Source organism: Cynocephalus volans, chromosome 1 (genome assembly GCF_027409185.1).
Source record: "Cynocephalus volans isolate mCynVol1 chromosome 1, mCynVol1.pri, whole genome shotgun sequence".
NCBI classification, from domain to species: Eukaryota; Metazoa; Chordata; class Mammalia; order Dermoptera; family Cynocephalidae; genus Cynocephalus; species Cynocephalus volans.
This window is the reverse complement of record NC_084460.1, coordinates 24,789,896-24,859,874: the sequence shown is the minus strand read 5'-3', so window position 1 is coordinate 24,859,874 and position 69,979 is coordinate 24,789,896. Positions and strand designations below refer to the sequence as shown.

Sequence of the window (69,979 nt, the reverse complement as noted above, 5' to 3'; positions counted from 1 at the left end):
CCCTCTAGTTTGTTCAACAGCTCAACATTGAGCCACCTGTGGCTTGGGCAGAATTGAGCATGGTGGTTGGATTTCCTTCAGCTCTGCGGGAAGTGGAATAAAAGGGAGTGACTGGATATGCAGCACAAGAGAACTGAGCTAGGTTCCCAGCAGAAGAGGATGCTTGGGTAGCACCCCCCACCCCAAACTCAGGCAAGCTCGGAGCAATGGCTAGTTTCTGTGTTTAGGGCCAGGGTGGCTATGGCTAGGAGAAGCTGGGGCTGGGTGAGAAAGGTCTTGAATGCCGGATAGGACAGAGCTTCGGGTACTCCAGTCAGTCTGGATGAGACGACCCCATGCGTACAGAGGAGGCCTCATCACCCGGTTCCCCGATCCAGCCCCAAGCCCAGTTATTGGGAAAGCACCTCTCACTTTCCTGCCTCTCCTTTGTGGATAGTGACAGTGTCCAGGAGCCCCTTCATCCCCTCCTAGCCTGCCTGGCAGCCTGCTACCCTCTGACGCACCCTGTTGGCCCCCCTGCCCATCCATGCCAAGCCTCCCTCCTCCTCCCAGGCACCTCCCCTAAAGGCTGCCTTCTCCCATGACTTCCCTCTTTCCTAGCCCCTGCCCTCCTGGGGCACTGCCCACTCCTGGCAGCCCTGAGATGGGCCGCAGTCATACCTGTCTCAGTTCTATGTCGGACATGGCCCTCTTGCCACCCCTCGGGCAGTTCTGGAAGTAGCAAGCAGAGGTGAAGGCCAGCAGGCCAAGGAAGCAGGCAGGCAGCATGGCGTCGGGCATCCTGGCACACTCAGGTGGGCACTATGTGCAGCGCTGCTCGGCCAGCTCTGTGCTGCTGCCTTCTCTGGCTGACTATTTATGTCCGCAGGTGTTCCCTCAGAGGCGACGTGGCTGCCACTCCCCCTCCCCAGTGGCTCCCCAGGAGCCCACGACCGCCAGGTCCCAAGGCGTCAGCAGTGATTCAGGCGTCTGGGGACACACGTGGGCCTGTCTGTGCAGAAGATGGTGAGGGAGGGGCACAGGCCTCCAGGTTGTCATTAGCCGCAATGTGACAGGAGCTACGGTGACTGTGACTGCGGTGCTCTGGACTCAGGGAGAGGGACAGACTGGGGGTTCCCTGGAGACTGTCTCAGAGCTTTCCGGCTGCCCAGAAGAGGGTGGGGGTAACGGGCCCCTAAGAGAGGGTCGAGAGGGACCCAAGAGGCTGTGTGTTTGGAGCAAGGTCGGGTCTGGCCCAGGAGTGGTGGGGCAGGGGACAGCCAGGTGTGTGGGAACCCAATCAGGAGGGTTAGCCCTGTAACTGGATAAGTGACCAAGAATAGCTCACACCCTGGGTCGTGAGGACAGAGGCTTTGAACTGGCTACACCAGGAAAGAGAATTCCTGCATGCAATCATGGAGTCAAGGGACAGCTCCTATGGAAGAACGAGAAATCCAGGACCAGTAAGGCTCAAAAGTGTGGGGAAGAGCCCACGAGACCTGCCAGCTGCTCACCCCAATTCTTACCCCCAGCAGGTACCATCTCAGGCCTGGTGTGGGAGTAGGGGCACAGGCACTCTGGACCTAGGTGAGGGAGGGGGAGGATCCACGGCCAGATGGACCCAGCCAGAGAAAGCAGCTTGTAGTCCCTGACCCCAGGCTGGCAGGTCTAAAGCGGTTACAGCCTCCCTCCCCGGGGCCATCTAAGTGCCGCTCTGGTGTTGGACCCAGGCTGGCCACTCCATGCCTCTAAGGCTGTGCACCCCCAGGCTCTTGGCCTCCTCTCCAGGGTGTACCAGGGTGCTGCAAGGAAGCTCCAGAGGACACGGTGGCCCTGTCCCCACCAAGTGCAGTGAGGGGTCCAGCAGCCCAGAGAGGGGGCCTCCCACACTAAGGACCTGATGCCAGCCGTTTCAGAAATGACCCTTTAGGGACTGTGAGGACTCTGAAAGGCAGTGCTGGGCAGCTGTTATCACAGGGACACCAGAGCTCAGTGCCCTAGGTGAGGATCAACCTCTGTTGCTTGAAACTTCATAACTTGAGCAGGTTGCTGGACCTCTCTGTGCCTCGGTTTCCTCCAGTGTAAAGTAGAGAAGATTGTAGTACCCACCTCATAGGGCCGTTTTGAAGACTGAAATGATGTAATATACGAAAGCTTTAGAAAAGTGCCTACACCACTATAAAGTTATTGTAGTCTTACTGCCACTATTCTTATTAAGAGCTGAAGAGCTGAAGACTTTCTACAAACTAATAATTCCCAAATTCATTTTCTAAAGAGAACAGCGTTCTGGGCTAGCCCAGGAAGAATATTTTCATTCCACTCATGGCCTGGAAACAAGTGTGGTCCGAAGTTATCATCCTGATGAAACTCTGTAGACTGTGAGGCAGGCCAAGGAGGGAGCCCAGAGGCCTGGCTCGGCCCGCTGCATGGCCTTGGCTTAGCACCTTACCTTCTCTGCACTTCAAGTCCAAGTTACCATCTGAAAACTGACTGAAGGGCCCAAGCCATGGGACAGGCCAGAGCACCCATATCTCAACCAGCCGCATCTACCAGGATTGTCATTCCAGGACCTGCCTCCCATACAAGGCCCCTTTGAAGACCCCAAACCCCACTTCTGCACAGATGCCAGAGGGCTTGCTTCTCCCAGTACCCATGTTCTCAGAACCTCCACTGGCTGGGAAAAGTTTCCTTCCTGTGCTGACTGGCTGCATTTCAAATATGGCACCTCACATGCCACATGGACCCCCCAGACACCCCACACCCCTTCTACATTTCCCTTACAGGTTCTCTTTCCAAAACTACTTTCTCACTTTTCCTATTCTTAGGTCTCCTGCACCTCAGCCCATGATCTTGATTTATGTATCATTAAAGGGAGGAGTTAGCTCTTTCACCAGTTCCTCCCTCCCCTGCTCTCCCGACGTATGTCCTCCACCCACGTATGTCCTCCACCCACCATTTTCCTAGCATGACGTCATGATGGTTAGATCAGTGTTACAAGTCAGACTGCAATTACGCCCTTCTGAAGGAAGCCACATAGTATATTACGATGACCTTTCCGTCTCTGAACAACTTTTTGTTTTCCCTGAAGTTAGTGATCATCTTGGTTTTTCATCTGTAGTCTATCTGCCATTTTTATGCAGAAGTCAACATTTACTCTTCAACTCCCTCTACTCAGGCTTCTGCCCAGTCAGTCCACTGAAACTCCTCTTATCAAGGCCATAAATACCTCTGTATTGCCAAATTTGGTGGTCACATCTATGTCTTCATTTTACATAATCCCCTAGCAGCACTGGACGTGGTTGAGCACGTGTCCTTTTTGAAAGCACTTTGTTTGGCTCCATTGATGTTGTACTCTCCTGGCTTTTCTTCCACTACACTGAATGTTCTTTCTCAGTCTCTCTTTCTGACTCTTCTCCTTTGATCTTGATTTCTAAATGTTGATGGATCCCAGGATTCAGTGCTGTGACCTTTCCCTTCTCCTCTCCCTACGTGATCTCTTCTAACCCTATGATTTTACATACTTTCTACAAACTAGTAACTCCCAAATTCATATCTCTATCCTGGGCCCTCCTCCAAGTGCCAGGCTTGTAGTTACAACTTCAGGGTGACACCTCCCCTTGGATGTCCAACAGGCCTTTCTGACTTAACATGGTCAGAACTCAAGTCCTGATTCTCAGCTGCTCCCCTGCTCTCTCCCAGGGCTCCCCACCTCTGTGATTGTACCACCATCCAACCAGCTATTCCTCCCAGAACCTGAACCTCATCCTGGTCCTTCTCTTTGCCTCAGTCTTTGTTAGTCCTGCCTCTAAAATATAACTCAAGTCTCTCTGCTTCTTTCCACTTGTGCTTTGGGATCTGAGAACCTGCTGTTTCCTTGTCCTAGAAGGCTTAGCTGCCCTTCCCCTCCCCAGGATTCACTTGACTGGCTTAAAGGGCATTCCCTGAGCACCCGACCTACACCTTCTATTATTTTCTAACTTGGGTCTATGTTGATGGGTTTCATAGCACCTACAACAACTGGCAGTTCATTTTTTGTCTGCATATTTTTGTGTGTGTGTGTATGGCTGTACCCCTCTAAATGAAAGCCCAGGACAGAAAGGACTCCATGGTTCGTGTTCAGTACTGTAGTCCCTCTCCTGCTAGAGTGTTTACCACGGAAAGAAGGAAGAGGAAGGGTGAAAAGCCTTGGGCACCAGCCTCAGCTCTCCAGAGAGTTGCTGTGTGACCTTGGGCAAGTCATACCTGTTCTCAAGGTGACTTACTTGATGTACTAACCCCACTTCCAACCTCACTGAGGTCTTAAGGGAATCAGATGAGGGCGCTATAAAAGGTTAAGATTTTCTGGAATCCTTACAGTAACAGAACGTTGCAAGCCTTGGATTAAACCCCAAATCTCAGAATGTTCTTTAAAGTACTTCTTTACCCTCAGGCCATCTTTTCTGAGAACAGGCAAAACTGTTAACTAATCTCAGCAGAGCATCATCTGCCCCTGCCCACCCCTCCTGTTTCTTGTCCCCTTTTATATACAGCATGTCACATCTCTGCTGCTGCCAGAGGGGGTTGGCCTCCTTTTCAACTGGTCTCTGCTGCTGGCAGCAAGCACAGCTTTCCCTCTTCTCACCTGATTTCCAGGGATCTTATTTGAGGACCCTCAACCCTGTGGACAGACAAAAGCTCTGTAAACTATGAAGAGGTGAACAAAAGTAAGCAAAAGCTGTAGGAGCTTTTTAAAATTTTTTTACTTACTAAATTGAATGAAAGAAGGTGCTGTGAGCAGGGATAGCAAACCTAAGAGAAGGCTGGGCCTCGGCCTGACGGGTGTGGACCTGAAATGGATCCACGCCGGGAGTAAGTGCGCTTCTCAGAGCCACGCCAGCTCCTAAGCACGTCCCAAATGGACCGAAGAGCTAAACAGAATAAAATTGGATGGGGGTGGGGAGAGGCTGGGTTTGAATACTTTTCAGATCCTACAGCGGTTACATTAAGCTAAAATATTTCAGAAATAAAAAGACCATAAAAATTCTTACTTGTAAAAATATCTTAAATAAAAAGCAAAATAACGGAGGAAAATTTGACAACCCCTTTTCCACATTAAAAGCCTGAACACAGCAAGATGGGTGGATTCACACCTGGGGGCTGTCACCCCCAGGCCCAGGTCCTGGTTGACCCGGCCTGCTCCCACCCTGGGGGCCGACAGATGTTCCCTTTGCTGGGCTGGGGGAGAGTCAGGCCTGACTACAAATCCCCTCCCCAGAAGCAGCCCGATAAGAAATACCCGGGGGGCGGGGGGCGCCGGAGTGAGAGTCACAGCGGAGACAGGAAACTTCGTGGGCCTCGGGGACCCGAGTGGGCGGCCGGGGTCGAGCACAAATTGGGTGTCGCTGCCTGGGGCGCACGCCCCGCCGAGCTGGCGGGTCCCTGACGAGGCGCGCTGTGCCCAGACTGCTAAGAGCCGCATGAGCGCGGCGCCCGGAATCACTCAGCGCCGTCAGTCGGGCGGGAGGCGGCGGGCGACGGCGGAGGCTGCGGCTGAGGCTGCGGCCGCGGCGGCCCCCGCTTCCCCGCTCGCCGCCTGCCCAGCCGGGCCTCGGGCTGGGCTTCGGGGGGATGCGCGCGGAGCCCCTGGGGAGCCCCCGCCGGACCCCGAGGAGGGCTGAGTGGGACGGGGAGGCCACCGCTCAGGGATGGCCTCCCCGGGAGCATTCGGTGTTCGTGGTTTGGGGACCGAAGTTCCCGGGAAGAGGGGGCAGAGAGGGCACATCTGGCAAGATAACCGCTTGTGCAAAGATGTGAAAGAGCAGGATCCAAGCGTGTGTGTGTGTGCGCGCGCGCGCGCGCGCGTGTGTGTGTGTGTGTGTGTGTGTGCGGTAGGAACATCACACAGGACACGCAGGCTATAAAACACGTCGAGCCACAGGCAATGGAAAAGCCCGCCCAGCACCGAGAATGTGCCAGCCTCCTTCTAAGCCTTTTACGTATATTTTCCTCCTTGAATCACATGAAACCCTACGAAGGAGGAAGTATTTTTATCTCCATTTGCAGACAGGAAAGTGAGGAACAGAGAGGCTGAGTAACTTCCCTAAGGACGCACAGGCAAAAAGCAGCAGACCCGAGATTCAGACGCAGGCCCCCGAGTCTGTGTCTCTACCACCGCACTGCCCCACGGCCTTGACACTGACTAACCAGAGGACAGTAATTTACTAGGATTCGAGGTTGCAGGCTGGTGGTCCCGGGCCTGACTCCGGGCTTCCTTACTCCCTTCTGGCACCCTCTGCATGTCCGGGTGTCTCTCCTCGTGGCAAGGGGGCAGCCAGGAGATGGGTTCCTCCGCAGAGCTTCTCCCTTCTCAGGGAGGAGAAACCTGCCCAGCGAACCCACCCCTGTACCCCTCCTGGGCAAGAACCTGGCCGGGTGAGCCCACCCCCAATCCTTTGCCCTGTTTGAGTTAGGTCAGTCAAGGTCCATCCCCAAGGCTGGGTGTGCTTGCAGACCCCTGACGAAAGGCGTCCTGTTAGTGAGGAAGAGGAGAGAGTGGCTGTGGGATCAGTAACTGGGGTGTACGGGGGTGTTTGCCACAGGCCCCAGGTTGGGAGGGATTTGTAGAATCATATAGGTCACCTCACAGAATTGTACAGGTTACTTCCCATGTAAGGACCCAATGACAGAGAAGCTGTGTCTGCCCAAAGTCACACAGCCAGGCAGGAGCAGAGCTGCTGGGTGAGGAAACCTTCAGTCCTCAATTTCTGAACCTCTCCAGCCTGCACCTGGTCTCCTAGTCCTCTGGCCTACCCAATGCAGTCCCAGCTCTGGCCAAGTCATGTTCAGAGCCCATCCCATTCTGCCTCCCAGACTGACCACACCACTTCCCTGTTCAAAACCCATCCATGGCTCCCCACCGTCCTCCAGATGATGCCCAGACATGTCCAAGAGGCCTGCAGGTCTGGCCCTGCTGTCCCTCACATTTGTCTACTCCCCTGAAAGCCACAGTGGTGCTGCCAACCCCCAAGGATATGATTCTCCCAGCCAGTGCTTCGGGGGCCCCCTCCCTTGGTGCTTTTTATTGGATTTTTTACAGAATTGACCTCTGGTTGTGTTGAATCTCTAGTTTGTTTCATTAATCTATACCTTTGTCTTTGTTGTTTCATTTTATCTGCTTTCTTTGACTCTGTACTTCTTTTCTGACATCTTGAGTTACATGCCTGGCTCATTAATTTTCAATCTTTCTCATTTTTAATATGTGTTGTAAAGCTATAAAACTTCCTTTGTTCCATAAATTTTGATTTGTAGTTCTCTCATTGTCTTTTGGTTCCAAATATTTCACAACGTCCATAGTGATTTATCCTTTTCTCTTCTAATTTTTTAGAAGAGTACTGGATTTTTTTGTTTTTGCTGTTGTTTTTATTTTCCATGAGTATAGAAGTTATTTTATTATTGATTTGTAATATTATTGTAGTTAGATAATGTGGCCTGCGTTCTGTCGATTCTTTGGAATTTGTTGAGACTTGCACTGTGGCGTAGTGAATGGTCATGTTTGGTAATGATACGTGAGTCCTGGAAAAATAATTGTATTACTCAAGAATCAGATAATCAAGATGGCGCTATGAATGGTTTACATGTTCTCTGCTTTCCCAAATGTATGTTTACTTAACTGTCAGTCTTACAGGAGGTCTGCTAACACCTCTCACTGTGATTGTGAATTTGTCTACTTCTCCTGCTTCGAAGATATGTTGTTAAGTGCATATGAGTTTCTGATTGTCTTATATTCTTGATGGGCTATTCCTTTTATCATTAAATAAAATCTCTCTTTATCCCTAATAGTAGTTTTGCCTTAGATTCTACTTGCCTAATATTAATATTACCATACTAGCTTTCTTTTTCTTTATCCTTCTATTATCTACCTTTCTGTGTCACTGGGCTTTAGGTATGTCTATTAAAAACAGCATGTGGCAGGATTTTATCTCTTATCCAACCTGAGAGTTCCTGTTTGAAGGTGAGCTTAATCTATTAGCATTTATGGTGATTGCTGATCTACTTGGACTCATTTGCAAACGTTTAGCTTCTGTTTTCCACTTCCTATGACACCTTGTACTTCTTTTTCCTTCTTTCCTGTATTCTAATGGATTTATTGTTATCTTTCAATTTTATTTCTATTCTTTTAGTAGTTTTAAACAATATCTGAGGCTAATCCATACCTCTGTCCTCCTCCAAAGCAAGCTGAATTCCTTAGAATGTTTTAACAAGGATCATTTCCTCTGATCATCCGTTATATTGCTATTCATATTTTAGTTTCACCTTCTTTTTAAGACCTCTCGGTACTCATTTTTGTTATTAATAATGTTGATTAAAACCCCACTTACCTTTCCTTTGATAACTAGTTTGAATCTCCTGATGGAAAGAAGAAAAAAATCTTTCCCCCCCAGATTAATAACTGCATACAAAGCAGGGGGGCTGTGCTGATTTACTCCAGTGGGAAGGCTGCATTTGGTAATGGTCTCCAGCGGAAGTCCCCAGGCTAAATTTAGAAAAATCCTCTCATTTTTCAAGACCTACCCATCTCCTGCACGAAACAGGAAAAATGTATGAACAGGGATAATGTAGAATAGCTAACATCTACTGCATGCTGACAATGTGTTCTCAGCACATGCATTATAAGCTGTATAACAATTTTAAAATGTTTAGCACCATTTTATTGATGTGGAAATTGAGGCACAAAAGGGTTAAGCAAATTTCCTAAAGTGCCACAGAGCAGAATCAGGATCCAAACTTAGCATTCTGATTCCAGAGCAGCCCTGAGGGAGCTCACTGCTCCTGCGCCTTTGGGTCTTTGATGGGTTCTCCCAGGTTGTGATTTGCCATTCTGCTAATGGGGGAACTCCAGGACCTTCCACCATCATGCCCTAAATTTGTTAATCTAGCGCCACACTAACTTGCTTCAAAATAATATGAGAGGGGCGAAATGGGTGAGGGTAGTGTAAAAGACTAGGCATGAGTTGAGAACTGTTGAAACCAGGTGAGGGCACAGGAGTATTCATTATACTAATCTGTGTTTTGTACATGTATGAAATTTTCCATAATAAAAACATTTTAAGTATCAGCCCCACTATTGGGGGGATATAGGGTAAAATATGACCACATATTTAAAAGGTGTAAGTCAAGCTAGCAAAATGTTAAATAAAACATGTTCTATCCTTCTACTTTGACAAATATGTGTTTATAATGACCTGGAAGACCAGGTTCAAATTTGGAATTCTCATACTATTTGGAGTTCTGTAGCAGAACTTGGCAACTTGGAGAGCTGACCTCTCCCTACAGCCTTATTCTGTCCCCCATCCCAAGGGACCTCACATGCACACAAGTGGGCATCCCACTCCTAACCTTAGCAAAACTGACCTCCTATTCTTCAGGTCAATGTGATACCCCAGAAATTCTTCGTTCACGTTTTCCCCTGTCTTTCTGCCCTACTGGACAGTTTTCCTTTCATTGGTATGTCCCCAGGACGCAGCAATGGGCCTTCAGTAAATGACCAACTGAGGTCACGTGTTAACGAGATTCTATATGTGCTGACCACCCGTGGCCAGATAGTTGTGAAGGGACACTCCTCGTCCTGCCAAGGTGGATGCTGGCTTTGCCCTCCTGCTTTCTCCCCCTCCTTCCCCTAGTGTGCTCTGTAGCAGTTGTCTAGGAGTTTGTGCTTGTTCCAGTTACTGTTGCTGTGTAACAAACCACTCCCAAGTGCAGTGGCACAAAACCTCCACCATTTCATCATGTTCATAGATTCTGAAGATCAGGAGATCAAACAGGGCACAGCAAGGACACCTTTTTTTACCTGCTGCACAATGTCTGGGGCCTCCGCTGACAGGAGTGAATGACCGGGCTGGGGTGACCGAAAGGCTGGGCTCAGCTGGGACCATTTTCTGGAGTGCCTGCCTTCCTGGGGCCTCTCTGTGTAGCTCGGGCTTCTCACAGCTTGGTGGCCTTGGGATAATTGGATTCACTCTTAAAGCCTTTGCATGGTGGTTCAGGGCTTCAAGAGTGAGAGTTCCAGAAAACAAGGCAGAAGTGATGTGGCATTTCGTGACAGGTTCAGAATCACATAGGGCCCATTCTGCCATACTCTGTTGGTCAAACCAGCCACAAGCCTGTCCAGGGTCAAGAGAAGGAAGCGTTCACCTCTGACTGGGGAGGTGTGCCAAACAATTGGCACCTGTCATTTAAGATAATCACAGTGGCATGAAGTCAGGAGGAAAGACGACTAAGTGCTGGAACGGATTTTTCCAAGGAGTGTTGAGAAGAAAGGTGGGAGAGCTTCTGTAGAAGAGCCACGGAGGAGGTAGCTAAAAGGAGACTTTTAAGAACTGCTGAGTAACGGCACAAGGCCTAAAGTGGCTTTCTGGTTGCTAAGACTGTTTCACTCTCAGACCGAACCGCGGGGTCGTGGCTTTGCAGGTGTTGTCCAGACCAAGCTCGACAGAGCCAGCCAGGCAGTGCCTGAACCTGGCCCCTGGTTTTCTGGGTAAGGAAGCTTTGAGGGTTTGGGCCGCTTACCATCATCTCCCTCATCTCATTATAGAAGGTCAACACCCCAAGGCTGTCGCATGCATGGATGCGTGTCCCAGCATCTCATCTCCTCTTTGTTCATGCTCCCCCTCAGTCCCAGAGGCCAGTCTCCCCCAGCCTGATCTCATCCATTGGGTGGGAGGAAGGAAGGCAGGTGAGAGGGGTTCTCTCTGGAGGCTCCTGGTTTCTGAGACAGGCTAATTACAGGCTTCCTAATTAATGAGCCATGGGTTTGCATTTCAGCAGCTGAGTCAGAGCTGATGTCTGGGCCCTGGGCCCAAGGGGAGGGTAGCAAGAATCACGGGAGGGGGCCTGGGAGGTGGAGGCCAGCCCGTGCCTCTGTCCCCATCTACCCACTGCCAACACACACCTATTCTCTGCCCTCTCCCTCTTCAAACCCAGTTCTCCCTACCAGGTTAAAGGGCATCAGTGGCCCCAGCCCACCCTCTCTCCCTACTCCCACCTCTTCTTCCTGACATCTTCTGGGGACTGTCCCCATCTGTCCCTCATGCCTTACCACCTTGCCAGGACCACACAGGGCTCACTTGGTTACTGTGTTTCCTGATCACCCAGTTTCCCTTTCACACTGGATCTCCTTTGGCCACACACATCACACACCTGGTTCTCTGAAGTGTGGCAGCCACCCCTCAGCAGGATCCTAGCACCCACCGCCCTTGGCCACATCCTGCCAGAGACCATTCCTGAGCCACTGTGTACTGCTATTTCCTACGGGTACTTTTCCATTCACATTTCAACCAGATTTATTCATTTACATGAGGCTAACTCTGCTGAGCCTTTATTTGGGGAGTGTCATTTATTTTTGTGCCTAGAGGTGTGACATTGAATTTTCAAAGGCTGTGCCATAGCCTGGTCATGAGGTTGCATTCCACAATTAGACTCTGCTGTGCCTCTGGTTCTGGATTGCATGGTGGATTTGGACCCAAAAGGCTCCTGTAAGCCATATACTTGGGTGGTCTCCCACCAGATCAGTGCTGGCGGTGCCCATGTGACCTGGTGGGAGACCACCCAATGACAGAACCGGACTCAGATGAGCTCTTCATGTAACTGAGCCTCAATTTCTTAACTCCCAAGAGTTGTGTGGATTAAATGTCATAATACATCTAATGCACTTAGCATAATACCCAGAACATTGTGCTTAGTACATAGAAACTTTTTAAAAACCTTTTTGAATGCAAAAGTTTTTAACATGCATGGACGACCTTCAAGGTCTCCATAATCTCCTTGATAATATATGCAAAACCATATATTTGTTAATCACTTGTTCCTGGGCCCGTAGGCTGGATGCAGCTGGCTCCTCCATGGGGGTGATATGACTCAGCCCTCCCAAGGATGAGCCCTGGTTGCCCAGGCTCCTTATGGTGGGACTGGAATCCTCTTCACATATTTCCAGGGGATTCTTGGACAAGAATCCTAGAAGTAAGATGACTGGGTCAAAGGGTATATGCATATGTGACTTGGCTAGATATTGTCACATTCTCCTCCAGAGGCTGTTCCCTGTGTATTACCACCAGCAGTGGGTAACAGCACCTGTTAACCCACAGCCTTGCCAACGGATTGTGGTTAAATGTTGAGATTTTTGCCAGACTGCTAAGCAAGAAATGGTATTTCATGGTCCTTTTTATTTCATCATATTCTGAGCAAGGCTGTGCATTTTTTACGTTTATAAGGCATTGCATTTCTTTGTGAATCTCTTATTTTTAGAAGTATATATTATGCATATTATCCATTGTAATACAAGTTGCAAATATATTTTCCCAGCTTATGTTTTTACTTTGCTAATGGTTTTTTCTTTTTTTCTTTTTACCATGTAAGAGGGTTTTTTTGTTTGATGTAACACCAACGTCAAGGGTTCAAGTGACCAGCACTAAAAAAAAAAAAAAAAAAAAAATATATAGCCACATGTGGCTAGTGACTACTATCTCGGACTGTGCAGCTTTGGCCTATTCCCACCTCAGCCACTCCCCTTCCAACCTAGAACTGGAAGGAAAGATCCTGTGTGTGCAAGTGGCTGAGAGGCCAGGCGAGGCAACGGCAGGCCTGAGCAGGGAGTTGCGAGAGGGCAGAGGGGGCCGGCTTCGAGGCCAGATCCTGCTCACAGAAAGCCCCTTCGGAGGGGCCTGGCCTGAAGCAGCCCCCGCCTCCTCGCCCCAGCAGCCATCACAATGGCAGCCAGTCCAGCGTCACAATTCCACAGGCGGGAGCCAAGCAGCAGTTTTCCTCCAGTGGCAGGTCTCTTTGTCTGCAGACCTACTTTCAGCAACCAAGGCATCAGAGGACCCCATTTCCTGGGGAATGGAAAGGCGCCTGGCTGCTGAGTGGCTTCAAGCTAGAGACCTTCAGGGGAAGCAGGACAGGTGCGGGGTTGGGGGCACCTATGCAGGCCTAGCACCTGGGTGCTGCAGGACCCGGCAGCCCAGCTGCGGGGAGGCACAATATTCCAGGAGCAATGAGCAGCTGCTCTCCCTCTTCCTGACAATTTGGTTCTTCTACTTCTATATTCAGGACTAATTCTCACCCAACCTCCCTGCCGCCTGCTCAAGAGCTGGGTGACTGGAGGTTGACAGCAGCTGACATGGCCCAATCCTGTGAGTGAAGACCGAGAATGGCCAAGGGCTGGAGCCTTCGGCCCACAGGATGCCCGACCAGGTCTCATCTATGCACCTGAGGGTGAAGATTTGGAGACTGGAGCCACCTGCCCCCATCCCACCTCACAAAGCCACAGCCCTGGCCTCCTGCCCTCAGAGGCCCCAGTGTGTCATGGCTCAGACTTTGTGCCTCCGTTGAGTAAATGACACAAGAAGAAGAGACAAGTGCCCTGCAGACCCTGTGGTGAGGTGAGGGGGCAGAGGGCCTGTGGAGGGCAATGTTGGACACAGCAAGGCTTCAGGTCCTGAGTCTCTGTCAGTGGAGTTGAACTCTGCATGTTTAATGGGAAGCTGTTTTGTGCCTGGCCCTAGGCTCTGGTGATATTTCTGCCCTTGGAGCCAGGTGACAGCAAGAGTAATTCTATTCCCATTACCTAAGGGAAAGAAACAGACCAGCAGTGCTTAGCACGTTTCTGGCTAGGGTAGTGAAGTCTTCCTTTTGGGGGAGTCTTTAAAGTAAAAATGGAGGCATCTCCAAGGATGTGGGTATGGTTCCGCCTGAGCCCAGGATAGATCCTGACTGCCCCCGTGGCTCCCACACCTGGTTTTCCACCAGAGCTGCCTGGGGAGCAGGACCTGTTAAAATGAAGATCCCCAGGCTCCTGCAGAAGGCCTGGGCAGCGCCTCCAGCACAGCTGCCTGAGGGGAGGCAGCTTGACCCTCAACTGGGCACTCTGCACAGACGCTGACCCCACGCTGGTGGCTCCTGGGGGTGGACAGACATGACAATCCCAGAGAGAACAGCTCCCAGCGGACAGAGAACACTAAAGATGCCAAGCTGCTGGTACAGAAGCAGGCTGTCACCCTGAGACCATGACAGATTGAGGGTAGGAATCCGCATCCTCCTCTACCCCTCAAGAAGTGCTTTGGTTCATGTGAGGGCTTTTCTAAGAACACAAGTACATAGGAGAGTAAGGCAAGATTCTGGAGTGGCACAGACATTTAAAGCCAAAGGGCACACAGGAGCCTCACCAGCCTGGGCAGGGCAGGACAGGCCATCCACCCAGACCCTTAAGTCTCACATGACGGCTGTGTCAAGGTCAGTGCTATTGGAAAGTAGAGGGAAGGATTGGATCATGTCTCCACAGCCACTTTTGTGGACAAATCCCCTGGGAACTCTCAATAATGCAGGTTCCCTAACCCTCACCTCAGATCTCAATATTCTTGGGTCTGGACTGGAGCCCTGGGCGGCCAAGGACTGAAAGGACCAGGACTGTGTGGTCCACAGCCTGTGGACCAGGAGCCTGTGATTAATCTCAAGTATAAACCAGGAAGTACCTGTGGGCCTCTCCTTAGGTTGCTCTTTCCCAAACATGCTCAGAAGGGAAGAGCATGGTGTATTTTCTTACATTCTTCTGCGGACTAGAACCCATTTGATACAGTAAACAGAGTTGTATAAATACATATTTTTCCCTTTGGGACTCCATAAAGACAAATTTTGAAAGGGAAAAAAAAATGCAGCCTGTGAACACGTATTTTTCCAGAAATGGGCTGTGTGCAGAAAAGGTGCCTCCTCCCTCAGAGCTGCTCCAGGAGCCAGCTGAGTGCACACTGATGCCTGGCCAGAGGGAGGCCACTCAACCCTCCTCAGCATGCACACCCTGCTGTGTGATTCTGGGTCCTCACACACTGGACAGATAGAAACACCCCAGTTTTGTCCTTTCAGGCTGCTGACACCAATTACAGCCTGACAGGTTGCAGTGACTGCTCGTGGCTGCCCTGTGACAGCTCTACTTACGTGTGTGCAGGTAGGGGACAGGAGTATGACGACAGAGACAGTCACTTTGCTACGAGGAAGCCCATGGCAGACGTCAACCATCACTTTATTAAGGCTCAGCGTGGTCTGCCAGTGGGCGGGGGCTGAGTCATGCACTCCACAGACCCTGCTGCCATGGTCCACTTAGGGGTGCCCCTGAGGCAGAGGCTCTTTGAGATCCCAAGCCACAGCCTGCTGTGCTCCATGCACACTGACCTGCTGGATGGGGGTGTGTACAACTTGGGGGTCCCTAGCAGGGGTGCTCCTGCCCAGGGAGGGGTTGGCTCCAGCAGGCGCTGGGCTCTGGCAGAGGGAGTAGCAAGGAGGCACAGGAGGGCAGGGACATCTCCCCCACACCTCCCAGCCCTATGGCTTTGTTATCCTATTGCCACTTGAGCAGGAGTGGAGTGCCCCTCCCCAACCCCTCACTCGCTGCAGCCAAGTGCTACACTGTGAGGTGATAAAAGGAAAGCCCCCTGGGAACTGAAGGGCAGCTCTGTGCCTGAGATCTGGCCCCTCAGCTCCTCCCAGCGATGGGATGGTTCTCCAGCTGAGGCCGGTCACTCAGAAGTGGACTCGCAGCACGTCCTGGCTGGTGAATGGCTGCTGGCAGGCCGGGCAGGTCATGGGCAGGGAGTGCTGCTTCTCACCCAGGCAGGGTCGGCACAGGAGGTGGCCACAGGGAAGCTGGTACACCAGGTCCTTTTTGAAGTAGGGAGAAAACACTCTTTTGCAGGAGGCGCACTCGTGGCCCAGGATGCTCCCAGGCTGCTCTGGTAAATCAGGGAGGAAAACGGGCCAGGGTTAGGGAGAGCTGCTCCCTTGGTCCCACATGCACCATTGCAACAGCCTGGCTTCATTCCTCCTTAAGCCCACCTCCAGCCTATCTAAGAGAAGAGGGTGGCAGGGACCCAGGGAACCTGGGAACCTCCTCTCTGTCAATCTTTGACCAAATCTTGGAGCTACCATGAATGCTCAAGAAGAGCTGGCTTCTGAGGCCAGCAGGCAGGACAGGGCCCTTCCTCCTGGTCTCCTAGTAAGGTATACTTTCCCCCAAGAAGGGCTGCCAAGGCCAGAGCAAGGCACAAGCTCACTCTGCGACAAGAAAAGGCAAAAGTAGCAAATGGTTCGATGCACCAGGGTTGGGGCAGGTCAGCAGGGAGGGAGGTCACCAGAGGGCAGAACTGAGTCTGTCTGCTGGGCCTGCCTGCTGAGCCCTGCAGCCCCCTCCTGAGCCCTTAATCCCCTTCCTGTGCCACCCTGGCCCCTTGGGTAGGCTCTCCCTCCTTCCACGACTCCTGCAGAACCACCCTAAAAGAGGGGCACAGCAGGTAGCTCCTGCCACCCCGCCCTCCAAAAGCTGCACCCACAGTTCTTCCTTCCCTCATGGTCCTTGCCTAAAGAAGCTTCTCTTTCTCCCCCAGTCCACACCCCTCTGGAGAGGAGCAGGGGATGGGCTCACTTGTCCTCCTTGTGGTCCACTTTTCCATTCCTAGCCACTACTCTCTAGGGGAGCCCAAAGGCATCTCAAACCAAATTGCTTCAGAAATGCTTCTTAAACCCACCCCCTCCTTTCCACCCATTATCATTATCATAATCCATTTTCATTACCATAATCCAGGCCACTCTTGCTAACTCGTTCACTTTTCTCCAGTCTTGTCTTCTCAATCCATCCACAAAGCTGCCTCCAGTGACCCATGTATACCACCTGACCACCCATGCTTCTGCTTGACAACGCTTAGGGGCTCCCTACCACTTTCTGGGACAGTCAAGACTCCCTTGAACGGCCTGTCCACCCTCACCTCTCTTACCACACAGTCTCGTCCAGCAACTTCAAATTTTCTGCACATATTCTGCTGTTGCAGGCCTCCTGACTTTGTGCTTGCTGTTCCCACTGCTTGAATGCCCTTATCCTGACACTTGGCACAGACCATGCCCTTTCCAGGAAGCCATCCTCGGCTGCCCCTCTCCTGAGCTTGCAGAGCCTGTCAGCCCTTCGCATACCACCAAGTCACATGCCTGCTACCTCCCCCAGGCTTTTGGAAACCCCTAAGGGTAAGGACCACATCTGTGCCTCTCATCTGTTTATCTTCAGGGCAGCACAGTACCTCACATGTGCTCAATCAACATGTGATGAGAGGGGCTGACATCCACACAAAGTGACTGGGGACTAAGAAATGCAGCGCAGCTCCCAAGCCAGCTGGTGGGTAGGACTCACTCACTGAGCAGCCCAAGTCCTCACGGGGGGAGCACACACTGCAATGTGGTTTAAAGGGTCTGCCCTGCCTCAACATTCCTGAGTGCTGTAGCCAAGAAAGAGAGTGGCCTGGCCTTGGATGTTTTCTTTGCACCAAACATTAAGCAAGCTGAAAGTACCACTGATAACAGGAAGTGCTGAAGATGACACACTCAACCCCAAACCTCCCTTCACATTTACATAAAGTACCTCAGATGTCACATGGGAGACAGACTAGATTAGAAAAATTAAAAAGGAGAAACAAAAATCCACAGGAGAGAATAACTAACATTAGATTTTACACAGCAGAGAGTAGCCAAGCCCTAAATCCTCAGAAGTACTAAGGGTTAAGACTAAAGAAAGCCTTTCTTGTGAAGAGCTCAATTCCACAGGGAGCCCCTCAATTCCCCCTGGAAATGTAGGTCCACAGAGCTCCCAGAGATATGGCCCAGTGTCCTGCACAGTGCAAAGGTTCTAAGGAGTTGGATGGGGCCCATGTTACCCAAGCCAGTGCCTGGTCTCCAGGAAGTGCTGCTCCCTCTTGTGCCAAGCTGCTGGAGCTGTCCCCTGGTCAGCCGAGCCGTGAAGGAGGGCATGGAGCCAAGGGTGGATGCCAAGGCGATTTCCAAGCTTTGTGACAGCTTCTGCTCATGGGACACTGGACCTGTCAAGAGGTACACAGGCCACAACATCCAGAGACAGGTTCGGCAAAAGAGAAGAATAAGAGACAAGTCCTTTGAGGACTACAAAAATGGCAATTCCAACTTCGTATACACATAAATGTAAAGAAACTGCTTCCTAATGTCTATTAGTGGACTGTGATGACAGAACATCAGGAGTTACCGCCCTGGGAACCCTGACAGTTCCTACCCATCCCACATCCTTTCAGGGTTCATCAGCTCTGCCCAGCTTTTTTCCTCTTGGACAGATTGCCGAGCAGGTGTGAGCCTCCTTGTGGCTCAACTGCAGAACTGCACCCTGTTTTCTAAAAGCCTCCCTGCTGGCCAAGGACATGATCATACAGGACACGAAATGCCAGCTTTGAACTCCTGCTCCCTGCTCCCCTATTCCCTCCCCAGTGGCCTCATTCTTCTCTTTTCCCAACTCCTCCCTTCTGGAGCCCCCGCCACCCTGCAGGGCTGGTTGTCTCAGTAGTTGTTTGTGTCCTCTCTCTCCTGTTAGTACTAAGCAGAGTAACTAAGACTTCACTCTGACCACTCCACAATTTAGGGGACCTTCTGTGTGTGGTCAGCAGAAAGCCAAGCTATAGGAAGAGTGTGAATGGAAAAAGGGTAAGAGGACAGCTGCCCAAGAAAGGTCCCAGGGACCTGCCTGGTGGCAGAATTTTTAAGATTGCCCCAAAGAGGGTAGTGGAACATTTTGTCTACAGTTTGTAGGACATAGGACATCAGCTTAGGGCCTTGGAGGAGTACTAGTCAGGGTGATACTGTGTCACCAAGTCTGTCAAGGCCAACACCACTGAGACTTTCATGAACAGACATTGGGTTCTAAGGACCTTTCTCCTCGTCTCACCCCACTGCACCTCAGATGTTTCCAGGAGTGCTGGAGGTCATGTTAGCTAAAATTTACTCTCAAAAGCAGAGACACAGGCGTAACCATTAAGTGCACTATTTGCATAGCCTTTTAGAGAAAGACAGAAAATTAAAAGAATGATAAAATCTAAACAGACTAATTTTCATAAGGAGAAAGAAAAAGTTGTCAAAGAGCTATCCTCCAAAAGCACCAGGCACTGACAATCACTGGGAAATTCTACCAAATATATGAAGAGTAGATTATTCTAACACTATTAAGTGGTTCCACAGTACAGAAAAGGAAAAGTTCCAAATTCTTTTTATGGAGCAAAAAAATTCATTGATACCAAAATCTGACCAAAGATTGCATGTGTGTACACACTCCCATAGTCTAATCTCACTAATGAATGAAAAAACCCAAAATAAAACCCTAGCGAACAGAACCAAGCAGCACATTAAAAGAATCATGATCAAATAGAGTTTATTCCAGGAATGTAAGAATGGTTCAATATTATGAAACCTATTATGTACTTTATTACATTAAAAGATCTAAGGATGAAAAACCACAGTAGCATCTCCATTGATACTGAAAAGGCATTAGACAAAATTCAATCACCAATCTTGGATAAGAACACTCAATAAAATAGGAATCAATGTTGTGGAAGAGTTTCTGAAATGATTCTTGATGAACCTACCTCCTGATATTCATGCCCTTGGGTATCCCCTCTCTTTGAGTATGGGCTGGACTTAGGGAGTTGCTTCTAACAAATAGAATATATTGAAAGTGATGGGACATTACTTTGAAGATTAGGTTATAAAAGGCCATGATTTCCATCTTGTTTGCACACTCTCTAGAATGCACAGCTACCACACAGAGCAATGTCCAAAGGAGAGGCCCATATGGCAAGGAACTGAGGGGAGCTCCTAGCCAACGGCCAACAAGGAAGAGAGGCTTTTGTCCAACAATTCATCGAGGAACTGAACGCTGCAACAATCATGTGAGCAAGCCAGGAAGTAAATCCTTCCCCAGTTAAGCCCTGAGATGACTGCAGCCCTGACCAAATACTTTGGTAGCAGCCTTGAAAGACCCTGAAGCAGAGGACCCAGCCAAGCTATGCCCAGATTCCTGACACACAGAAGTTATGGGATAATGAATTTTTGCTGCTTTAAGCCAATAAGTTCTGGGGTAATTTGTTACATAACAATAGATAACTAATACTTCTTTAACACAATAAAAACAGATCTCTCTCAGCCTAAGAGCCAACATCAGGCTTATGCTGAGGCATTCACACTGAAGTAAGAACAAGACAGGGATGCTGTATTATTTGATATTGTGCCAGAGGAACCAACCAAAGCAGTTAGGAGCAAGAGAAAGAAAGAAGAGCTTAAAAAACATAAAAAAGAAGACTATAAAATTATCACTATGTCCATGTCATACGATTGCATAGGAGGCAGATGAAAAATTACTACAGACAAAATAATTTAGTAGATATTGGGGTACAAAGTTAATATAAAAAATCAATATATATTAAAAATCAAATATATATTTGTTTCATATATTTAAGTAAAAATCAGAAGGAGGGAGAAAAGACCCTGTTTAGAACATCATCAAAAAGGAAAAAACATCCAGGATTAAATTTACTATAAATGGGCAAATCCATATAAAGAACCTTAAAACCATGCAAGGACACAAAAGAAGACCTTAATGGAAACACATTGTATGGGAATAGTCAACATCATAAAGATATCAGTACTCTCTAGGTTCCTTTATAAATTTAATGCAATCCCAATTTTCATAAAATAGGGTTTTTGGTGAGGGGAAGACTAAACAAGGTGACTCTAAAAATTCCTACGGGAAAAAAACATAATAATAATCAAGGAAACTTTGTAAATGGGGGAGATGTTTCCTCTAGTACCCATTAAGGGGGATCTTGCAATTAACAGTTATAAAACATATTAGAAATCCACAAAAAGTAAGATAATATGTTACAGACACATGAATAAAGAGACCAACAAACAGAATATCTAGAAATATTTAAATACACACAGGAATTTAGTATATGCTATATGTGGCATATCAGATCAATGGAAGAAAGAAGGACTAATCAATAAATGAGTACATGGGTAGCCATCTGGAAAAATGTTAAGATGGATCCATACCTTATACCATTCCAAATGGATCAAAGACTTAAATTTTATTTTATTTTTATTTTTATTTTTTTAATTTTTTTTTATTTTTATTTTTGTCTTTGTCATGACCGGCACTCAGCCAGTGAGTGCACCGGCCAGTCCCATATAGGATCCGAACCTGCGGCAGAAGCGTTGCCGTGCTCCCAGCGCCGCACTCTCCCGAGTGCGCCACGGGCTCGGCCCAAAGACTTAAATTTTAAAAAATAATAATCAAATTACAAAAATACTAAAAGAAAACATGAGAGGCTTCTTTGGATGTGTAAAGTCTTTCTAATAAAATGCCTGAAGCTATCTAAAAATAAAAATTAAAAAAAAAAAAGATAAATTTGACTCCCTAAAAAAGAACCCAGATGGCCAAAAATATGATAAGCCCTGCCTCCACCAAAAAACAAACAACAAACTGGGAAAATATGTTTTTAGTTTATATCACAGTCAAAGGGCTAATCTTCATAATATATAAAGAGCTCCTAGAAACTATTAAGAAAAAGACCAACAACTAACAAAATGGTCAAAGGTAATGGACAGTTCATAGAAAAGGAAACACAAAGGGTTTTTTATTACATGAGAAGATGCTCAACCTCATGAATAATAGGAGATATGAAAACTAAAACAATACATCATTTTTAACCTATCAATCACTTGATAACACATTGTGTTAGTACAGCTATGAAGAATCACACACATTGCTGGTGGGATACCCATATCTATCCAATTTACAGAAGAATATATCCTTTGACCTAGAAATCCCAATTCTATGATGGTGTCCTATAGAGATACTTGCACAGGTATAAAATTATACATACAAGGTTAATTCTTGGCAGTGTTATTGTAATAGCAAAAAATTAGAAACAACTTAACTGCCCAGGAGGACAGGGTAAAAAGTAACTGTTTCACTCTCTGTGTGCACAATTTTTAAACTGTACAAATACATTGTTTTTTAAAAATGAGCAGTAAGGTTAGATTCAGTTAAAATGGCACAGTGATTGTGTAAAAATTTTTTATGAAATCAACCTTAAAACTCCTACCTAATCTTAGATTCCAAAAATGACTAACCTTTATTTTGACTGAATTTTACAGTTAAAAGATCTTACTAATTTTGCTCTGTTCTCTAAGTTTTAAAACAATCTTCGCCCTAAACCATTTACTCTGGCCTGAAGATGAATGTTTTAATTGAGGCACCAGGATTTCTGCTCAGGCTTTCCTCAGTTGAGAAGATATTTTTTATTTACATTTCTTTTCCTCCTGTCTTACTAGAATTAAACATATTGCTTGTCAATCTTATGCGGAACAAATGAAAATCACAATGGTCTTTCATTCAGGGCCTCGGGGTGTGAACATGAACATGAATGTGGGGTCAGCAGAACAAAGGCCCCCAAATCTGAGCCCAGTGAAAGAGGAAACACGTGAAGGGTGAGTGGGAGTGACTGGGGAGAAGAGCTAGGCTCAAGCAAAGCCACGTGGCTGACTGAACACGTTCAGCTGCAGAGGTCACCAAGTGAACCAGGGCTGCTCGCCTCAGGAGATGGCAGCATCACTGGCAGTACCCCAGGGAAGAGGCAGGAAGCCAGGACGCTTAAACCTCACACTACAGAATGTTGCAATTCATCTGCACTTTTACTGACCACACTTCCTGCAGTGTGGCTTTTCTCTTCAGGAACTCTTTCCTGAAAGGAGGGCCTATGATGTAGTACTTTTTCCCTTTTCCGGGTGCTAGTGGCACCTGATGGTGAGGTGCGACAGGGAGGACCTCAATGTGCTTCCATCAGCACACATCTGTGAAAGTTAGAAACAACACCCAAAGGAGCCCACTGATATTTGAGCAACTGTAAAGAAGGAACCAGAAGAAAGACATGGTCTGTTTTGAGGGGCTGGTGTCTTTCCTCCCAGCCGCTCTGACCCGAGGCTTCAGGCCCAGAAAAAGTGCTGACCTGGCCAGGCCACGTAAAGGGAGCCCAAGGAAGGCACAACTACCAGTGGAACTATCATCAGAGGGGCAAACAAAACATGCAGACTGAAGCCCCGGAACAGACAAGGAGAATACACAGGAGCCCTGCAAGGCCTCCAGGTTTCCTCCGGTCTGAAGACAAAGCTGAGGGCCCACAACGAGAACTGAGAGGAAGAAGCGCAGGCACTGGCCTGAGGGACTTAAGCTGGCAAAGCATAAAGCCAAGAGCAACAGTGCTGAGTGCCACCTGGGAAAAGTGGGGATGAGAATAGGCCACGGACACAGGACAGTGAATTACCTGTTGAGCAGTCCATGTGTGTAAGGCTGAGCTCACTGGTGGCTTTCATTTTCTTAGCAGTGTGCTCTGAGGTAGTAGGTAAAACCAGAGGGCTTGTGGTAGAAAAAGAGGAAGCATCTTCACCAAGGCCACTGTCTGAGGCAGGTGCAGGCTGCTCCATCTTCCTTTTCCGAGAGGGCAGAGCAATGGAAGAAGGGGTCACTGCCAGTGTAGTCTGTGCTCTGCCAAGCAGAGGGCAGCCAGGTATGGAGTGCTGGAGCAGGAAATGGTCGATCCGGGCCTTGAGGGAGGGGTGAGGCAGGGGCTGGGAGTGTGGAGTAAAGGCTACCCCCGTAAAAGGGTCGCTGGGCACTCGGCCCCATGCAGCTTCACTGCGGTTACACTTCTCCAGCGTGCTCTGGTCGATGACCTTGCCGGAGGGCAGCAGCATGGGACAAAGCATAATCTCCAGGGTGATGGGATCCAGGAACTCCTCAGGCACATCCTGAATCACCTCAGCCAGCTCCTGCAGGTTGGTGGGAGCCTGCTGGCCCTCAGACTGGCCACCGGGGTCACAGTCACTCTCCATGGGCAAGGCTGGGACCTGCAGAGCCAGGTCCTGCGGCATTCTCTCAGAGGCAACCAGCAGGACGCCATCTATCACCTCCCGAGAGCAGGTCTTGGCCGGCTGACCCCACACTTCCAACCGCTTGATGCAAGGGATACCGCTGCCTGTCACGTGGGTAATACAGATCTTGAGATGGGCCACGTGGCTAAGGGAAAGAGCTCCTTTATTCCAGAGCTCCTGGGCCACAACAGCAGGGGAGGGGAGCATGACTTCCACTGGGCCAAAAGGTGGCCTGGCCTTGAAGCCCCTGTGGCTAAACACCACTTGGCTCTGGTTTTTCAGTAAGACTTTGCCCACCAAGGTGAATGCCTCCTTGTTGGGGATAGATGGCTCGGCCAGGCCTGGGGTCCAGCACTCAGGCACACTCCAAGATGTTCTGCTGGTTAAGGCAGAAGTGTACATTTCCAAGCCAGTGACATTCTGGCCTCCCCCAGGTGTGAGGTCTATGTTAATCCTACAGATTTCCACATTAAAGGGAAAGGAAACTGTCACATAGACTGGTGGCTTAATAAAATACTCTGTCCTGAAACCATGACTTCTCTTTGTGAGGTCTTCAGAGATGAGATTTTCTACTTCATAACCATCAGCTGATATCTATGACAAATATGAGATACGTTGATCCAAATCAAGACAACTAGTTTTCAAGAACTTGTCACTTCTAAGAAAACTCTTTAAAGGAAGTCTGAAGTTCTCCATTTTAAAATTTTCTCTATTAAACTGAATTGTCCCAGGTTTTTTTGCAAGCACCCCAAATCAGGTCAAAGGTTGAGGGCAACCGTGTCCCCAAGTACTGCCCAAACTTAAAAATATGAACAAAACCCACCCACCCGAACCAAAAATCCCTTCAAAATAACATCTCTGTGAAAAGAGGGCAGGATATACTAGTGGTTTTTTATTTCAGAGTATAAAAATATGCAGATTTAAGGGAAGACAAAAATGTCATTAAAGTTCTCAATTCTGTATTTGTATTTTAACAGTTTTCCTAGGGAGGCGTAACAAACAAGCTTCTTGTAAATCTATCAATGATGAAACTTGGTAAAAAAATGTGTGCACAGGAACAAGGACCACAAAAGACTACAGGAAATTGAAACAGTGAATGTGCTGCGGGTGGGATTTGTAACTTCTTCCCCTTCTAATATTTCTAATATTTGTTAGAACCAATGGAAATTTTTAAGGTATTTTTTTCTGAAGGAGTCAGCCTAACAACCTAGGAATTTGAAATAGTATTCTATGTGCAGAAACTCCGAATTAGGGAAGGGGTTCAATCTTTCCCTTGGTGTTTCCTTATTTCCTCCTCTGTACCGTGAATAGATACCCTCCTTTGCATAGGGGAAGAAAGCTTTAATTCAAATAATAAATAACAAATAATTCAAATAACAAATACAAGCCATTACTTCTAGCATTAGAAATTATCAAGAAGTAAAGACAGTATTTCTACCTTTGCTATGCCTTTGAGTGGAAATGAAATTGATCATCAAAGAGGGAAAAGGATAATGAATAAGACCTTGCACAAAATGAGTCACAGCTTCCCTCATAACGGTGCTGCATGATTCTAGAGGTGAGCCTGACCCATGCTCACCTAAATACCAGCTGACAGAATCTAAAAATACTGAGAGTCTAAGTACAGGAAGCCTTGGTGTTATAACACCAAAGTCAAGGGTTTGAATGCCCTTACCAGCTAGCCACCAAAAAAAACCCACAAAGTACAGTAAGCCTGAACCAAGTTCACATATGCAAGGCAGGAATGGGGAAGAACATGCAAAATAAATATCATATATTTATGTGTATATGTGTATATATTTGTTTTGTTTACCTTGTTGCAGTGAATTCTTGGTCTGAACTGTGGGAGGCAAAGATTTATTACCATCTTTGTGGCTGAAAGGATAGCTTCCAAGCATCAGAAACAGCCTTAAATAAAAAATAAAACTTGGTATTAGACAAGTTAAAATTCAATTCTAAACTTTCAGAAGTTGATTCCTAAGAGAAGAGAATCAAACAGGATAACAACAAAAACTTTCACACACACACTCTAGTCTCACTCTCCTTGTATCCCTACATATGACACTGGGGAAAAATTAGTCACTAAAAAATTATGGAGGTTTCTATTGCAGACTCAATAGGCTGGCAAAGACTACTAGTTCTCTGGCTGACAGCTGTTTCAAAGACCCAAAAGAGGCAAGGCCTATCAGCTCTGCAGGGGGCTGCCCACAGGAAAAAGAGATGGCCCAAAGTGGCTGAACTCAGAGAAAGAACAGAGGGTTTAGATTGGAAACAGTCACAGAAAATAATCATAGTGGTACTGGGCATCTCTGTCATTTAACACTTGTCAATGCAATTATGTTTTCTTATTAACACAAAAACAATTAGAAAAGTCAAAAACATCATTATCGAGAAAAAGAAAATCTTAGGGTCAGAAAGCACCTTAAAAGGAATCGAATCCAAGCCAATAGCTTTTAGTACTCTCTGTAGAGAAGCAGTGATGCCATTAAAAACAAGCCTGCCCCTGGCAGGCCTCTTCAATGGATCTGAACTCCTTGGGTGAGGCCAGCCAGCCATTCTGTGCTTTTGCATCTGGCAGACCAGGACTTGAAAACTCTGTTAGCCCAATAGAGACAGGGTCATCCTCTGGGAGCTCTTTGTTGCGATGATCAGTAGGTGTCACCTGCATAGGCCAGGCACGTTTCCTGCAATGTTTGAGTGGGCAGTGACTGTACAATGAAGATACAGCACGGGACTTGTAAATGTCTATTATCTCAGCTTTGCCCCTAACTCAGTTTTACATATGAACACAAAGTATTTTTTAATGTAGTTTTCATATATGCTGAATTTTCTCAGACGGGAACTTCCATATAAGCTGTAGGAAGATCATATTCTGTTTTGTTCAGACTTCACCCAGAGGTATTCACCATTTCTGAAAATCACATCTCCGAGACCAATGCTATACACTTGTTATCAGTCTGCGTTTGTTAGCAGTCTGCATTCAGGTGATCCTACATGTTGGTGAAAGCTTCTGATTACTTCTTTATGTCTTCTAGTATGCTCATACCCAAATATTACACACAAGAACAAATTTTATTAATACACTTTGGAATTGCTCCTTTATTAGGGCATTTTGTGTGTGTTTGCACATGTGCATATACCTACACACATATTTTGGGGGTTTTTTGGTTTTACAAATAATGTATGTGGGCAGGTTTTTTATCTTTGATTTTAAATTCAAGATGGTAGAGGCCGGCCCCATGGCTCACTCGGGAGAGTGTGGTGCTGATAACACCAAGGCCACGGGTTCGGAGCCTATATAATGATAGCCAGTTAGCTCACTGGCTGAGCGTGGTGCTGACAACACCAAGCCAAGGGTTAAGATCCCCTTACCGGTCATCACTATAAAAAATAAAAATAAATAAAATAAATAAATTCAAGATGGTAGAAGAAACATCACAAAGTATTTAAAGAAGGAGATGAATCTGATGGGGTGGAAAACCCCTGGCCTAAAGTCTCCTGGATTTTGTGAGACTGTGTTGAAACTCCTAGTGCTTCCCCCTTCGAGGCATACATGCTGCCATCTCTTGCTGGAATCTGGCTTGGAATCAAAATGGGCTAATTTTCAGAAATTCCTTTTTTGAAGCCTGGCCCGTTAGCTCAGTTGCTTAGAGTGCAGCCTTATAACACCAAGGTCACAAGATCCCCATATTGGTCTAGCCACCAAAAAAAAAAAGCTCTGCAGAATTCCTTTTTTGAAAGATTGTATTAACAATATCTCCAGTCTTCTGACACCTTTCTTGTTCTCCACAATAAGTCAAAAATGAATGAAGTGTCTGAGGAATTACATCTGCAAATGTTCTCAGAACCCCTGTATGGACCTCCTCTTGGTCAGGAAACTTTGCAACTCATTTAGAGCAGTATTTCCCTCAACTGACCTGCCCAACTAGGGCAGTGGCTTCTTGTTGGTTTGTGTCAAATGTAAAATTAAACCACTTGAATACATAAGTATTAAAGTAAATATATGGCCAAGGAAGCAAAACATTTCTCCTTGGAAAGGCAAGCCTGAGATGCCGAAGGAAAGTAGATACTATGACACTGACATAGACAGTGACACAATACATATGCACGTGCAGAGCTGGGCGGGCCTCGGCAAACCAGTGAGGTTAGCAAACTTGGGTTTCAGAGGATTTTCTTTTCACTGCCCCAGGCACTGCTCTCCTCCCCTCTTGGCCCTGATAGAATGGGGCTTTAGTAAGAAAAACCAGAGATAGAAACTCTGTTGTTATAGTATCAAAATGCTGAGATGAGGTTAATACTAGTAAGATAAAGGTAGAACTAGTCTGCAAGCATCCCTACCCCCACAGGCTACATCTAAGCCCTTTTTCTCTCTGGCTTTCAGGGGTATAAAAAAAAAAAAAAAGAAAAAAAAAATTCTGACAGAGGTAACAATGTTAACTGCTTGCAGCATTGATTTGATTTTGCTAACATTTACATTCTTCCTGTCTATCTCACTGTTTTCTTCCTGCATATTTCACACTGTGATCTTTTAACTTTGATTTATTCTACATATCATGAATTTCTCTGAGGACCTAAATGCCAGGACCAGAAGCAAGTGGGGCAGGGGTCTTCCTGGAGCCATGACAAACAGCTTTCCTGTGAGTATGAAGCAAAACAGAAGCCTTGGAAAGTTATCTGGTATCCAACTCAGAAGTAAATGGGAGCATGAGACAAAGTTTCCCAGATGCGACTGTCCTCAGAACAGCTGCCTTTTTTGCCTTTAACTCATGGCTCAGCTACCACCAGATACCTGCTTCTGTGGTTGGACTTGAGAGATTACAAGGATGAGAAGGACAAGGCTGACCAAAGGGCTTTCAAACTTTTGCTATCTATAACTTTTAAAGATTCCACCTCAAATATCTGAAAGAAGGGACTGGCCAGTTAGCTCATTTGCGAGAGCATGGTGCTGGTAACACCAGGTCACAGGTTCAGATCCCCATCCCGGCCAGCTGCCAAAAAAAAAAAAAGGCATCTTAAGGGAGACAATCTGACTCGTTTCTCCAATCAGTGAGCTCATTTAAGAGGTTTTATCTGCACTTAAACAATCCTCACAATAACCCTAAGGTGGGCACTAGTATCCTTATTCGGCAGATGAAGAAACTGAGGCTCAAACAGAGGTTAAGGTGGGATTCAGATTACAAACCTTCCTTAGCCACTCTGGTCATTGACTACTTGGACACCATATGTCTTGAAGGATTTACCAGGAAGTTATATAGCTTAAAATTAGATGTTCTATGGATATCTCACAACTTTTTTTTCTTTTACTTAGGTCAATGTTTGATATCATTCATTTAAAAACAATTCTTCCAGATGTAAAATTAACATGGCTATGTTGTACAATGGAGAAATGTGGAAACCTTGACTGCTTTTTCCAAATATGTTGGATCAGGCCTCAAGTTGTTTTTTAAGGAAAAGCTAGGTCCTGCCCATAGCTACTTCCTCTTCCCACCTCCATGTGGAAGTAAGCTAGCTTTCTTTCAAGCATCTCAACCCTCATCAGACCCTGTCAACTGCACTAGTCAACTATTAAAGCATTTGCATTTCCACCTGACCAGACACAGACTTGCTCTCTCTCCATAGCACTTACCAAAATGTAATCTGAGAGATACTTACAGAGACTGTTCAGTTACCCCTGTTAAATTCTCTTTAGTGCCAGCCTAAGTGGCACCTCTTGCCTACTGCCTAGCATCCCTGATAGCTGCTGCAGATCACATCCTATACTACCATCTGACAGATTTCTTAGCAGTTTGGATCCTTGGCTGTAGCAAAAATAAATGTGACACACTGATAAAAATTCAGTGGCCAATCTGTGAAGATTCACAGGACACTAGGGTGGCAGGACACGTCAGTTGAGAACTACAGTTTAAGTCTCTAAAGTATATCACTCCATTGAGCTGACCCTGAGAAAAGTGTACTAGACCATTCTCATGGGCATCCTAACCACAACCATCTCCGCACTCCTGCCCCACACTGCAATACTCTTTACCAACTGTTCATTGGCACTTTGTGGCCTACTACCAAAGGACTTTATAAGAAACAGCTCTATAAGGTTGGTTGTTGTTTTTTAGGTTGTCACAATAATCATTGTCTATTCTATCTTCTTTTTGAGCCCCATGAGAAAATTTTCTCCTTGGTCTCAATACTAGAATAGTTGTTTCTCCCAAGCAACACAATCTTTTATGGTAGGAACATGGGTCATATTCCTTCTTTACTTTGGCTGCTAGAAAGCTCAGAGTAAAATCTGTGGCCTAACACACAAATTTCTCTTTGACTGAATTCTTTACTTATTTTTATATCATAGCATATATTATGAAAGCTACCTCAAAATCATTTTGGAACAGGATGGGGTATAAATAAATAATAAATCATTCTTCTTACAGTGGACATTTAGGTTGTTTGCAACTTTCTACTCTTATGATATTAGGATAAAAATCTTAAATAGATTTTTGTGGGTTTTTTATCCTTTTGGTCTTATACAATTTTGACTTTTTACTTAAGGGTCCTACATGCTTACTGTTGAGATTGCTATTATTAATAGGATCTTCATACTCCATTAATTTTTCTAACCAGTTATTACTATATATAGGAAAGCTTTTTACTTTGGTATCTACTTATTTATATATTCAACTGTCTTGTTGAACTTATTGATTTTAATCGATTTTCAGTTAGTTTTATGAGGGTTTTTATAATCCTGTCATCTCAATAATAGTGAGAATTCCGGGCCGGCCCCGTGACTCACTTGGGAGAGTGTAGCACTGGTAGCGCCGAGACCGCAGGTTAGGGTCCTATATAGGGATGGCCGGTGCACTCACTGGCTGAGTGTGGTGCAGGCAACACTGTGCCAAGGGTTGTGATTCCCTTACTGGTCAGAAAAAAAAATAATAATAGTGAGAATTCCTTTTTTTTTTTGGTGGCTGGCTGGTACAGGGATCAAACCCTGGACCTTGATGTTTTCAACACCAGGCTTTAAACAATTAAGCTAACCAACCAGCCCTGTAACTCATTTCTGTCTCTCATTTTACCTCATTAGCTAGAACTTCCAGAATTATATGAAACAATAACAGAGTTGCTATCCTTCTTTGTTCCCATTAGAAAATGTGTCTTTCAAAATAATGCTGATTGTTAGATTGAAATATTATTTTCATGTTAATAAAGCATTCTAATTTTCAGTTTTTTGAAAATCAGGAATATGCTCTGAATTCTGATTTTTCTCCTTATATTTTTTATTATTTATCTTATCTGACAGACTAATGAGATAATAATGACACATTCTTCTAATTTTAAACCATACTTTTATTCCCAAGATAGGCTCTATTTGGTTGTGGCAGATTGTTCTTTAAATATACTACTGAATTTGATTTGCTTATATTAAATTTTAGACAGGATATTATCACATACTCACATGACATTTACAAGCCCTGTGCTAGGCACTGAAGTGTAGAGATAAAAATGAAATGGTCAGGGGCCGAGCCCGTGGCGCACTTGGTAGCGTGCGGCGCTGGGAGCGTGGCGACGCTCCCGCTGCGGGTTCGGATCCTATATGGGAATGACCGGTGCACTCACTGAGTGCCGGTCACAAAAACGACAAAAAAATAAATAAATAAATAAATAAATAAATAAAAGCCTTAAAAAAAAAAAAAAAAAATGAAATGGTCAGGTGGTGGAACTTCTGTATTACACTGAAATGGTAGATATATAACATTATGCATTTGTCAAAGCCCACAGAATTATATAATACAAAGAGTGAACCTTAATGTAAACTATTGACATTAGTTAATAATGCATGAATATTGTCTCATCAATTATAACAAATGTATCACACTAATGCAAAATGTTAATAACAGGGGAAACTGTATGCAGGAGAGAAGGGGTATATGGGAACTCTGTATTATATTCTCAATTTTTCTGTAAATGTAAAACTGCTCTAAAATATAAGGTCTACTAATGACAACAATAAAATGGGGGGAAAAGCAACTGAAAACAAATCAGGACTGGAGATCAAATTCAAATATGCAAATTGAAACAAGTGACTATGTTATTACAAAATAAGAGTGGCAAACCCTGTTATAAAAATCTTACAAATGACAGCATCTGTTTCTTTGGGAAACAGTGATTCCCAATCACTAGGATTCTATAGGGCTCTGGTTGCCATCAAGATCTTTAACTGGCATGATCTTATCATCCTTCTGATTCCTACACCATGATCTTCTAAGGTCAAGTGCCTCCTGCCTTGATGCTTAATCCAGAAATAAATAAATAAATAATGGCTTAACACCTGAAAATGCAAGCAGCCTAGTCCAGGAAGACTGTCTCCACAGGCCTGCTGAAGAAACAGCCGTGTAACCTGAACTCATTGCAAGCGCTGTCCACTAAATACTTACAAATTATAGCCTTCTTCTCCAAATATGGCATCTCAGTACAAAAAAGACTAGGTCTGAGTATAAACTGGGGACTAAAGATCATGGCTAAAGTGCCCTGCAGTTCAGAAGTAGCTTGGAGCCAGATAATGGTACTGTAAGATAGCAATACAGGTTCATAAGCAGATAACACATTAGTCAATTTTAATTAAAGATATATTTTTCTTTTTATGACAAAATATTTCACTTAAAAATATAAAGAATATGGAATGTAATACACTCTTGTACCCACCACCTAGATTTAGCAAATGTTAACATTTTGCTGTGTTTGCTTCTGATTTCAGTGTTAAAAGCAAAATTTAAAAGATATAAACAAAAACTAACACTCATCCTATTTCCTCTTCCTTTCTAGCAAGAGGTAAGCACTATCTGAAGTCACCTGTCATTCAAATGACTATAGGTATGCATGTATCCATAAACAACATACAGTAGTTTTATGTATTTTAATGCACCTTAATGATAACATACTGTGTGTGATCTTGCAACTTGCTTTTCCATTAAGCATTATATTAAGGTTTTCCATATTGAAATGTTTATATTTAGTTCATCTGTCTTAACTTCCTCATAGTATTAAATTGCATGTCTAAAACGGAGTTTGTTTCTCCATTGCTCTATTACTTACGAAGTTTATAATTCTTTACTCTGAAAAAAAATGCAGCAACAAATATTTTCTTCAAGTCTTCTTTTTGGGGGGAAAAAAAAAAAAAAGAATGTTTCTGTCCTCAAGTATTGAGGCAATAAAGACTTCCTTCCAACAGTGATGATAGAATATAAAGGTTTGTAACACAGCTTTCTGCAGACGACATTCAGACTGGGGAAGGATGGTCTAAATCAATGTTTTTCAATTTGCAGTTTTTGAAATCAAGTTATGAATGGAAGAAAAGAAACATTAACTAGAAAAGAATGTAAAATATCAAAGTGCATATAGTATGGGTATTATGTCATGAAACTTTTGTTTCAGTTTTATACAAATACATTTAACAAGGGCATATATTTAATTTTCACTGTGGCTCTTAAATATTTTTTTGAAAAAATTGGCCAAAAGCATACTCAGAACTCAAAGAATTCACAGGAGTAACATTTGAACTAGGGCACATGAACTAGGGCTCATGGACAACCCTGAAGAGGGACAGATACCACCTACTAATGGGACAACAGACTATATACATGCTAGACTGTAGGAGCCAAGAGGTGAGATCAGGAACAAAAGGGGAAGAGCCCTAGGGAGAGGGAACAGGAAGAGTTAAGGCATAGAAGGACAGTGTGAGGCAGAATCAAGAAATGTTGAATATGCCACTGAGCTAGAGGTGGGAAAGAAGGTAGGGCTGAGAAGGCAGATCAGATGGGGAAGGCCTTGAATGTCATGCCAGGGGGCTTCGACTACTTCACCTGGTGGGCTGAGGTAGTGTTTCTTCAAACTGCAGTTCAAGAATCAAGAACCCAAATTACTGAGCCATAACCAGTATTTAAAAAAATAGAACAGAGGGCCAGCCTGTGGCTCACTTGGGAGAGTGTGGTGCTGATAACACCAAGGCCATGGGTTCAGATCCCTATATAGAGATGGCCAGTTAGCTCACTTGGGAGAGCCTGATGCTGACAACACCAAGTCAAGGGTTAAGATCCCCTTACTGGTCATCTTAAAAAAAAAAAAAAAGAAAAAAGAAAAAAAAAAATAGAAGAGAGAGGAAATATCAGAGTGCACCACACACAAAGTGCACCAAGCAGTTTTTTTTTTTTTTTTTTTTTTTTTTAAAGATGACCGGTAAGGGGATCTTAACCCTTGACTTGGTGTTGTCAGCACCACACTCAGCCAGTGAGCGAACCGGCCATCCGTATATGGGATCCGAACCCGGGGCCTTGGCGTTATCAGCACCGCACTCTACCGAGTGAGCCACGGGCCGGCCCTGCACCAAGCAGTTTTGTGAAACTTTTATTTCAGCTACATATATATGTGTATATGCACACATATTCATTCATTCATAGTTTTGACGTAAAAAGCATATCTTACTAAGGGTTGTAGTTAAAAAAAAAAGTTTAAAAGCTACAGGTCAGAGGGAAGGTATAGAAGGCTTATAACCAGGGAGAGAAATGATACTAATGAAAAGTCTGCCTTTACCCTCCTGGATGACAACAGCAATTCTGAACCACTTACAGGCAATTCAACCTTCAAGGGGTTTCCCTTTCCTCTGACTGATGTGTTCCCACTACATTTTCTGTACTACATGAGGGGCTATCTTTGCCTATGGCTTCCTGAAGTCATCAAAGATGAGTACCAAGGTACAAACTACTTAGAAATAAATTGGTAGTGTCAGTTTTCCCTTGACATTATCTTCCCTTAATTCTTTTTAAGGGAAGGGTATTCTTTAAAAGGAGGAAGGAGGAAAATGAACTATGTATAACATATTACTGAGCATCTTGCAAGGATCTCAAAGATGCTTTCAATTGTTTATTTAAAAAGCATTTAAATTGTAGATTCATGTGCAAAAACAACGGAGAGACCGCCCCTTCTTACCCTTTACCAAGTTTCCCCCAATGATAACATCTTCCATAGCTGTAATACAACATCATAACCAGGAAGTTGACAGTGATTACAATTCACTGATCTTATTCAGATTTCACCAGTTTTACAAGCACTCATTTGTGTATGCCTATCTATTTATTTCTATGCAATTTTACTCTATGTGTAGATTTATGTAATTACTACCATAGTCAAAATACAGAACAGTTCTATCACCACAAAGATACCTTGTGTTACTGTTTAAGAAGTCTTTTATTATATAAATCCAAATACTCTATTACCAGAGTCTTGAAGTTCTTCACCCAGATCTAAATCCCTCAACTGAAGACACCAGTTAAGACCACTGCCCATACTGTAAAAAAACAAACTTCAGTGACATTTATTCTTTTTATTTTATTTTATTTGTTTTGTTTTGTTTTGTTTTGTCTTTTTCGTGACCGGTACTCAGCCAGTGAGTGCATTTTTGTTTTGTTTTGTTTTGTTTTGTCTTTTTCGTGACCGGTACTCAGCCAGTGAGTGCACCGGCCATTCCTATATAGGATCCGAACCCGCGGCGGGAGCGCAGCACTCTCCCGAGTGCGCCACGGGGTCAGCCCGACATTTATTCTTGATGTTCATTTCACTTAAATGATAAATATGACTATGCAGAAAAATGCAAAAGTATATATAAAATAAAAAGTACACAAAACTTGTTGAAGTATTATGATCACATATTTGTTAAAAAACTAAATCTAGGAACATGTGTACATGAATAGTTGGGAAATATTAGTGAACATGCATAAATTTAAATATGCAACTTACTAGACTGTGAGATAAGTTGGGTTTTTTTTTCCCTTTTATATGTTTAAAGTGATATAAATAGACAAAAACCTGGACTGTATTCTGGAGGTCTCAGGATATATCAGAGAGGTCTGAGGATCTAGATATATGCTCAGACTACTTCTTACAGATGACAGTCCCTATAGGTCTGGATACACAGATGGAGACAGACCTTTGCACTCTACCTCACCATACTAGGGCTCAGGAACGGGAAGTGCAAGAGAAGGGCCAGGAAGGGATCCAGAGTATAGTGACCAACTATCTTGGTCTACCCAGGACTGAGTGGTTTCCCAGTGAGGCTTTCAGTGCTAAAATCAGGAAAGTCCTGGGCAAACTGGGACATGTTTGTCACCCTGTCTGGAAGGTTGCTTTATGTGCTTCCTCAGAGCTTGAAGCAACCACCCAAACCTGTTGTTGTTGTTATTGAGGTTTAGTACCTGGGGGTGGGGAAGTGTGGAGGGATAGTCTGGAAGAGAATAGAGAATAAGGTGACCATGACACCTTCTGAACATTTGAACCTTCCTTCAGCCTACAAAGAAGTTGCCATAGTCAAGTTATACAATCTGATTTTGAGTCTCACAAAATTGCAACACAAAGTAATTCTGGCAGATATTTTAAAGACGAGGCTCAAAAAGGTTACACAGGGAAAAAAAGAAGAAAAATTACTTGTCAAGTAAGAGAAAAGCATTTAACCTCAAAGAGTGGGTGGAATACCAATGCACTTAGCAATTTTATAAAGTGGGCACTTTAGCTTTTAAAGAAGCATAATACTTCTTATAATTTCTAAATTGAGTTACCTGTCCATCTGTGAAAAAAGTTTGACTTACGTGCACTTTTCTTAGAGCTTGATAAAATGAAAGACAGCTGGTCCCAGCCTATCCCACACAGTTACCCACCAGTGAGAGGTGTGAAAGGAGACCAGAACACATGTGTGGGCCCCAAAAAAACCTGCAATTACAGGCTCAAAACAAGGCACAGATGGACACAGTGTTTCTTTTAAGAGACTTAAAGTCGCAAATAAGGAGATCTACGAAGATTTCTAATGCCATTTACTCAGCACCTTAATTAACAGTATGAGCAAAATTCTATAGGAATATAGGTGAGGTGCCCAGGCTTTCCACATACAAACCTGGCCCTAACCTTGCCCCTCTCCTCCAGGCCTTATTCCATCTGCTCTTGCCTCTCTTCTGAATTTTCAACTAATCTCTCACTACTGAGCCCTTTCTTCAACACCTAAACACATTCAAGTCTCTTCTTCCCTCCACCCCCTCAAAACACCCCGACTTAATGCTGTCTCTCTCTCTAAGGGTTGCCAGATTTAGCAAACAAAAATAATGCTCACTTAAATCTAAATTTCAGATAAACTATGATTTTTTTTTTCTTTTTATTATAAGAATATCCCATGCACTACTTAGGACATACTTACACTAAAAAAAAATTTTATTGAACAATCAACTAGGAATAGAAAACATCTTCCTCAATATGATAAAGGGTTTATAAAAAAACCCACAGCTAACATCACACTCAATGGTGAAAGACTGAAAGCATTCCCCTAAGATCAGGAACAAGACAGGATGCCTACTTTGACTTCTATTCAATATCTTAATAGAAATTCTAGCCAGAGCAATTAGGCAAGAAAAAGAATTTAAAAGAAATTCAAAATGAAAAGGAAGATGTAAACTCTCTCTATTCACAGATGACATGAGCCTAAATACAGAAAATCCTAAAGAATCCACATAACAACAATGACTACTGAGTCAATAAATGAGTTAAACAAATTAGTAGGTTAAGTCAGTTGTATTTCTATACACTAGCAATGAGCAATTCATGAAGGAAATTAAGAAAACAATTCCATTTTCAATAGCATAAAAAAGGAATAAAATACTTAAGAATAAATTAACTAAGAAGGTGCAAGACTTGTACACTGAAAACTAAAAAACACTGCTGAAAGAAATTAAAGAAGAACTAAATAAATGGAAAGACACCCTATGTTTATGGATTAAGACTTAATATTGTTAAGATGGCAATACTCCACAAAACAAACCACAGATTTAATATAGTCCCTATCAAAATCCCAAATGGCTTTTCTTCCAGAAATGAACAAGCTGATCCTAAAATGAAATTGCAAAGACCCCAAAAAGCCAAAATAATCTTGAAAAATAACGTTGGAGGACTCACACTTCCCAATTTCACTACTACATAGCTATGATAATCAAAACAGTATGGTACTGGCATAAGCACATACATATAGATCAACATAACAGAGCTAGCATACACTCCCACACACCTATGGTCAACTGATTTTTGACATGAGTGCCAAGACCATTCAATGGGGAAAGAATATTCTTTTCAACAAATGGCATTGGAATAACTAGATATCCACATGCAAAAGAATGAAGTTGGACCCTTCCTTCACAACATATACAAAAATTAACTCAATGTGGATAAAAGACCTAAATATAAAAGCTAAAACTATTAGGAAAAAACAGAGGTAAATCTTCATGATCTTGGATTTGGTGATGGTTTTTTCAGACGACACCAAAAGCACAAGAAACAAAAGGAAAAAAAAAAAGATAAATTGGTCTTCATGAAAATTAAAAACTTTGAGTTCAAGATCAGGTCAAGATGGCGGAAGAGGAGAGCTGCCTGCCGCTTTTCCGCCAGGAGTAGAAGCAGCCTGAGGCCCACGCCAGATGCAGCTGTAGCAGAATCGGCGCAAAGGAATGGCTTCGAAAGGGTGTCTTTACCCTGCTGAGAACTGGGAATCTTCCCCCAACCTGCGCGCACGACCCGCCGGTGCGCCGCAGCCCGCATCGCAGCCGCAGCCACATACGTGGAAACATGGAGGCCTGAGCCAGCGTGTGTCACCCCGGCTGCAGCGGTGACCACGGCTTCTGACCCCCCGACCCCACCCGCCCATCCCTGGAGCTGGAAGTGAATCAACCCGTGGACAAGATAGGTAGACGTCCAGCGGGAGAGGCAGAAGCTCCACGGAGGCCGCACACCCTGCGGGCCGCCACTGCGTGATCCAACAGGTAGGCTTCACTGCCGCCACCCAGCTTCATTCCCAGCCCAGCCCAGTGCACGCAGAGCAGGGAGACGTCCGGCGGGGGAGGCGGGAACTCCACAGGGTCCACGCTGCTGCCGCGCAATCCAGCAGCAGGTAGGCTTCACCACTGCCACCCGGCTCCATCCCAAGCCCGGCCTAGCGTGCACAGAGCAGGGAGACATCCTGCAGGGGAAGGAGAAGCTCTGCAGAGACCACACGCTCTGCGGTGCCTCGGCGCATCCCAGCAGCCTGGACCAGAGCACACGGAACAGGGAGTCACTGAGGTAGCGATACCAAATTGGCAACCACAGCAACATCTTAGTCAGTCAATAGTGTCAAACCTGTGGACTGTGAAACCCCCTGCCAAAATGAATAAACATCAAAGAAAAGATACCAGAAATACAAAAAATCAAGAAAGTACACCACCAAAAGATAATAAACCTCAAGCTCTAGACCCTATAGAACAAGAAGCCCTTGAAATGACTGACAAGGAATTTCGAGTAATAATTCTAAGGAAACTGAATGAAATACAAGAAAACTCAGCTAGACATCATGATGAAATGAGGAAAAAGGTACAGGACCTGAAAGAGGAAATGTACAAGGAAATCAATGCTCTGAAAAAAAATGTAGCAGAACTTGCCGAACTGAAGAAGTTATTCAGCGAAATAAAAAACACAATGGAGAGCTTAACCAACAAGCTTGTGGAAGTTGAAGAGAGAACCTCTGAACTTGAAGATGGGCTGTTTGAAATAACACAAGCAGACAAAAAAAAAGAAAAAAGAATCAAAGGCATTGAAGAAAATCTGAGAGAGATATCAGACAGCCTTAAGCGCTCAAATATCCGAGTCATGGGTATTCCAGAAGGGGAGGAAAAAGGAGATTGCATTGAAAACATATTCAACAAAATAGTGGCAGAAAACTTCCCAGGTATAGGAAAAATCACAGATCTTCAGATCCAGGAAGCTCAACAATCTCCAAACGTATTCAACCCAAAAAGGTCTTCTCCAAGACATGTTATAGTCAAACTGGCAAAACTCAAAGACAAAGAGAGAATCTTAAAAGCTGCAAGAGAGAAGCGTCAAATTACCTATAAGGGAGCCCCAATCAGGCTAACATCAGACTTTTCATCACAAACCCTAAAAGCTAGAAAGGAATGGGATGATATTTTCAAAATACTAAAAGACAGAGATTGTCAGCCAAGTATACTCTACCCTGCAAGGCTATCCTTCCAAAATGAAGGGCAAATAGGATATTTCTCAGACAAACAAAAACTGCGGGACTTCACCACCACACGACCATCCTTACAAGAAATTCTCAAGGGAGTACTGGATTTGGTTCCTGAAAAATAACTACCACTGCCATAAAAACCCAAGAAAAATCTAAACCCCCTAGTATAATAAAAATGGCATTCATGAAGAGAAAACAAACAAACAAAAAGGATATCTACAACCCAAGGAACCAACAAATACAGAAAACAAACAGTAAATCAGAAAGAAAGGAACAAAAGACACCTAAGACAACCAAACAACAATCAACAAAAGGCTAGGAATAAATCAACACTATTCAATAACAACTCTTAATGTAAAAGGCTTAAATTCCCAAATCAAAAGACACAGACTGGCTGACTGGATTAAAAAGGAGGACCCAAATACATGCTGCCTTCAAGAGACCCACCTCACCCATAAAGACTCACATAGACTAAGAGTGAAAGGATGGAAAAAGATTTACCATGCAAACAGAAAAGAAAAACGAGCTGGAGTAGCTATTCTTATATCTGACAAAGTAGATTTTAAACTAAAAACCATAAAAAGAGACAATGAGGGACACTACATAATGATAAAAGGACTGATCCATCAAGAAGACATAACAATCATAAACATGTACGCACCCAACGCTGGAGCAGCCAGATTTATAAAACAAACTCTATTAGACCTAAAGAAGGAAATAGACACTAATTCCATAATAGCAGGGGACCTGAACACCCCACTGTCAATGTTGGACAGATCATCTAGGCAAAGAATCAGCAGAGAAACACAAGATCTAAACAACACTCTAGACCAATTGGAATTGGCAGATATCTACAGAACATTCCACCCAACAACCTCAGAATATTCATTCTTCTCATCAGGACATGGATCATTCTCCAGGATAGATCACATATTAGGTCACAAATCAAGTCTCAACAAATTCAAAAAAATTGGAATTATCCCATGTATTTTCTCAGACCATAATGGATTAAAACTAGAAATCAATAACAAACAAAATTCTGGAAACTATACAAACACATGGAAATTAAACAGCATTCTACTTAATGACATATGGGTCCAAGAAGAAATCAAGCAGGAAATCAAAAAATTTATTGAAACTAATGAAAATAATGATACATCATACCAAAACCTGTGGGATACTGCAAAAGCAGTATTAAGGGGGAAATTTGTTGCATTAAATGCTCACCTCAGAAGAATGGAAAGATGGCAAGTGAACAACCTAACACTTCACCTTAAAGATCTAGAAAAACAAGAACAATCCAAACCTAAAGTTAGCAGACGGAAATAAATCATTAAGATCAGAGCAGAACTTAATGAAATTGAAACCCAAAAAACAATACAAAATATCAATGAATCAAAAAATTGGTTTATTGAAAAGATAAATAAAATCGACAAACCATTAGCATGGCTAACAAAAAAAAGAAGAGAGAAGATTCAAATAACAAAAATTAGAAATGAAAAAGGTGATATTACAACTGATTCATCTGAAATACAAGGAATCATTCGAGACTACTATAAACAAGTATACGCCAACAAGTTTGAAGATCTGGAGGAAATGGATAAATTTCTGGATACACACACACACGCTCCCAAAACTGAGCCATGAAGATGGAGAAAATCTGAACAGACCAATAACAATAAAGGAGATTGAAGCTGTTATCAGAAAGCTCCCAACAAAGAAAAGCCCAGGACCAGATGGATTCACAGCAGAATTTTACCAAACATTCAAAGAGGAATTGACACCGATTCTTTACAAGCGATTCCAAAAGATTGAAACAGAGGCAAGTCTCCTGAACTCTTTCTATGAAGCAAACATCATCCTGATACCAAAACCAGGTAAAGATATAACCAAAAAAGAAAACTACAGGCCAATATCCTTGATGAATATAGATGCAAAAATCCTCACTAAAATACTAGCAAACAGAATACAGCAACACATATGTAAAATTATTCACCACGATCAAGTGGGATTCATCCCAGGGATGCAAGGTTGGTTCAACATACGCAAATCAATAAATGTGATACACCATATTAATAAAATCAAACACAAGGACCATATGATCATCTCTATAGATGCTGAAAAAGCATTTGATAAAATTCAACATTCATTCATGACAAAGACCCTCTATAAGTTAGGTATAGACGGAAAGTATCTCAACATAATCAAAGCCATATATGATAAACCCACTGCCAACATCATCCTGAATGGGGAAAAGCTGAAAGCTTTTCCTTTAAGAACAGGAACTAGACAAGGATGCCCACTCTCACCACTCCTATTCAACATAGTGTTGGAAGTACTAGCCAGAGCAATCAGAGAAGAGAAGGAAAAAAGGGCATCCAGATTGGAAAAGAAGAAGTCAAACTGTCCCTGTTTGCAGATGACATGATCCTATATGTCGAACAGCCTAAAGCCTCTACAAAAAAACTCTTGGAGGTGATAAATGACTTCAGCACAGTAGCAGGATACAAAATCAACACACAAAAATCAGTAGCATTTCTTTTCTCCAATAGTGAACATGCAGAGAGAGAAATCAAGAAAGCCTGCCCATTTACAATAGCCACCAAAAAAATAAAATACTTAGGAATTGAGTTAACCAAGGAGGTGAAAAATCTCTATAATGAGAACTACAAACCACTGCTGAGAGAAATTAGAGAAGATACAAGAAGATGGAAAGATATCCCATGCTCTTAGATTGGAAGAATCAACATACTGAAAATGTCCATACTACCCAAAGTCATATACAAATTTAATGCATTCCCCATCAAAATTCCAATGACATTTTTCTCAGAAATGGAAAGAACTATCCAGACATTTATATGGAATAACAAAAGACCACGCATAGCCAAAGCAACGCTGAGCAAAAAAAATAAAGCTGGAGTCATAACGCTACCTGACTTTAAACTATACTACAAAGCTATAATAACCAAAACAGACACAGTACTGGCATAAAAACAGACACACTGATCAATGCAATAGAATAGAGAATCCAGAAATCAACCCACACACCTACAGCTATCTGATCTTTGACAAAGGCACCAAGTCTATACACTGGGGAAGAGACTGCCTCTTTAGCAAATGGTGCTGGGAGAACTGGATATCAATATGCAGGAGAATGAAACTAGACCCACACCTTTCACCATACACTAAAGTCAATTCAAAATGGATTAAAGAATTAAATATACACCCTGAAACAATAAAACTTCTTAAAGAAAACATAGGAGAGACACTGCAGGAAATAGGACTGGACAAAGACTTCATGAATACAACCCCAAAAGCACGGCCAACCAAAGGAAAAATAAACAAATGGGATTATATCAAACTAAAGAGCTTCTGCACAGCAAAAGAAACAATTAACAAGAGTTAAAAGATAACCAACAGAGTGGGAGAAAATATTTGCAAAATATACATCTGACAATGGATTAATATCCAGAATATACAAGGAACTCAAACAACTTTACAAGAAAAAAACAACCCAATTAAAAAATGGGCAAAAGAGCTAAGCAGGCATTTCTCTAAGGAAGATATACAAATGGCCAACAGACATATGAAAAAATGCTCAACATCACTCAGCATCCGGGAAATGCAAATCAAAACTACACTGAGATACCATCTCACCCCAGTTACGATGGCTAAAATCCAAAAGACTCTGAACAATAAATGCTGGCGAGGTTGCGGAGAAAAAGGAACTCTCATACATTGTTGGTGGGACTGCAAAATGGTGCAGCCCCTATGGAAAATGGTATGGAGGTTCCTCAAACAATTGCAGATAGATCTACCATATGACCCAGCTATCCCACTGCTGGGAATATACCCAGAGGAATGGAAATCATCAAGTCGAAGGTATACCTGTTCCCCAATGTTCATCGCAGCACTCTTTACAATAGCCAAGAGTTGGAACCAGCCCAAATGTCCATCATCGGATGAGTGGATACAGAAAATGTGGTATATCTACACAATGGACTACTACTCAGCTACAAAAACGAATGAAATACTGCCATTTGCAACAATATGGATGGACCTTGAGAGAATTATATTAAGTGAAACAAGTCAGGCACAGAAAGAGAAATACCACATGTTCTCACTTATTGGTGGGAGCTAAAAATAAATAAATAAATTCACACACACACACAAAAAAAAAAAAAAAAAAAAAAACTGGGGGGGAGACATAACAACTATAATTCCTTGAAGTTGATACGACAAGCAAACAGAAAGGACATTGTTGGGAGGGAGGGGGGAGAGGGAGGAGGGAGGGAGGTTTTGGTAATGGGCCATAATAATCAACCACATTGTATATTGACAAAATAAAATTAAGAAAAACAAACAAGGGCCGGCCCGTGGCTCACTCGGGAGAGTGCGGTGCTCAGAACACCAAGGCCTCGGGTTCGGATCCTATATAGGGATGGCCGGTTTGCTCACTGGCTGAGCGTGGTGCTGACAACACCAAGCCAAGGGTTGAGATCCCCTTACCGGTCATCTTCTTTTAAATAAAAAATAAAATAAAATAAATAAAAAAAATAAACATTATTATCTATGGGCCAGGACCCATTCTAAGCACTGGAGATAAATTAGTTAACTAGTCAAAATTAATTCAAAGGGAAACCAATAAGAAAATGAATTTAAAAAAAGTCTCATACTGCTGAATTCAGTAAGGGAAATGAAGCTGGCCAAGATGACAGAGCATGATCAAAGGTCAACAGGGTGCTACTTTGGTTAGAATGGATAGGGAAGTCTTTTCTGAAGTGACCTTTGACGGGAGACCTGAATAATGGTGAGAGAAATCCCTTTTAAAAAGAAATTATCACAGATCCCAAGTGTTTACATAAGTTACTTGTGTTATGTTACTTACATATATACAATATTATGTTTGTGGCTCTAATACAACCAAACCTGAATCGACCCAATCTGAAGCCCACTGGACTTCCTAATATAGAATCGACCCAATCTGAAGCCCACTGGACTTCCTAATATAAGAGGTAACACATTTCCTTCTTGTCTGAATTACTTGGCATGAAAAACATTCTGCCTAATTGTCAGATTTGGGAACCACTGGCCCAAGAGGCACTTAGATAATTCTATTCTTTTAGGTCCAATTTTAAGAAGAAAATATGGGGGGTCGGGGGGTGGAAGGGGGGTTGAGGAATTTATGCAAGAGTAGAAATGTGGAACAGAAGACTAAAAGGAAGATATTAAGCTCATTAATTCTAAAATGGCTGTTTAAAGCAGAAGAACCAGCAACTAAGGAAAATCAACCAAATCTAAAGAATGAAGACTTTAAGGCTGGCTGGTTAGCTCAACTGCTTAGAACATAGCCTTATAACACCAAGGTCATGGGTTCAGATCCCCATACCAGACAGCTGCCATTAAAAAAAAAAAAAAAAAAAAAGAATGAGGACTTTAGTTTTTTTTAACTTGTTTAAAAAACTGAAACATAATTGATCATACATGTCTTTGGGGTACAGAGTTGCATATCAATACCCACGTGATGCTCAAATACGGGAGAACTTTAATTTTAGAAAAATACACATGGCGGGCCGAGCCCGTGGCGCACTTGGTAGAGTGCTGCGCTGGCAGCGCGGCGATGCTCCCGCCGCGGGTTCGGATCCTATATAGGACTGACCGGTGCACTCACTGGCTGAGTGCCGGTCACAAAAAAACGACAAAAAAAAAAAAAGAAAAGAAAAATACACATGGGGGGGCCGGCCCGTGGCTCACTCGGGAGAGTGCAGTGCTGATAACACCAAGGCCCCGGGTTCGGATCCCATATACGGATGGCCGGTTCGCTCACTGGCTGAGCATGGTGCTGACAACACCAAGTCAAGGGTTAAGATCCCCTTACCGGTCATCTTTAAAAAAAAAAAAAAAAATACACATGGGGGCAAAATCCCAAAATGTAAGTGAAGCTGTAAGAGATTCCTATTTTAAAACAAAGTATATAAAAAATACTTTTAAAAAATTGGCCTTAGATAATGTCTGACTGCACTATTATTCTAAAAACTCAAAATAACTGTGATATAATGCTAATAAACAGAGAAAGAAAAATGCAGTAGAACTTACTTGATCATAGGACATTTTAAGATGTTTATTATTTACTAAGAGTAATAAGCACAAATTAGCAGCAACATGTACAATCCAACCAGGTAACAATTAATTCAGAGTAACATATACTAGCTCCAACCTGCCATAGACAAGAGCACAACTAGGTCTCCTGAACAGAAGATTTTATTACCAAACTTACATTCTGGCTTTTATAATTGTCTTGCAACACCTGGTACAGTGTACAGCTATAGCTTTTGAGTAGAAATGCTCTTCAGAGAGCAGAGGTGAATACTTTCTCATGGAGGAATGCCAGCTTTTCTAAGCGAGTTCGTTTCAATAGTGGGAGCCATTCCCAGTGGGATAGCTCTACCACACGATACCCAAGCCGAACCAGCTGCCGCCTCTTCATATTGTGCAGTCCAAGCAGATTTCTGGAACCATAGCAGTACTGGTTTTTGTTTGTCAACTGAATAGCCAGCTTCACTTGAGGGGCCTGCATGCATGCTGTGGGGTACAGGCCAGTCATCTCCACTGCCCCTGATCTATCTGCCACATTGCAAAAGGAACCTCCCAAGGGTACTGCTGCCTTCTTTTCTAACTCTATGGGTTGCTGCCCATTCTCTAACTCAATTTCCCCCTGGAAATGCCCTCTTGCTTTCCCTTTTAGTAACTGATTCATCAAATCATCTGTAAGGCTGACTCCCACATGCTTAATCCTTAATTTGGCTACATCTTCAACAGGTGTGCCTTCTCTGTTAAATGGCAATGGCTTCATGTTAACATCAAGCTGGACCTCTAAGTCAGAAGATCGGGTATGAGGCAAAATCATATGGTGCTTGACATACTGGGGCCCACCCAACATGGTCTCCAGTAAAGAGAGAGCTTCTAGGAATTCAGGCTTTGAATTCATATCCTTCCTCGCTAAATTCCACACTATTTCAAACCCTTCTTGCTGAAGGTGAGAACTAAGACGATTGCCTCTGTAATCTGGACATTCAATGCCAACTGTACCATCAAGAGTATAAAATTCCTTAGTGAGTACAAACTTACTTCTCTCCTGAGCTAACCCAACAAACCCTGGACTCAGAGCAAAATCAATGAACTCTACTGGAAAGTACTCAGAAAATGCCAGGCCCAGCAGGCAGGTGAGCAGGTGTTCTGGGTATTGGTTGAATTCAGGCATCTTTCTGTGAATCTCATTTATCATGCTGGAATAAAATTCTTCTGTGTTGGGTGGCTTATAATTCAGAGTTCCAAATGACCACAGAATCTTGGCAACATCTTTACTTCGACAGTGTACTACCCTAGAAGGCAAAGAAGCCGCCACAGCATTCATTACTCCTTCATCCAAGATGCGTAAAGCTGAGCAGGCAAGAGTCAGGTGCATGACACCCTGAACTCCTAGGGAAGGAATTCTCTGAGGAGCAATCTCTCCATACCGCTTCATGAAATTTATGTGATCCACATGAGTGAAACGCAACATTTTGACAATATGCACTAAAGCATGACTACTCAGATGCTGCATGTCAGCACAAGCCAAGTCTCCAATTTTCCTCATGACAAATTCAGAGAGACTACTACTTGATTTGAAGAACCCCAAACAGATCGTACCAACTTCCTCTAAATTGATCAAATCTATATACTTAAGGATCAATGATTCCAGTTTTTGCATTAGGTCCTGGGGTACCTGACGATTTTCACCTATAATATAAATTAAGTGAATCAGCTGGGACAAGGATAGATCTTTCCAGTGCAAATTAAGATAATTAAAAAATATTTTTAAAAATCGAGGTACTCTGCGGCCTAAGTACCGCCAGAGATCAGCTACCAAGAGAAGTTGATCCAGACTCATCTCCCACACCTGATGACAAAATTTGGTTTCATACACATCTAGCACTGAATGGGACTGAGGGATGCCTAAACTGACAAAGGCTTTCAAAATATTGATCAGATCTGGGGTATTAAAGAGCTGTATGTTTTTCACACTCAGCTGACAGAGTAAAGTAAAGCTGGTACTCGATAGCAAAACAGGATGCTGCTCTGCAGGCAAAGAGCTCAGCTTACAAAAATAATCAGCAATGATTTGAGGCTGGAGATTATTTTGATAAACTGTGACTTTGTCCAAAATTCGTTCACCTTCTGAAATAGATAGGGGCTGACACGTCTCAGATCTGTTATAGCTGTGAAGCTGGTATTCTGGTCTTAGCTGTAGGAAAACTCGGGGGCCTTCAAGGGGATCAAAAACTTCTACATCCTCTTCATCAACTCTCATGGCCCTGGGTGAGCCTGGCTGTGACGTTCTGGCCTTAGAAGCCCTGCCGAATTCCAAACCCTGGTGGGCACTGCTCGTTGTGAGGATCCTCCAAGAAGAGGAGGTGGTACAAATGTTAACTTTTTTGGCAGGATGACAGGGGCTACTGTGTTCTGGAGTGTCCTGTCCTGCATACCGTGTGCTGCTTCCCACATTCCAATATGCCACACTTTGGGCTGCACTGTAGGCAAAAGGACTGCAAAATGCTCGATATCCTAAAGGTTTTAACAACTTCAGAGTGGCTGCCATTCTGGTGTCAGTACTGATCTTTTTGGCAATCAGAACACAGTCCTCCCAGGTTTGACCAGGCAATTTCTTGTCTATATGGTGCTTGATTAGAGCTGGATGGGCAAGTGTTCCACAGAAACTGCCTGGAAATCTTCGGCATATCACAAGAGCCATGGGTCGCAAATGACGGGGCCAGAATTGGTGCCAGATACTGAAAAAAGGGTAGATGAAGAATGAGTGGCTTCCACCTATCACAATACCAAAATTTATACATTATAAGAAATAGATTAAAACTACACTGCTGTTCACTCAACTAAGTTCAATGCTAGTGAATGCCCAAACCACAAGACAGCATATCATCAATGATAAACTCTGTGCGCCTCATATAAAGGAAAACTCCAAACCCAGGGTACCACTGGGCAGTTCCTGGGCTGCTGCTCAATCCAGATCTCCTTCACTGTAGAAGGGAAGCAGTGACAGCTAGAAAAGATGGCTGCTCCACTAACATTCAACAGGAAGGAGGAAGGCAGATTTCCAAAAAGAAAGCTGGGAGCAACTTACTCCATCTCTTTAATATCAACACATAAAAGTTCCACTTGGAGAATTAGAAAGTCTGTAAAAGCTGCCATGCTAACAGCATGAGGTAAAAAGTGGGATTTGGTATAAGGTTTAATTAATTATATCACAATAACCTCTCTGTTCTTAAAGTACAAAACTTTTAATTACAGAATTCTGTCATTCTAATGCTATTCCTGTACCTTTTGGAAGATGCCTTTTCTCCTCTCCAGGAGGCTTATGACAGAATTTGAATCACTACTGCAGAATAGTTACAGAGTAGTCAAGCAACAGTGAAGTACACTCAAAAACGCTCATTTTGATTGGTAGGGGAGGGAAGCAGAAGGCTAAGGGCCTGCTCACTGTCAATTCATGAGTGGGAAACAAAGAGCATCACAGACCTGGGCTCAGGGTTCAGGGAACACCAATCCACACAACTGCCCTGCCAACAAGCAAGGGGAGCAGCACAGCTTTCTTCTGGAGGAGGTGGATTAGCAATGCTTCCAGTGAGTCAGGAGTTGACTACTTCCTTATTCTGCCTGTGAGCTGTACAATTCCCATTTTCTCCATGGTAGAAACCATGAGAGGCTGTGAAATTGAGTCTGTTGCATTCTTGCTTTCCTTAATGCTTATCCTCTTTCCACTTAAAGTGCCAAAGCCTGACAAGTAAGACCCAAGGAGACCTGAGCTGCCAACTGATGGACCAGACAGGGCTGCTGCTGCTGCAGAAAATTCCATGAGGGTTCCAAGGGTACCAGAATGACTCCCTGAAATGCCTGCCCAACTCTGCAGTCAGCCCCTTCCTTCCAGAGCCCATAGCATAAGGCTCAGAGGACTACGGGGCAGGACAGTGGCTTTGTTCCAGCAGTGCAGCTGCACAGGCTTCTCTGCGTAGAAAGAATGTATGTTCTAATTTCTTTGTGAACCAGAACAGAATTATTTCACACTAAATTTTTATATACTTGGTTCTTTACTGTGGCTTGTGGATCATTCTGCCCACCAAATTTCAACCTATGGGTTCAGATGCTATAGACCACGGGTCAGCAAACTACACCCTAGGACCCAAATCTAGCCCTTTGTCTGCCTTTGTAAGTAAAGTTTTATTTGAACACAGCTAGGCCATTTGTTACATATTGTCTATGTCTGATTTCCCACTACAAGAGCAGAACTGAGTAACTGTGGCAGAGACTATATGGCCTGCAAAGTATAAAATATTTACTGTCTGGCCCTTTACAGAAAAAGTTCGCTGACCCCTGCTATAGACCATCAGTTTATTTCTATAAATGCACATGGCCAACTTTTTTTAAATTAGGAAAATAATACTGAAATAACTTTATTTTTTAATATTTAGATGATAGTTAAAGACTTATATACCTTGGGCTGGCCAATTAGCTCAGATAATCAGAGCACGGTGCTGATAACACCAAGGTCCAGCTGCCTCCCCGCCCCCCCCAAAAAAGATTTATATATCTTAAAATTGTCACTAGGAGTCTTAATTGTTATTGCAGCACAGGCATAGTAGGAACAAAAGAGAGAGCAAGTAACAGAACTCTCCAGGTGACAGAACAGGACTTTTAAGAAGACCTGTTCTGGAACCTGGATTCTAAATTTAGTCCAACACAATGTGCAACTAAAGCCATAAACTGTTCAAATCTGGAGTCCTTCATCTGATCTTGGGAACTTGATGCTAAGAAATAACTTTTTTAAAAAACTCATTTTTTACAAAATAACTGGGCTATACTAAAGCAAAAAATTGAAAACACCCCAAATCCAGTAGGAGAAGGCTGTTTTCCAGGATAAGTGTGTGGCAAGAATCAACAAATGGAAAAATACACACAAAAATTCACAAATGAATGCTATCACCTAAAATACATTTATATAAAAGGAAATTAACTATATAGCTTATTTGTGGGAAAACTTTCCATTATATCTTTGATAAATTAACTTTTTCACCCTTTATATTGGGGTTAAAACTGTTAATACAGAAGAGTATATGGATTAACTTAACAACTACCTCCATAAATGATGTAATTTTAAAAGCACATTAAATAATTAAAATTACTTCGATTAAATCTACCTAAGAGTACTTAATGAAATTACTGTAAATGTTCCTGGAAAGAACAAAAGAACCATTTCCTAGAATATCAGTGTTTTGAATTGATGTGGCTTTTTTTGATTTGTAAAAATATAGGATAAGTCCCCATGACAGAAATAACAAGAGCCACAGATGTCTTAGGGCCTCCTCCAAGCCAAAGCCTGTAGCCTGGTATGAGCTGTTTTTACCTGCATTAGTTCCAATCTTTACACCCTTTCTTTAAGAGAGGCTTATTATCCTCATATTACTGATGAAGAGACTTCACAATATGAAGAGACTTCACAAGAAACCTGCTTAAGGTTACACAGCCAAAGTATTGAGCAGGGCTTGACATCAAAGACTGTCTGACTCTAAAACCCAAATTACTGGTGTACTAGAGAGACAAGAATGGGAATCAGAAACACAGGTTCCAGACTGGGGGGTGGGGTGGAGGGATGTGAACGAATCTATGTTCTTCTAATGGAGGGTTAGAACTGAGCAGCTCAAAAGCCCTCGCACCTCTAATAGTCTAGGATTCTACCTATCACTATGGTTAGTTTATACTACTTACAAAAAGAACAAAGAGAAGACTTTGAAGACTGAAATCTACATGACAGAATAGGTTTGCGGGATGCCCTAGGATCAAAATAAAGAGAGCTACCACAATTGAAGAGCTGAAAGTTGGCAGCAAAAATACAGGATCCAGAAATTAGGGTTCAATGCAGGAGAGAAGCAAAAGAAAATCCCAGGGTAAAGATGAAGGAAGATCTCAAGATAAGAGCTGTGAGCAGACATAAAGAACAACTGTTCACTCATGCTGGAAGAAATGAACAATACCTAGGAGAGAAGAATTACACTTCTAATGAATAATCTGGGGACAAACAACTGACAGGTAGACAGAAAACCAAGCCAATAACAATAGTATCAAAAATTCTTAACTCCAGGGAACATAAAAAAGTTGTACAAGATAGAAAATTTTAGACTCCCTGCTCAGCTGTGAATAATATTTATATAATTTTATTAATATAAACCTTGAGTATTAGCTAACCAAAAATTATGAGCAAAGTATATTGGAAGGAGGAAGGGAGGAAAAGGGGAGGTTGGGTAGTGATATAAGAGACCTACAGTCTCAAAGTCCATAAGAAAGAAGTCAAAAGATTATATATAAACTCAGAAATCAAGAAACAGCAACACAAATGTGCTATTTAGAAATATACTGATAAATGTCAAAAAAAAAAAAAAGAAAAAAAACATAAGTAGTTGAAAGTGCTTCTGGGGAACAAAATTGCAGACAGAAAAGGGAGGGAACTAATATTTAGTGTTACAAGCTCTATTGAACTATTTGTCACACAAGTACAGTAAAATTCTGACAAAAATTAAACTTACAAAATATGCATGTATTAACAGAAAACTAAGGTATTCTTCAAGAGACTATGAATAAATAAATAAGGTAAACTTAATATACGAGGTGCTATTACCTGAATGTTTGACCTTCCAAAACTCATGTGGAAGCTTGATCTCCAATGTGGCAGTGTTGAGAGCTGGGGCCTTTAGGCGACTGAATCGTGAGGGCTATGCCATTAATCCATGAATAGCTAGTGGATGACTGGGTTATCATGAGAATTATCACAGCACTGCTGGCTTTACAAAGAGAGGAAGTGAGTATGTAAACACACGCTCTGAGACCTCTTCCCCTGTAGTACCCTGTGCCACCTTGGGACCCTGCAGAGAGTCCCCACCAAAAAGGCCCTCTCCAGATGTACTCCTCAACCTTGGACTTCGCAGCCTCCAAACTATAAGAAATAAATTTTGTTTCTTTACAAGCTCCACCAGTTCAGGTATTCTGTTGTAAGCAACAGAAAACAGACTAATACACAAGGAAAACGTTGAAAAGTTATTTCTAGTGCAAGCATGTCCTACTGTCTATAGAATGTCTTTATAAATGCCCAGTAACAGAAATGATGACAAAATAAGCAATCTTAGAGGCATGAAGTGTCAAATTCCAAATGGCAAACTTTAGTGGCTAGTTACTTTTCTACCATTCAATTTTTAGAGTAACTCTATAAACACCATATCTATACATACAGGTCTGAAACATAACATACCTCAGAAGTGGGATCTTGAGTACTGTGGAGAAGGAAAGGAAAGAAAAACAAGAAAGACACAGAAGTAGTAAAGTAGAACAGTAGGGAGAAAAGGCACTGCAAGAGAGAGGAGGTCAGGATGTGTTGCCCAGATACCTGTCACACCTGAGACAGTATGAGTTCCTCCTTACTCGGACTCCCAGAGAATCCATAAGAAAGCTAGAAAGAGGGCTGGCTGGCCAGTTAGCTCAGTTGGTTACAGCGTGATTATAACACCATACTGGCCAGCCTCATAAAAAGAAAAAAGAAAGCCAGAGAGAGAACACTATGAGCTGTTCAGCCAATTAACTCCCGACTTGTTCACTAAAGGTTCAAAGACATGATATCATTTCATAAAGCTCCATTCCTAGTTTAAGTGCCACAAGTATACCTTCTCCTCTGCAAATCTTTTTTTTTTTTTTGGCGGCTGGCCAATTCAGGAATCCGAACTCATGACCCTAGTATTACAAGGCTGCACTCTAATCAACCGAGCTCAAATCTTTTCTTTAAGGGTCCTAATGAACCAGAGTGGAGCCTCAGAATCCCTGGACCCTGGAAGTTCCAAAAGGCACTACCCAAATCACCCTGAATAATGTGACTTCACAGTAGTGAGAAATCTTACCTTTCCACCTTCCAGGTATAGGTCCGAGCAAGGCCGAAGAATTTTGTTTTAAACTATAGTCCAGAAGTTAGAGGAGAGGAGCCAGGCAGGAAAGAAGGAAGCCATGCTAACTGTAGATTAAGTATAGGACACCCTCAACATATACAATTTACCAATTGCCAGATCTCAGCCCTCAATTCCGGTCCTTTTCCTAGAAAGGTTTAACCATCCCACGTCTAAATAAAATTGCCACAAATAAACTGATATTCCAAACACTATTTTTGTCTAAGAAAATAATATGTTGATGAACCTTGAGAACTAAAAGAGCAAGAAAACTAATTTTCTCTAGGTGCTGAGGTCTCCTGCTGAGAGTATACAAAGCTTTAAAGCCCCTACTGAGGGCTTAGAGACTACAATAAGGACTCTTAGCTGTTAATGAGGATGTTAACTAAGCCAGACTCTACTCTTCTGTGCTTTTGTTTCCACAAAGAAGCAGAGCCTACAAGAGAGGGGTCTACTAGTACGATGAAGGCAAAGCACTAGTGCAAAGGTCAAGATAAGTATCGCCCACAGAGCTAAGCCAAACCAAATCAAGTCTAGCAACCCATTCCTCCTCTTTGTTCTAGTTTCCACACTTATCGGGAGGAAAACAGTACATCTGTGAAATTTTTTCAGCTTATCTAGCTCTCCCCTCCCTTTCCAAAACTCTGCTATTCCTCCAACAAAATGGCAAGAACGGGGGCCAGCCCGTGGCTCACTTGGGAGAGTGTGATGCTGATAACACCAAGGCCATGGGTTTGGATCCCTATATAGGGATGGCTGGTTTGCTCACTTGGGAGAGCGTGGTGCTGACAACACCAAGTCAAGGGTTAAGATCCCCTTACCGGTCATCTTTAAAAAAAAAAAAAAAAAAAATGGCAAGAACGGTTTGGGTCTGACAAAGCCCTACAGATGATCCTGTTAGACCTACTACTTTTAAAGGGTTTCATGAGACCCTGTCTTTAGAAAATCTCTCTGTAAAACAACAGAGAACAGACATTCATGTCCCCTCAGCCCATATAAATTGGACTACTAGAGGAATGACAAAATCCAGGCAGGTAAAGAGAAGTACCTTCACAGTCATGAGAGAAAATTCCCAAATAAATGGTTCAAGTACCTATCACTGTTAGCTCAACCACTTGGTTTTATCTGCTTTTCCACTTTGCAAAGCTGCACAGTATAGTATTCCAGACAAGTGAAGGAGGAATTTCAGAATTCTTTTATATCAAAGTTGATTTAGTCACAAGGCCTTGTGGAGGACCAGAAAAATATACCAATGAATGAGGAAGAAAAACATACTGACAAATAAATATTAGACCTGCATAACTGGCAAAGGCCTCACTTTCTCAGTTGTATTATGCAGCACGCAGTCTTCAAATTTTATTTTGGTCTACCAGACAGGAGCAAACCATCCCAGGGCTTGCCTAGGGTCATTCAGGGGAGTGATTTTGCAGAACCTAGTTCTGGAAAGGCGGTTGCTCTTACTACTCATGAAGTGTGCCCAAAATGTAAAAAAACATAAATTCAGATTCCAGCGACAACAAATGACTGGAGCTCCAAATACCAGTCATAATTGGTGCTAAAGCACTTAACTGGCTATCCGCGCCACAGGATGAAGCACTATCCAAGGTTCTACAGTGAGTGAGCAATGAAGTGTTACCTGAGGAGATTGATGAATGTAGCTGGTATGGGGGAGGCCCAAAACTCCCTGGGTCAGGACAGAAGAGCTGTGTCATGATTTGTACAGAAAGAGAAAGAGCAATTATTTCTTATCCCTGGAGAGGGAAGGAAAAAAAAAAAAAAAAAAAAGGAGGGGTGCATCAATACTACCCTCAGTTAGGCTTGTGTAACCAGAAATTACTAAAAATGAGGGAAAAATATATATCATACTGACATTTATTAAAGACCCCGTCCCAAATGCTAAGCAAAATCCTGTAGGTCCTTGCTGTTCAAAGGGTAGTCCGCAGGCCAGCGGCATCAGCATCACCTGGAAGCTGGGTAGAAACACACAATTCAGGCCCCAACCCAGACCTCCAAGTGATTCGCATGAACATTAAAATGTGATAAGAGGTGCGGCAGAATATCCCACTATACTCTTACAACAGCCCTGTGAGGCAAGTACTGTTACGATCTCCATTTCACAGAGAAAAAATCAGGGTTCAAGTAAATCTCTTGCCGAAGGTCACAGCACCCTGGAGTGGCGAGGATCGCCGAGGTTTTCCCTAGAGCCGGGCCTGCGAGAGGCGCCCGAAACCCCGGCCTGGAAGCACTGAACAGGGTCCCGGCGCGCGCCCGCCCCGGGCCAGCCAGGAGCGCGGGAGGCACACACCAAGGCATAGGTTGGTCGCGAGCGCAGGAAGCAGCCGCAGCGACCTCCTCCCCGACCGCCACCACTCACCTGAGCCTGGCCAAGGCGGGCGCCACAACACCTGACTCCAGGTCCCACCTGGTGCAGCGAAACTACCCCTGCAACGCAGGGCCTGGAGCCCCACTTCCGGCCAACTGCCTGCTACTTCCGCCTGCTGAGAGAGTGACGGATGCGGCCGAGGCTCAAAAGACTGTGTCAGCGTTTTCCAAGGACAGGACGTTTTCCACCGGAAGACGTTGGTGAGGAGACCGGGAGAGTCTAGGATCTGCGGAAGGAACACATAACACTGGATGGATAGTTCTGGAAGTAGTTGAGTAGGTTAGATACAGGTTCGAATCCCAGGACCCCCAATTGGGGAAAATCACGTGAACTCTTCTTCCCCCCCCCCATTTGGCGGGTAGGGGGATCCGAACCCTTGACCTTGGTGTCAGCGGCAGCATCTCTAGCTGAGTGAGTTAACCGGTCAGCCACGTAAACTCTCGAAGCCTAGTTTCTCATCTGTATGATGAGGGTAATCATGCATTTATAACAGACATGAATCTGTCAAGTGCTCTCAGGAGAAGATGGATAGATGAGCCTGTTCGGAGAAACGGATGTAAGGAGCTGGAGCTTGAGGAGACTGGGGCTGTGGTAGGGAGCCGGGGTGATCCTCCACCTCCCTCAGTAGGGAGGCTCACACCTGAGTCCCTGTGGGCAACTCGGTAAGGAAGAGACTCTACCGAGCCTCTACCTATCAGACTGGCCCCAGCCCGCCATTCCTAAGGGCACTTGAGAGCTGTTGATCGGGGTCTTCATACCTTGTCAGTGCCTTAGTAAGGGCTGTGAAGGAGACCTGAGAAATCATGCTTCTCCACAGCACCATCTTGTCGGAGAAACAAAATCAATGTAGGGAGGACAGGTTCCTGCAGGGGGCGGGGCATACCTGGCACCCCAACTCTGTGGAGGGCACTGTTTGCCTGGGTGTGAACATTTGGGGTCTCAGACCACTGATACCACTGCTTAGGGAGGGTTCTCCCACACAGGCCAGACCAGGGCAAACAGTCCTAGTTGCTGATTATGACTCCGTCCTTGCCAGCAGAACCCGGAGAGAGTAGAGGGCCTGTCCCCAAGATATGAGCCATGATGGCTCCTAGGCAGCCATGACAATCCTGTTCCTCTTTGCCAAATACTCAGTTTCCCAGTCTCACCTGAAATGGGAGGCGCAGGTGCCTCAGTTCTGGCCAACCAGATTTAAAGGGAAGAGTGCTGGCAGGATTCTGGGAAAGCTTTTACTTTCATGATAAAGTGGTGCAGCCTCAATCCCTTCACAGAGCTGTGGCAGCCACCTTGTGGCAAGGATGGAACAACATGCTAGGGTAGGATGGTGGAAGGATGAAAAACCTAGGTCCTTGATGAACTGACACATGTCACCCACATCCAGACTTCTTGTCAGGTGAGGAAAAATCAACTAACTACTCTTTGAGGTCCTGCAGGCCAGGTTGTGTTATGTATAGCAGAATGCATTCTTGCCGTGCTCCCAGCGCCGCGCTCTCCCGAGTGCGCAGAATGCATTCTTGATTGTGAGGTTTTGTGAGGATAACAGAAATAATTATCATGAAGGCCAACTCTCTGCTGTGCAGCACACTTGGGTCCCTTTTGCCTTTGGGGCCTCACCACTGATTGCAAAGCTGTTCTCAGCCTTCACTTGTATGCATTCTGTGCTCAAACATCTGCTAATCACTGTAAGGTGACTCAGGTGACTTCGGGCTGCATCTAGCTCTCCTGCATCAGCTGCCTTCTAGCCAGCAGCCTGGTGTGTAGATTCTGAGCTGGAACCAGCTTGAAACCCTTTTGATGACAGTCTGAGCTGAAGAGAAAACTCCATTGGGCAGAAAGGTGGAACGACTCCTCCTGGGCAACGTAGACAGCTTGGGCTTTGGGCCAACCTCCTGGCACGGCCCAGTGAGCACCCCCAGTCTCATACCTTTGCTCTGGGAAATGTTTACTCCAGCTTTGCCCTCCACACCCCCTTCACCCAGGCCTCACCTCCCACACTTGCAAGGATACAAGCAGGCCAAAGAATGCCACTCGAGAGGCTTTCTCCAGTTTATTTCTTTGGGAAAGGAAAACAAAAAAGTCTTTCCATCACATATGGTAGAGATATATATTTAAATATATTTATATATAATTTCTTTTGTGGTTGGATGTCCCAAAGCTGAGTCGGTTCATATTTTTTTCTATTTTTCTTTTCCTACTAATACCTTCTCTTCTCCCTGCACCAGTGGCCCAGACCCAGGTTCTGGGGCAGGTGCAGTGAGGGGTGAGTGGAATGGGCAGTGGTTGTCAGGATGGCCTCCCACTTAGCTCAGAAACCTGGTGAGGACCACCTGGAAGGGGCTGTGCTGAGGGTTAGAGGCCACGCAGAGGGGCACTCCTGTTTTTGTGGGGGATGCACAGCTCATTAAACAGTCACCAGTTATGCGAGGAGGCTGGTCTGGGGCTGAGAGACTTGCTCACAGTAGTTGCCAGCTCTCTCCACCCTGCCCCCCAAACTCAGAGTTGGGGGTGGGAGGAAGAGAGAGTGAAAAAGAGAGAAATACAAGGGCTGAGCGCCAAGCCTCCTCCAATCTTTATTGCTGGTGAATTAGAAATTTGCTTTTCCCTTCCTGTCTTGAGGAGATGGACTCCGAGGGGGCCCCGAGAGGAAGAAGTGACATTAGCTGTCCCAACCCCTATTGATGGCCATGCCAGGCCTACTCTGGGGGGCAAATGCTGGGCCACCTCAGAGCCCTGAGAACGGAGGGGTCAGTGTTCCTCTCAGGTCAGCCTTGATCTTCAAGTGCAATCACATCCAACCCTTCCCTTGCCCCCAAAACAAGGGCCTCAGGCTCAGACTTGGGCCAGTGGAGCCGGGAAATGGGCAGTGCACCAAAGGTCAAACAGAATTTTCTACTGGAAGAAAAGGTGAGACTTTGGAGAAGACGCGGCCTGGAAGGATGATGTTCTGAGCATGAAAGCAGGAGACTAGGGGAATCGAGTGGGGGAAGACACAGGAAGACATCACAGACACTCATCTGACCTCAGTAACTGGGCAAGGGGAGTGCCTGAGAGGCAGGTAGCACTTAGTAGCTGTATTAAGTGAACAGTGGTCCTAGGTGTGGGGTCAGCCAAGCAGATGGGCTGTTGCCCTGCAGGATCCTGGCCAGAAAGGTGAGGATAGAGCTGAGAAGCCTCCAGGTGACCCTTCCCAAGAACAGGAGAGCAGATCTTCCCTGGGTGGCTGAGCTTCCAACCCCAGCTTTCCCCTCCCCCAATACACATATATGAACACACACTCAGGACCAAGCCAGGCTCTGAGGCCTGAGCCCAAGAGACCTTTGGGGGGAGGGGCTGGGCAGGTAGCCCTCTCAACCACAGGCAGGCCATCTGCTCCCACTTGTCCTGCCAGTCTGCCCAGGGGAGAATACTGCAGGAAAGAGGGAAGCCAGGAGCCCAGGGTCTGTCAGCCTCAGCAGACCTGTGCAGGCCCTCCCAGGCTCCATGGCCTAGGGGGTGAGCACACAGAGCATCACTGGACACAAGGTGGCCAACAATAGCAGCCCAGGCCCCCAGAGGGGCTTAAACACCTCACGGCACTGCAGGCCTGCTGCCTCCATCTCCAACAAGGGGTACCAAGAAGGGGAGCATGACTCTCCTGCTGCCTGGGCCCTCATCCCCACTCACTCTGCCTTCCCTCCATTCCCTCCTTGGAAGGAGGGTCCGAGGGGGCTGCCCACAGGGGCAGTGCTGGGGTGGGAGGGGGCCCGAAGGGGCAGGGAGGAGCCTGGTCACAGCTGCTTTGAGAACCTCTTTGGTCTGGGGATATGGGGCACATGGGGAAGAGTGATGGAGGGTGGGGGATACTGGGGATTCTGGCCTTTTGACAGGACATTTGTCAGAAGGCCGCGTGTCCGGGTCGAGGGTCAGATTTCTGTGGACTCAATGCGCTCGAGGCGAGAGGGGGTCCAGGCTTTCTTCTCCTCGCCATGTTGGGGGGTGGGCGTGCTCGCGCCCCCCGCGGCCCCGCGCTCCCGCAGCCGCCGCTCCAGCTGCTGGTTGCGCTGGTACATCTCCACGTAACTCAGCTGCAGCTGCTTCTGGTACTCGATGACCTTCTCCTTCTCCTCCAGCCACACACGGCGCTCCTCTGCGAAGCTGGCACCCTGACGCTCCCGGGCCCGCCGCTCGGCCGCCAGCTCGGCCTGCAGCCGCCCCACCTCTCGCCGCAGGGCCCGCGTCCCGCTCTCCCCCCCAGCCTCCGCCTCCCCGTCCACGGAGGCCAAGGAGGCGGCGGCGGCCACCCCGGCCTGGCGGCGCATCTTGGCCTCGTCGCTCTCGCAGGTGGCCAGTGCATCCTGCGGCTCGGCGGGGTCCACGGGGGTCAGCGCCGGCTTGAGGCAGGCAGCGGGCAGCTCGCCCTCGCCCAGCTCCAGGCTGGCCTGCTTGCTGCCGAAGGAGTCCCTCAGGCTGAGCAGCTGCTCCTCCTTCTCCCGCAGTGAGGCCCGGCCCTCCCGCAGCTGCGAGCGCAGCCCCACTATCTCACTCAACTTCTGCGACACGTCGGCCTGCGAGTCCTTCAGCTGCTGCTTCAGGAGGGAAATCTCACCGGCCTTCTGACACACCTAGGCAGGGGCAGGCGGGAGGAGAAGCCGGGGTAAGGGCAGGATCTGCTCAGCCCGACCCAACCCCCATATCTAGCGCCAGAGGCACCACACTTCCCCAGGGCTCAGGATCAGTCCCTCCCCATCAGACTGCAGAAATGACACACAGGGCTCCTTGCTCAGACTCAGAACAGATGTGGCTAATCTCACACAGCCCAGGGATGGCCTCTGGTCCTCCCAGGCACTCCTACTTGATTTTGTCCCCCCTCCTTGTCTCACTCCCCCTTGTGATGGTAGTGACCCATTGCTCTGTGGTTCTCCAAAGGGACAGAAGGAAGGGGAGCAGGGAAATGACCCAAGCCCCCAGCCCGCACCTCCCACTTAGTTTCCTCCATCCGGGGCAGGAAGTCAGCCTGCTCCTTCTGGCAGGCGGCCACCTTGTCCTCCAGCTCTTCACGCTGCCGCATCAGCCGCGCTGCCTCCTCCTGCAGTTGCTTCTTGTCCTGCTGCAGCCTCAGCACCTGCAGCTGCAGGCCCTGCTGGGCACGCTGGGCACGGCGGGCCACCTGCTGCAGCTTCCCGCTGCACCCCTGCCGCAGCTCGGTCAGCTCCCGCTCCCATGCCTTCTGCCGCTCCTCCAACACCTGGGCCACCGCCGCCTCACTCTGCTCCAGGCTACGCCGCAGAGCTGCTACCTCCTGCTCCTTCTCCCACAGCCGCTCCTCCAGCTCCTGGATCAGTGCACTAGGCGAGGGCGGTGAGCAGGCTGCAAAAGGCAGGCCTCCCCCTCCACCTTCCCCAGATCCCAGGTGGCCTGGCCGCCCCATGGATGATGAAGACCCACTCTTGCTGGAGGCCCGCCCACTGTCGGAGGTCCCCAGGTCCTGGTAGCCCGACCCCCCACCACTGCTGCCACCACTGCCACTACCATAGCTGGCAGTGCCGATTCGGTTGATGTGGCTGGTGGAGGCACTGAGGGGCGCCAGGTGCTGGCTGTAGCTGGAGCTGTAGGTGGGCAGGCTTGTGAGTGAGTTCCGGCCTGAGTCTGAGAGGCCGCCCCCACTCCCGCCTGCTGGGGTCATGGTCCGAGACTTGTCCAGCCCGCCCTTGAGGCCACCGGGGCCCTGCCGTCCCTCAGGAGTCCCATTGGTCTGAGGGGGACACAAATTCTGCATGGAGTGGAAATTCTTGGGTACAACAGGCTTGAAGGCCGATGGCCGAACTAGTGGCTCTGAGCACTGCAGAAAAGTAAGGAAGGGGGAGTGGGCATCAGGATGAGGCCTTAGCCTCGGCTCCAGCCTTTCCTCTAGCCACAACTTTTTCAGCCCCACCTCACACCCCTTATTGGATCTCCATCCTGAAGTCCCCCATCTGGGTCTCCACCTCATGCCTCACCCAAGGCAGGTTTCTGACCTGGATCCACCACCTGGACTTGGCCCCAGAACCCCGCTCTACAGCTCCCCAGCCCAGCTTCCATCCTAGCCCCTACAATGCAAACTCCAAGAAAGCCCACTTTGCCCTCCTCTCTGGGCTGCCTCCCACCCCCAGAAAAAGGTTGTGAAGGTCTGAGGCACTGGGGACTGACCTGATCTAGTTTGCCAGAGGTGGCCAGGAGCTTGGGTGGGTGGCTGGGTTCACGATACTGTGGTGGGGCCTTGTCACTGCCACCACTGCTGCTGCTGCCCCCGCTGCTGCCCACCACATTGCCACAAACATCTGTGTGGTCACTGCCCCGCAGCTCGCCATTGAGGTAGAGGGAGTTGGCAAGAGCCTTGTCCTCTGAGGGGTAGCGGCCTGGCCTCTCCCTGCTGGCCCCACTGCCACGGGGGCCAGGGAAACTACCCTGGCTGCCCCCACCCCCTGTGCGGGTGCCCACACTTTTCATGGCAAATTCCTGGGCATGAGACACCCCACTGCCCACACTGCCCATGGCCAGGCGGGGGTCTGGGGGTCCAAGCTCAGAGGGCCGTGGGGCAAAGGCCAGAAGAGGATCACGTCCTGGGTCAGTGCGTACAGGGAGTGTCTCCAGCTTCGCCATGACTAAGCCAGGGGGGGCACTGTGGGCAGAGGTGGAAAGACAGAGATAGGTCAGACACCACCCCCTCTCCCACCACCCTAGCCAAGTCAACCCCAGCATCACCCTGCCTCTCAGTGTCCCCTTCTCTACAATGGGTACAAGAGTTCCCAGGCATTCAAGGTGAAGGAATAGGATGTCTTCTGGGGTAAGAGTGATAGCTTGGTATGGGGGACTGCCTGTTGTTCACCTGATAAAGCCCAACCCCCAGGGCATCATGCACATACTCTCCCAGCTTTGCTCAGCTCAGTATTCCATGTCCCAACTTCTTCCTCCACCACCACCCCCTCCTCCATGAGCCTCTCAGAGTCAATGACCCCCTTAACTCTTTCCTGCAACCTCCCAAATTTAAGGATTTTTTACCCTGGGTCTGGGCTGGGAGATGGGGTCAGAAGGGGAGAGCACTACCTGAATCCAAGAGGGAACCTCAGAAGTTAGGGAAGGGAGAAAAACAGGCCACGACTCAAAAATTGTGGGTGGGGGTCCTTCCCAGCCCCCTAACCTAGGGTGTTGCAGTCAAGGGCGGAAGTAGAAGCTCACTACCAGCGCAGGCCTCTCTCCTTGCCTTTCCAAGTGGGTGGAAGGCTGACGGGTCCTCAAGCCTGGGACCTTCCGAGGCCCGGTCTGCAGGGGCCATGTGCCTCACTCCGGCAGTCGAGGCTTGGCCCAAACCAGCTGCGCGACTTTGGACGGGTCGACTGAGCCATCCCGGACTGCAGTTTTCTCCTCTGCGAAATGGGAGGAACGAAGGACCTACCTCCCGGAGCTGCCACCTGCCAGGCGTCCAGAAGCGGCGGGCACTGGAGGGAACGGGGGTCTTGTGGGGTGGGTTGGGCGGGAGCTGCCGCTGCAGCGCGCATCTGGGTCGTCGGTGAGCACTGCCACCTCCACGCCCCTACCAACCCCCCTCGCCCCCACGCGGAAGAAGTGAGGCCGCGGCTGCAGCAGGTGGCAAGGGAGCCCTCCCGGAAGTCTTTCCAACTCGGCTGCAGGGGGGCCTGGCACTAGAGGGCCGCCTCCCTGAGGTCAGTACTGCGCAGAGGTCCCCGGGCTGGCTGTGGCAGGGGCAGAGGACGCAGTGCCGCCAGCTGCGGGCGCTGGTGGAGCCTCCCCCACGGCCTGCGTTTCCCACAGGTGGGGAGGGGGCGCGGGGCCTCCGCACCCTGAGGCGCGCCAGAGGATCCCGCGCCAGCCAAACCCCCTAAGAATTCACTGCCACCAGGAAGACTTCCTGGATTACTCCCCTCCCCCGCGCCCTGTCGACCTTGACCCTGCTCAGTTACCGTGAAGTCCTCCAAGCCCTTCTGCAGGTGTGCGCCCCCCTCCCCCAGGGCCGGGCCACAGGAGCGGGAGAGCAAGGCCTCGGGTTACCTGTGCTCTGGGAGGCCCCGCTTCCTGGTTCCTTTGTCTCAAGTCCGCACCGCACCCGGGAACACCTGGCCCAGAGAGCCGCATAATCCAGCCAGGCAGGGGCACCTGGCAGTGCCTGCCGCGGGATAGACGCCAGAGATGGGAGGGGGCGCCTTCAGGCCTCTACTTCCTACTCCTTCCAGAAACCAGGCAGGAAGCCCTCTCCCTATCGAGATGAAGGGGTCCACATGTGCTCCACAGACCGTCGTGTACCAAGATGTCCAGTTCTAATGCTGTGTCCTTCCTATCAGGCCCCAGACCAAGGGAGCTGACAAAACTCTTGCCCTTCAGGAGTCTCTGGCCACCACGCCAGGAATTACAGCCCTAGCTGGTTGGCAAGTTGCAAGCCAAGTCCACCGCCTTTCTAGAATTCCATTCTCTCAGCGTCAGTTCCCACAGGTGTGGAGAACAGCACTTTGCCTCCTCCCTTTGGCCAGTCTGTCCCCACATGCAGGCCTGGGAGAAGGGGAGGCAAGAGAGGCATCTAGGATATGAGTGAGGTGCAGGCTCAGCAGGTGCACCACCCTGAGGGTGAAGGCCTCCTTAAATGTTGTGCTCTAGGTGCCTCCCTTGCCTACCCCTAGTCTCTGCTCTGCCTCCACCCCCCACCATACTCCAGCCTGCCAACCCTCGGCCTGGAAACCCCCCTCCTACCTTAAACATGCCCCCTTCTCTCACCATCCCTGGGTGCAATGTAGGGAGCAGCTGGGGACTGGGAAGATGGAGGCTAAATGGTCTGAGGCTTGGAACCAGTGGGAAGGCCTGGGCAGGGTTTGAGGAGGAAGACCTCATATAGACTGGCAATACCTCATATAGACGGGGTTCAGGTGGTGGGGCAGGGGAGGAGTCTGGGCTAGGGCAACAGGGTGGGTGTGACACCCTTAATATGACAGGGAGAGACTACTTTGGGGAAATAGGTGCTTTGGGGGAGACCAGAGAAAGATACCTCTCACACACTGGATGGAGCGAGAGACCAGGATCATCAGCATTCATGGGTGGTGTGGGTGGGACCCTGCATTGAGCTAGGGTGGAGGAGCCCCAGAAGTCTGGGAGGCAGTGTGGGAGCAGGAAGAAGGCCAGAACGAGGTGGGCCCTGCAGGCAAAGATGGGATGCTTCAAGAATGTGGGGGCAGCTCCCAGTGTTAAAAAGAAAGGGGCCAGGTAAACCTGGAATTGAAGTGTGCCCTGGATTTGGCAGCTGGAGACATCGCCGGTGTCTACATCAGAACGGTTTCAGAGAAGTGTTGCAAAGCAAAGGCAGACCACAGGGTAGAGGAGTGAAGGGAGAGAGAGATGGCAGAGTTCCCTGCTAAAAGAGGAGGCCAGAGAGGGCAGTGATTGAAGGAGGTTTGGGATCCAAGGGCTTTTTTAATTTTAAAAAAGTGAGTGTGTTGATATGCTGAGGGAAGGTGCCAGTAGTGAGATGAAAGATCTACACAAGGGGGCTAGCAGAGGGGGCTCACCAGAGACCTGGGTGTGGGCAGGAACAAACCTCAGAGGTGATCATATTGATTGCTGAGTGACAGAGGATAGTGTCCAGGATAGTGCTTGTAAACTGTAAGGTGCAGTACGAACATGCAGCACTACAGTCTCTGAGATCCAGGAAAGGAGAATCTGACCACAGGTTGGGGCTGGTCGTATGCCCCTCTGCCCCACCGTTTCCCTAGAGTGTGTGTGGTCCCCAGCCAGGCTCAGATGCCCAGAGCCCTGGATGGAAATGAGGTCCCAGTACCATTGTCCTGAGCCTCCTTTCCCTGTGCTCTACTTAGGGAGTCCTTGATTATCAACCCACAGAAGCTTTCCCTGGAGACTCGATCCCCAAAGACCTTCTCACCATAATTCTAACCTGTCATGGTCAACCGCTTGCAAGCATGCCCTGCCCCTTGCCTCTTCCAAACTTGGATTGCTGCAGCTTCTTTCCTCAAAACCCCAGTAGGGGGCTGGCAGGACAAAAAGGGAAATATGTTTCCCTGATAAGCAGAAACTGAGCCAAGGGAAAGGGTTTGAGCTTTGTCTGTGGGTCAGGGTCCTGAACTGGCCCAAGTAACTGAGTGTGGTCTGCAAAGGCAGCCTCATGGCATCAGTGCAACACCTTGGGATGACAGCCTGTTGCCCAACTCTGCTCCGTCCCTCTCCCATCAGCCCTCAGTGCCTGGGACATTACACACAGTATTAGCAATCACAGGAAGAACAAAGGGACTCCCCCTGGGGGTCCCTACAACCCACTGGGCTGCTGGTGAATGGTGACCACCCAGCCCCTCCTCATCAGTGTCCCTCCCAAAGCGAGAAATACTTGAGGTCTCAGAGGCACCAAACGCAGCCCATTCTACCTCCTAAAGATCTCAGTAGCTCCTCCTGCCAGCACCCTTGCTGGGGGCTTCTCACTGGCCTTTCTTCTCCCACACTCCTTTGCCTGAGCAGCTGCCAGGGGACTCTTTCTAAAGGGCAAAACCAATCTTGTCCCTGCTCTGCCCAAATCCTCCCATGAGCAGGGCCAAGTGCAGTAGATGGAGTTCTGTCAGCATCAGCTCCAAATGTAAATCCCAACTCTACTGACTAGGGGTGGAGCCTCATGCAGGTTATTTCACCTCGGGCTCTCACACCTACCTTGCAGGAACTTTAAGTAAATGTATTATGGTAAAACGCCTGGTATTCCTCTTGAGCCCCAGAACCAGAGCAGAGCTTGCAGTAGGGTCAGCAAGTCCCCGCATAATACCCATCCTATATCTCCCCTGACCTAAGCCCCTCTCCACTTCACATACAACCTCTTGTCAAGCTCTCTGTGCCCATCCTACATCTTTCTAGAAATAATCCAAATACTGCCTCCCAGGACAGCATCCCTGATCGCCCTGGGGGGTCTTGAAGCACTTGGTTCAGGACAGTCCAGGGATATTTCACTCTAAGGTGTCCCCTGGGCTGGCCTGTTGGTGCCCCAGGTGCACAGATGGCAGAGTCCTGGGGGTCTCTGGCCCTGTCATCAAGGAAATACAGGGCGAATGTGTGTGGGAATGCTAGTTATGAGCAATGCAAAGAGGTAATGAAATCAGGCAGGGAAGTCAGGAAGGGCTTCCACGAAGAAGGACTGAGAGAGGAAAGAGATTCGGGGGCACAGTAGGGCTTTTGGGGTGCAGAGATCCCTATAACTTCTTGGTTGGGATGTATGAGAGGAGATCCATCTTCCCTTGGCGGCGTGGGCGCCAGCGGGGGAAGGGGCCCATCCCCTAGATCATGGCTCTGATGAAGCCGGTGTTTCAGGACTGAGGGGGCCGACAGCGCCCCCCCCCAACCTGAGCGCACACACACGCGCACACATGAGCCTCCGCTGGAGGTGGGGAGGTCGCCATTCACCAGCAGCCCACGGCCCGCAGCGCTAACAGAGAGAGACCCCTGCCACAGACCGTCGGAAGAGGTGCCCCGGGATTTCTGCGGTGGGGGAAATCCCTCCCGAACCTCCCTAGGCTCCCCACCAACGCGTGTGGCCTCGGGGGGCGGGGCGCGGAGGGAAGAGGTGACATAATCCGGGCCGCACCCCCTCCGGCCGCCACCTCCCCCCAGGCTGGGCGAAACATCATGACATCATCTGCCTCATCTCTCTCCCCTCCCCCCGGGACCCCAGCAGCGGGACGCGACCCCTCCCCAGCTATGGGTCAGGCTAGACGCGCTGCGCGCTGCTGCGGGCACGGCGGCGGGTCGGAGCCGGGAGGGGTGCTGCAGTGGGTCTGCCTCACTTACTCGCTGCCTCAGGGTCCGACGCTGGGTCTCCGACGCGGGCGCCACCGGCCCGGCTCGCTGGCGCAGCCCGAAGCCCGCCCGGCCGGGCGCGCGGCGCGGGCCCGGCTCTGCTCCGCGCCCCTCCCGCTCCCCGTCCGGGCCCCGCCCACCAGCGGCTGCGGCAAACGTGGGTCCGCCCTCTGGCCACGCCCCCTGGGCCACCAATCCCCGGGCTGGGGCGTGGCGTGGCGCCTTAACCCCTTCCTCACTGAGCCTTCATCCGCGCGTGGGCCCTGCCTGTCTCACCCACTCTAGGGCGCCACAAGTCTGTCCTGAGTTCCTCCGCTAGTCTCCTGTTGCCCCCCAAACCCTTGGGCTCAGCCCCCACTTTCTCCTGTCTAACAAATCCAGCGGGGCCGCGCCCTCCCTGAATCCCACGTCTTTGGCGAGCAGAAGCCCCTTTGGCTTGGGGAAGGGGCTCTAGACTCCGAGCCCTGAGCCCAGTTCCTCTCTCGGGCTTGCTCTTCGGGACGCGGCCTCCCAGCGGACGCCGTGATACCCTGCAAGCCTGCAAGGTGGGGGCGGGACGAGTCTTCGCGGGTGGATCCGACCTGGCCGAGGGATCACCCGCCGTAGCGCGGGTACCGCAGGCAGGAGTGTGGGAGGTGTCAAGGGGCAGTACCTGTCCGTCAGCAAACGGAGGTGATATGAAACTTGCTGCTCTCGGGGGCTCACCGTTCGGGAGGTGCGACAAGGAAAAGATATACATTACACTCCAGCAGGGTTTGAGCGCTTTCACCTGGTGCCCTGTGCAAGGCGTAAGGCCGAGCCCCGATCCCCACACTGCACCCGGGATGAGAGGGAGTGAGGTGGGGACATCGTCGCGACCCGGAGCGCCAGCTTCTCATGCACGTGCCGCGTTCAATGCGGGGAGTGCTCACCCTGTCCCGGGCCGCCCCGGAGGACTGCCGGGAGGAAGGAGTCGGCCTTGAACTGAGGCTTTAGCCTTGAATGGGGTAGGGAGGCCAGCCAGGCTAGGGTTCGGTATTAGCAATAGCCTGGAGGAACAAGGGTCTCTCCTAAAAACTGCAGCGCCCCCACTCGGGCTGGGATTTAACCCATTATATCCCAGCGGTTATAGCTGATGTGTTTGGTCTTCTGCCATTGTTTTTATAGTTTTTATTTCTTGCTATTTCTTGGTTTCTGAATTTTCCACATTTGATATTTTCTTCTGTAGTGATTTTCAAGGCAGAAAGTCTTTTTTTAGTTCTCCCGGTGGTTGCCCTTAAATTTATCAAATAAAAAGTTTATATTTCACAAATTATTAAAATCAATGACAAATCATTTTTATATTCTCCTGTATGTAATGAGAAATTTAGTGTGCCCTTCCATCTCCTGACCTGCCGCCCTCCCACCTACTTATATTGTCCACTTAATCAAGAATAATAGACCCAGCTTTTGTTTACACTTTTTAAAAAAACCATAAAATCCTTTTTCAATCATCATTTTTGGCTTTTGCCAGTTCTGTGTTTAATTGGTTTCAATGTCACTGACAGTTTTTTATGCTCTAACTTTTCTGTTCCTCATTTGGGCCCATCTCTCACATAACTGGTGATTTCAAGGATGCCTGAATATTGTATTTTCTTTTTTCTTTCTTTTTTAAAGATGACTGGTAAGGGGATCTTAACCCTTGACTTGGTGTTGTCAGCACCACGCTCTCCCAGGTGAGCCAACTGGCCATCCCTATACGGGATGCGAACCCATGGCCTTGGTGTCATCAGCACCACACTTTCCCCAGTGAGCCACGGGCCGGCCCGAATATTGTATTTTCTAAGCCTTTGCCCTAGGTAAGAATGTCTTTATGGTGGCTTGACTGTTTATAGAATTCTTGAGTTTCAAACTTTTTCCCTCAAGACTCTCTTGTCCTTATCCCAGTGTCTTCTGGCACTAAAA

At 46.5% G+C, this 69,979-nt stretch overlaps 4 protein-coding genes across 16 annotated transcripts in view; all 4 read right to left on the bottom strand.

Moving 5' to 3' along the window:
* The window catches only part of AVP (arginine vasopressin), a 2,098-nt gene extending 1,318 nt beyond the window's left edge, over positions 1 to 780 (bottom strand). Inside the window, exon 1 of the mRNA XM_063102992.1 lies at positions 661 to 780. Coding sequence (XP_062959062.1) covers positions 661 to 780 — 120 coding nt within the window. The remainder of the gene's footprint in view (positions 1 to 660) is intronic.
* A 14,243-nt stretch (positions 781 to 15,023) lies between these two features.
* On the bottom strand, positions 15,024 to 56,327 carry UBOX5 (U-box domain containing 5). Of its 5 annotated transcripts, none has more exons than XM_063102982.1 (5): positions 56,243 to 56,327; positions 25,580 to 25,674; positions 23,160 to 24,360; positions 17,697 to 17,858; positions 15,024 to 15,726 (listed from the first exon to the last, which is right to left on the bottom strand). In XM_063102982.1, the coding sequence occupies exons 2-5, from the start codon at positions 25,631 to 25,633 to the stop codon at positions 15,605 to 15,607; spliced, it is 1,539 nt and encodes a 512-aa protein (XP_062959052.1). In that variant the 5' UTR covers positions 25,634 to 25,674; positions 56,243 to 56,327; the 3' UTR covers positions 15,024 to 15,604. The 5 variants fall into 5 exon arrangements, with proteins under 5 accessions (XP_062959052.1, XP_062959028.1, XP_062959036.1 ...); XM_063102958.1 differs by having other exon boundaries at positions 15,024 to 15,731; positions 56,243 to 56,326; XM_063102966.1 differs by having other exon boundaries at positions 15,024 to 15,660; positions 56,243 to 56,326.
* FASTKD5 (FAST kinase domains 5) lies at positions 45,948 to 56,325 on the bottom strand. Of its 2 annotated transcripts, none has more exons than XM_063102950.1 (2): positions 56,243 to 56,325; positions 45,948 to 48,663 (listed from the first exon to the last, which is right to left on the bottom strand). In XM_063102950.1, the coding sequence occupies exon 2, from the start codon at positions 48,624 to 48,626 to the stop codon at positions 46,185 to 46,187; it is 2,442 nt and encodes an 813-aa protein (XP_062959020.1). In that variant the 5' UTR covers positions 48,627 to 48,663; positions 56,243 to 56,325; the 3' UTR covers positions 45,948 to 46,184. The 2 variants fall into 2 exon arrangements, with proteins under 2 accessions (XP_062959020.1, XP_062959022.1); XM_063102952.1 differs by lacking the exon at positions 56,243 to 56,325 and adding an exon at positions 55,505 to 55,546.
* Positions 56,328 to 58,297: 1,970 nt separating the features above from the next.
* LZTS3 (leucine zipper tumor suppressor family member 3) lies at positions 58,298 to 68,127 on the bottom strand. Of its 8 annotated transcripts, none has more exons than XM_063095187.1 (6): positions 68,048 to 68,123; positions 64,277 to 64,391; positions 63,471 to 63,705; positions 62,417 to 62,888; positions 61,206 to 62,069; positions 58,298 to 60,852 (listed from the first exon to the last, which is right to left on the bottom strand). In XM_063095187.1, exons 4-6 carry the CDS (start codon positions 62,867 to 62,869, stop codon positions 60,154 to 60,156), a joined length of 2,016 nt encoding a protein of 671 aa, XP_062951257.1. In that variant the 5' UTR covers positions 62,870 to 62,888; positions 63,471 to 63,705; positions 64,277 to 64,391; positions 68,048 to 68,123; the 3' UTR covers positions 58,298 to 60,153. The 8 variants fall into 8 exon arrangements, with proteins under 8 accessions (XP_062951257.1, XP_062951248.1, XP_062951267.1 ...); XM_063095178.1 differs by having other exon boundaries at positions 64,277 to 64,481; positions 68,048 to 68,079; XM_063095197.1 differs by having other exon boundaries at positions 63,471 to 63,633; positions 64,277 to 64,481; positions 68,048 to 68,079.
* Between the last annotated feature and the right edge of the window lie 1,852 nt (positions 68,128 to 69,979).

Bases quoted from the DNA above. Each gene is read 5' to 3' on its own strand.
- LZTS3 (XM_063095172.1), bottom strand. From the start codon at position 62,869: ATGGCGAAGCTGGAGACACTCCCTGTACGCACTGACCCAGGACGTGAT. The intron at 62,070-62,416 runs GTCAGTCCCCAG...ACTTTTCTGCAG, and splicing joins CCTCTGGCAAACTAGATCAG to TGCTCAGAGCCACTAGTTCG. The intron at 60,853-61,205 runs GTGCGGGCTGGG...GCCCCTGCCTAG, and splicing joins TGGAGGAAACTAAGTGGGAG to GTGTGTCAGAAGGCCGGTGA.
- FASTKD5 (XM_063102950.1), bottom strand. From the start codon at position 48,626: ATGGCTCTTGTGATATGCCGAAGATTTCCAGGCAGTTTCTGTGGAACA.
- UBOX5 (XM_063102958.1), bottom strand. From the start codon at position 25,633: ATGGTAATAAATCTTTGCCTCCCACAGTTCAGACCAAGAATTCACTGC. The intron at 24,361-25,579 runs GTAAACAAAACA...TATTTGTCATAG, and splicing joins CAAGAATTCACTGCAACAAG to ATATCAGCTGATGGTTATGA. The intron at 17,859-23,159 runs GTAATTCACTGT...ACCTCTTGACAG, and splicing joins ACACATGGACTGCTCAACAG to GTCCAGTGTCCCATGAGCAG.